The sequence below is a fragment of the Microtus pennsylvanicus genome, chromosome 8 (genome assembly GCF_037038515.1).
Source record: "Microtus pennsylvanicus isolate mMicPen1 chromosome 8, mMicPen1.hap1, whole genome shotgun sequence".
Taxonomy (NCBI): Eukaryota; Metazoa; Chordata; class Mammalia; order Rodentia; family Cricetidae; genus Microtus; species Microtus pennsylvanicus.
In genome coordinates, this window is record NC_134586.1 from 62,239,846 (window position 1) to 62,294,350 (window position 54,505).

At 47.1% G+C, this 54,505-nt stretch overlaps 4 protein-coding genes across 5 annotated transcripts; 3 read left to right on the forward strand and 1 right to left on the reverse strand.

Moving 5' to 3' along the window:
* Window positions 1-2,206: 2,206 nt before the first annotated feature.
* On the forward strand, window positions 2,207-6,566 carry Noto (notochord homeobox). The gene is made up of 3 exons (XM_075982028.1): window positions 2,207-2,588; window positions 3,946-4,160; window positions 6,420-6,566. The coding sequence occupies exons 1-3, from the start codon at window positions 2,207-2,209 to the stop codon at window positions 6,564-6,566; spliced, it is 744 nt and encodes a 247-aa protein (XP_075838143.1).
* A 3,888-nt stretch (window positions 6,567-10,454) lies between these two features.
* On the forward strand, window positions 10,455-33,560 carry Smyd5 (SMYD family member 5). Its single transcript, XM_075983681.1, has 13 exons — window positions 10,455-10,596; window positions 24,703-24,811; window positions 25,330-25,469; window positions 25,802-25,923; window positions 26,254-26,323; window positions 26,807-26,911; window positions 27,878-27,940; window positions 28,082-28,152; window positions 28,425-28,531; window positions 28,799-28,855; window positions 30,665-30,759; window positions 31,522-31,592; window positions 31,672-33,560. The coding sequence occupies exons 1-13, from the start codon at window positions 10,501-10,503 to the stop codon at window positions 31,814-31,816; spliced, it is 1,251 nt and encodes a 416-aa protein (XP_075839796.1). The 5' UTR covers window positions 10,455-10,500; the 3' UTR covers window positions 31,817-33,560.
* Window positions 33,561-33,684: 124 nt separating this feature from the next.
* Window positions 33,685-37,453, reverse strand: Pradc1 (protease associated domain containing 1). 2 transcript variants are annotated; one of them, XM_075983682.1, is made up of 5 exons: window positions 37,243-37,448; window positions 35,001-35,101; window positions 34,447-34,556; window positions 34,036-34,203; window positions 33,685-33,824 (listed from the first exon to the last, which is right to left on the reverse strand). In XM_075983682.1, exons 1-5 carry the CDS (start codon window positions 37,307-37,309, stop codon window positions 33,704-33,706), a joined length of 567 nt encoding a protein of 188 aa, XP_075839797.1. In that variant the 5' UTR covers window positions 37,310-37,448; the 3' UTR covers window positions 33,685-33,703. The 2 variants fall into 2 exon arrangements, with proteins under 2 accessions (XP_075839797.1, XP_075839799.1); XM_075983684.1 differs by having other exon boundaries at window positions 33,808-33,947; window positions 37,243-37,453.
* A 187-nt stretch (window positions 37,454-37,640) lies between these two features.
* Cct7 (chaperonin containing TCP1 subunit 7) lies at window positions 37,641-53,582 on the forward strand. The gene is made up of 12 exons (XM_075983680.1): window positions 37,641-38,235; window positions 43,629-43,782; window positions 44,558-44,664; window positions 46,773-46,898; window positions 47,956-48,008; window positions 48,417-48,588; window positions 49,376-49,540; window positions 50,692-50,880; window positions 51,409-51,506; window positions 51,868-52,000; window positions 52,647-52,853; window positions 53,159-53,582. The coding sequence occupies exons 1-12, from the start codon at window positions 38,230-38,232 to the stop codon at window positions 53,378-53,380; spliced, it is 1,632 nt and encodes a 543-aa protein (XP_075839795.1). The 5' UTR covers window positions 37,641-38,229; the 3' UTR covers window positions 53,381-53,582.
* Window positions 53,583-54,505: the final 923 nt, after the last annotated feature.

Genomic DNA, 54,505 nt, shown 5'->3' on the forward strand with positions numbered 1-54,505 from the left:
AGAGAAAACTATAGAGTTACTTTGTAGGGGCTTTTTCTAGGGCCTCCAGAAGAAACTGGAAAGACTGAGGTAATTTCTACAGACTGGTTAATTCTCTGGGCTTATCACAGGCCAAAGCAGTGGGGGGGTCCACCTGCCCTTGGCATGCTCCCAGGGTCACCAGGTAGACAATCAGGAGATGTCCATGTACTGCTTGTTCAGTTCAGGGAGGACCACATGTTGAAGCCCCTCTGTCCACCTGTGATTTGTATCTGTTGACCCTGGCTAGTGTTTCGCTGGCCTGATGTTAACTAAACTATATGTGCTGTTTTTGTTCTTACCTTTTACCATGGGCCATTTTCTCTTTACTGCCCACAGAGAACTAATTCCTGCCCACTTCCCTCCTTCCCTTCCCATTCTCTTTTTTAAAATATGCATGTTTGTGTATGTGTGCATGTATGTGTACACCTGTGTATATGAGTGCCATCTGTAATGAGGTCTGGTGCCCTCTTCTGGACTGAAGGCATACATGTAGACAGACTATTGTATACATAATAAATAAATAAATAAATAAATATTTAAAAAGAAAGGAAGGAAGGAAGAAAGAAAGAAAGAAAGAAAGAGTTTCACTATATAGACCTGGCTAGCATGGAACTCACCAAGCTGGTCTCAAATTTAGAGATCCACCTGCTTCTGCCTCCTGAGTAATGGAATTAAATGTGATCCATCAAGTGGATATTGGGATTCTAACCCAGCTCCTCTACAAGAACAGCAAGAAGTTTTAACCTCTGAACCATCTGTCCAGGCCTCTGTTCATGTTTTTAAGACAGTGTCTCATGTAGCCCAGGTTGGCCCCAAACTCACTGTGTGACTAAGGATGGCCTTATCCTCCTGGTCCTGTCGTCCCCACCTCCCAAGTGCTGGGATCACTGGAGAATGTCACCATGTCCCCTTGTTTACGTTCCCTTCTTTCTTGTTCTGACAGTTTTCCTTTTTAGAGTAGACTTGGCCTTGAACTCTAGATCCTCCTTCTTCAGCATCCCAAGTGCCAGCATGCCCAGCAGGAAAGACCTTGCTAGCAAGACCCTGTGTTGAGGGTGAGGACATTTCTGAAAAGATCTAAAAGAAATCAGCAGCAGCAGCAGCAGCAGGAGGAAGAGGAGGAGGAGGAGAAGGAGGAGGAGGAGGAGGAGGAGGAGGAGGAGGAGGAGGAGGAGGAGGAGGAGGAGGAGGAGAAAGAGTCTATGAACCTTATTTTTCACTGTGTTTATGGATAAAATGCTTGCACACTCTAAAATTCCAGTCCTTATGTGAATCTAACCAGGTCTTCTGCTTTGAAAAGGGCTCTCCTGGGAGCTCAGTGGCAGAGTGCTTGCTTAGCCAGAGCGAGGCAAAGTCCCAGTTGCAGTGAGGCAGTGCCCAAAATTATTTGGGAAAAGGGTGAGAGTTGGGAAAACAGGACGGCAGGCACTGCCCCATCCTCCTGAGATCACTCTTCCAGTATCAGCAGGGGAGACTGGCATCTTAGCAGAAGCAGGGGCAGAGAACCTTTATCCAGGGTCACCAGAGAACCACGGTGAAACCAGGCACAGGGGCACATGCCTGTAATCCTAGTCCTTGGGAGGCTCAAGCAGGGCTGACATGATTCTGCTATGATTCACGCTTTGGAGGTCAGCCTGGACTACAGATTGGGGGTGGTGGTGGTGTGGTGGAGCATGCCTTCAAGCCCAGCACTCACAAGGCAGAAACAAAGGAAGGGATCTCTGTGATTTCAAGGCCAGCCTGATCTACAGAGCCTGTTCTAGGACAGCTAGAGTCACACAGTAAGACTTTCTAAAATAAAAGAAGAAGCAGGGAGAAGGAGGGTGCCATAGAGAGCGGCAGAGGGGTGGCAACTCTCTTATGGTCCTTCCCCTCAAAGCACCAGGGTAGAGGAAGTTTCCTTTCCGCCTCCCACCCGGTACCCCCCTGCCCTGGTGGGATGCAACCTGCAGCTACTGCTTTAGAGGCCTGGCCTCACTCTAGGAAGATTAAGTCCGGCCTTCGCCCCGCCTCCTCCCACCCGCTAAGTTTAAGAGCCCTTGCAAACAACTGATCCCTGGGATCTTGATTCACCAGTCTCCTGTCCCTTTAGTAGGGTGGTCTCTCTCTTTCTTATTGAGCTCCTTGCACAGCCCTGGAGATCGCCTCGCTCTTCTCCAGAGTAGGTCCTCTCAGGGGTCTCGCCATGTCCGGCCCAGAGCCTCAGCAGCTTGCTCTCTCAGGCGCTCAGGTCCAGCCCGGGCACTTGGACCCATGTCCCTTGGCTGTGTCCCCAGTGGTCCCGCGCCGCCTAGCTCAGGGACGCTTGGAGTCCTCCTTTTCTGTTGAAGCCATCCTGGCCAGACCCGAGACCCATAAAAGAGTGGTCACCCCACCGCCGCTCTCCACCTGCACACGTCTGAACCTCTGCTCCGTGTCACATTACCCGGTCCTGCCTTGGGTGTGCTCTGCAGCGGCTTGGCTGCCCGCCTACCTGAGCTTGGGCGTCCACCCGCTTTGCTCCATGCCCTGCGTACCCGGATTCAATGTGGCTCACCTCTTCTGCCAGCAGGGCCTCAGCCTCACAGGTACCGGGATGGAGCTTGGTAGCAGATGGCATCAAAGGGGAATCCTAGAGTTAGCCAGGGGCGATGGTGTATGCCTGTAATCACAGCTGCTGTGATTTCACAGCTGTAACAATGTCATGTCACGTCCAGAAGACAGCTTTTCACACATTTTTTCCTATTCTGCTGGCTCTTTAACACCTCCGGGTTATTGTTTATGTATATTCGTATGCATGCAGGTGAGTGCACATGGGTGTGGATGCCGGAGGTCACTATCGGGTGTCCTCAATACCTTTACACCTTAGCTTTTTTTTTTTTTAGCTTTTAATTGTTTTTATTGAGCTATATATTTTTCTCCATGTTCCTTCCTTCCTCTCCCCTCCCCTTCTATCCTCTCCTACGGTCCCCATGCTCCCAATTTACTCACGAGATCTTGTCTTTTTCTATGTCCCGTGTAGTTTAGATCCATGTATGTCTCTCTTAGGGTCCTCATTGTTGTCTAGGTTCTCTGGGATTGTGATATGTAGGCTGGTTTTCTTTGCTTTATGTCTAAAAGCCACTTAAAAGTGAATACATATGATATTTGCCTTTCTGGGTCTGGGTTTCCTCACTCAATATGATGTTTTCTAGATCCATCCATTTGCCCGCAAATTTCAAGATGTCATTGATTTTTTGTTCGTTTGTTTGTTTTCGCTGTATAGTACTCCTTTGTGTAAATGTACCACACTTTCCTTATCCTTTCTTCGGTCAAGGGGCACTTATCCACCTTATTGTTTAAGGATGTTTTTACTTTTACTTATGTGTATATGTGAATGCACACCTGAGGTGGCCAGAAGAAAACCTCGGATTCCCTGGAGCCAGTTAGAAGTACAAGTGGTTGTGAGCCATTGGGCATGGGTTCTGGGAACCACACCTGAGGCCTCTGGAAGAGCAGCAATTGCTTGTAATTGCCAAGCCATCTATCTTTCTATTCCTTTTCCATCTTCATTTTGAGACATAACCTCTCACTTAATCTGAGGTTCTCCAATTGGCTGCACTGGCTGGCCAAATAGCTCCCCAAGCGCCCTCCTGGTCTCCATAAGCTCAACCCTGCAGATTTTTGCCCTTGTGCTGGAGAATGGAACACAGGTCCTCAGTCTTGTGCCATTCTGGTTTACTGACTGAAGCATCTGCCCAGCTCTTTTGGGGTTATTGCTATATAGCGTCTTCTACTTCCCTATGTTACCTGGCCAAGGGGATGGGAGAGACTTGGAGCCTGTAAGTTTTTTCTGTTCTCCACAGTGTGTGTGTGTGTGTGTGTGTGTGTGTGTGTGTGTTGGGGGGTCAGGGGAGTAGGCATGTGGCTGCTGGCTGACTTCCTCTGCTGTTGGTTGTTCTCTAGGCTCAGAGCTGCCTTACTGTCCAGGCCTCTGGAGCCCTCTGGACTGGGCACCTTCCGTGGACCTTCAGGACACAGAGAGACACCAAAAGAGGGTCCGCACGATGTTTAACCTTCAGCAGCTGGAAGAGTTGGAGAAGGTGTTTGCGAAGCAGCACAACCTGGTGGGGAAGAAGAGAGCCCAGCTGGCTGCCAGGCTACACTTGACAGAGAACCAGGTGAAAACAGGGACCTGAGGCTCAGGCTGTGTGGGGACCGTCACCATCTTCTGATAGGCTCTTAGTAAGGGTTGGGAGGAAGCCATGACATTTTTTCTCTGGACTAGAATGCTGGGGAGAGAGGCCTAATTGCTTACACATTCTGTATGTCACATAATATTCCAATATGGAGTTACATTATACACATATTACTCTAGTACTAGCTCCTTTTTATTTTTCATGTGTATTTTGCATATGTGTGTGCATGTTTCTGAGTGTGTGCAGGCACACACATGTGCCAGTGTGTGTGCATGTGGAGGAGGCCCAAGGTTGATGTCAGGACTCATTCTCAGTTGCTCTTCCACTTTGTTCGCTGGGTCAGAATCTCTCAGTTGAACCCAGAGCTGGGATTTTATGGCCGGTCTCTTTTGGACCTGCTTGCTCTGGGGATCCTGCCTCTGTTTGCTGAGGCTGGAGTTACAGGTGAGTTTCTGGAGATCTGAACTCTGCTCTTCAGGCTTTCTTAGCAAGCCTGAGACTGAGCCATCTGGCCATTTCCCCAGTCCCCTCTGGTATCTTCTGGTTGTTTCCATGCTAAAGAAGGGGCTGTCAGAAAAACCAAGTAGGTATTCAAGAGGCTCAATATTTAAGTAGTGACTGTTCCCTTGCCCCCAAACTCTGTGGTTACCGTATCTCTGCACCATTCCACTTGTAGGCAGACTCCTCAGGAGTTGCTAAGCTCACTGTCATCCTGTCCTCACTTCCATTCACTCTTGTTTTTCCGTGTGTGTGTGTGTGTGTGTGTGTGTGTGTGTGCGTGTGCGTGTTGAAACAGGTTCTTATGTATCTCAGGCTGGTCTTGAACTAGCTAGCCAAAGATAATCTTGAACTTCTAATCCTCCTGCCTCTCCTCCCAAGCACTAAGGTGACACACGTTTACCATGGTGCTGAGTGTCCAATCCAGGGATTTATGTGTGTTAGACCCATGTTCTGCCAACTGATCAAATCCCAGCTCTCTGTTTTCTCTTTAATTCATCCCAGCATGATGGGATTAAAGGTGTGCACCACCACCTGTCTACAAAACCTCAATTCTTAATTGTTTTTCTTCCCTAAATCTCTTTCCTCATCCATGGTCAGACCACCCAGCCAGTTACTTGAAAATGAAGTCATCCTAGATTGCTCTTCCTCCTCCGACTTCTAACCCTCAGCAAGCCTTGTCCCCTCGACCTCTGACCTGCTAATGGAATTGCTTCACTTCCCATTGTCTCGGCTTTATATCCAGACATATCCCAGCTCCCCCTGGGTACTGCTATGACCTCCTGGCTGTCTTCTTGCCTTTGCCTCCATCAAGCCCGCACAGATCAGTCAGCTGTGCAGTTCACTTCAGGACAATGCTACATCCCATTTGCAGCCTCAAAAGGGACTTTCCCTCCCTGTGGCCTTCAAGATCCTGGGTGTCCTGGCTCTTCTGACTCTCACTTCCCTGCCTTTTCTTCCTTGCAGCCGTGCTCTCCTTTCTGGCCCTCACCTTGAGTTTGAGGTCAACTGAGAGCCGTTCCATCGGCTGTCTCCCTGTTCTACACAGTCTGTTTCTTTCTGTCCCTACTGGGATGGACCTTATCTTCAAAGAGATCACCCAACCCAAGCCTCTGTTTGTGACTCCACTTATACCTTCTAATTATTACTTATTTCTGTTGTGGCTTCTTCTACTAGATGGTGAACTCCAGAGCAGAGGGACCGGCCTCTCTTACTTGCCACTGTCACCTAGTACAGCACAGTACACTGTAGTCACAAGTACTCACAGGGGGCTAGAGCATAGCTCAGCTGGTAGAGCATAGCTCAGCTGGTAGAGCATAGCTCAGCTGGTAGAGCATAGCTCAGCTGGCAGAGCATAGCTCAGCTGGCAGAGCGCTCATCTCAAATGCACAAAGCACTGGGTTCAATTTCCAGCACCACATAAAACGGGCATGGTGGCATACACCTGCAATCCTAGCACTTGGGGAGGCAGAAGCAGGGGGACCAGGAGTTCACGATCATCCTGAGCTACATAGCGAGTCTGATACTAGCCTGGGTGATATGAGCTATCATCTCAAAAGAACAAAGGTACACACTGGGATGAATGGGTGGTGAAAGGAATGGCATTTTGGAGGAGATGCTTAGTTCGTCAGGAAAAACAAATTTTGTCCAGACGGCAAGAGTTAGGCACTTTTGGAAGTGAATGGAGGGTAAAAGGGACCTGCTGGCCAAATTCTGATGCTTTTCCACTGCCCCCAATTGCAGGTGAGGATCTGGTTCCAAAATCGCAGGGTGAAGTATCAGAAGCAGCAAAAGCTGAAATCACCTTCCTCCTCTGCCATGGAAGAGCCCTCCAGCAGCTCAGATGGCAGCATCCGGAGTGAAGATGCTGAGTCAGGAGCTGGCAGTTAAGGACTGAGCCAGAGGCATGCTACATGTGCTGGTGTTTTCAGGGGACACCGATTGGACCTCCCAATCCCACATCTCAACAAAGAGTTTCCTTAAGGTTCAAGGACACCAAATGTCAATCAAGCAATGGACAATCAAGCAGGAGCTCCCTGGGAGCGGACTATTGGAATGATCTATGTCCTTGGCTAGGATAGCGGGTATATTGAGGACTTACACATCTCTCCAGGGGGAGGTGAGGTCTGCAATGCACTTACAGAGTGCAAGCCCAGAGGTCAGGGTGGAACTGGTGAGGTTTACAGGTCCTCTCACCTAGGGAATGGAAGCACCTGCCCCAGCTCTGCCCTGAGGAAGGACTCATCAACTCTTTCCTGGCCTTGCTGTGGAGAAGGGACCCCTTAAATGAAAGACTTCCTGGAGTCTGGAGGGAAGCATATTGCTTAGTACACTTGGCACAAAATTTCCACATTTCAACCCTGCTCCTCTTCATCTTCTCCACCCCCCTCTGTTGTTGACAGAAGTTTCTGTCCTGCCCCATCCCATTCAGCCCCAAAGAAACACACAGAGGTCTACATTAATTATAAACTGGATTAGCTCAGGCTTACTAACTATTACATCTTAAATTCGCCCATAATACTTGTCTGTTTAGCCACGTGGCTTGGTACCTTTTATCATTGAGGCCTTCTCATCTTTCGACCTCTGTGTCTGGGTGACGACTACAGACTGAGCCTTTCCTCTTCCCAGAATTCTCCTGTTGTGGTTGCCCCACCTATACTTCCTGCCTGGCTACTGACCAATCAGCATTTTATTAAACCAATACAACTGGCAAATCTTTACAGAGTACAAGACCATAGTCCCACGGCACTCTGTATCTGAGGATGGCTGTGCAATCCTGGCCCTCCTGCCTCTACTTCTCACATGCTGGAATGTGGGATGACACCTTTTTTAAATTTTTAAAAAATTTTTTAAGGTTTTTCAAGACAAGATTTCTCTGTAGCTTTGGAACCTGTCCTGGCACTAGCTCTTGTAGACCAGGCTGGCCTCAAACTCACAGAGATTCATCTGCCTCTGCCTTCCAAGTACTGGGATTAAAGGCATGTGCCACCACTGCCCGGCAACAACTTTTTTTTATACAGATTTATATTATGTTGCACAGACTGACCTCACACTCGTGGAAGTTCTCCTGCCTCAGCCTCTTTAGTGCTAAGATAACAGATGAAAGCCTCAATGTTTTGCCCAACATTTTCTTATTTTGTCTGTTTCCAGTTTCAGTATGAGCTCATGTTTATTGTAATGGTTTCTTTTGGAGCAACACACTAATTTGTCCACCATCTTTTTCTCTGAAGTGCCTACCTTTTCCTCCTAAATTTATGTTGACCTCATTTTGTCATAGGTTCTTTTCACCCAGCACTGACAATGCCGTTCCTCCCTGAATGACCCCCTCATCCTGTTTGATTTCTTGCCAGGAAGCGTGCTGAGAGCCTTTTCTCATGAAGTCAGCTTCCAATGTTAATAACTGACTTCTGTAGTGCAGATTGTCCAGCCACAGCTCCTGGGCTGAGGTGAGGTGATGGGGTGAAAGAAAGCCTGATCTTTGTTTACTAGGTTGTTCTCAGGGCCCAAGTTTCTGGGGAAAGAGGAAGGCAGGAGGGTGGTGGAAACTGAGCTTTGAAAGTAACCAGCACAAGACAGTGGGCTTTAGCCAGAAGTGGTGGTGTATGCTTTTAATCCCAGCATTCGGGAGGCAGAGGCAGGTGGATCTCGAGGCTAACCTGGGCTGCAGAGTGAGTTTCAGGACAGCCAGGGCAACATAGAGAAACCTTGTCATAAAAACAAACAAACAAACAAACAAAAAATAAAAAAAAAGGAGCTTGATGGTGGTGGCACACATCTTTTAATCCCAGCACTCAGGAGGCAGAGGCAGACAGATCTTTGTGAGTTCGAGGCCAGCCTGGCCTCCAAAGTGAGTTCCAGGACAGCCAGGGCTGGTACACACAGAAATCTTGTCTCGAAAAACCATTAAAAAAAACAAAAACAAACAAACAAACAAAAAAAACCCAAACCAAAAGAGAACAGTGGACTTGCAGGCATTAAATGGCAGGCTAGAGGGAATGAGAGCTTTGTGACCCGAGAAAGCATCCTTTGGAGCTGAGCAGGGTAGTGCAAACCTAGGTGTTAGCACTAGGGAGGCACAGGCTGAAGGATGGTGAACTTGAAGTCAACCAGAGCTACGGGGCCAGCCTAGAGTAAAGAGTGAGATGCTAGCATGTCAGAAACAAGGGCTGCTAGAAGGCTCAACAGTAAAGACTCTTGCTGCCACACCTGAAGATCCGAGTTTGATCCCTGGAACCTACGTAATGGAAGGAGAGAACAGTCTCCCCCAGTGCACACACCCACACAGAGACACTTACACAGCAACTGTAAAGAAACCAAATTAGCCAGGCGGTGGTGGCACACGCCTTTAATCCCAGCACTCGGGAGGCAGAGGAAGTTGGATCTCTGTGAGTTTCAGGCCAGCGTGAAGACATAGAGACTTTGTCTCAAAATAAACAAAAAATAAAAACATCACTTCTGAAATAATTACTAGGCTGTTACCTAATCCTCAAGTGTCACCATAGCCGAGCAGACAGTGTTCCGTTGTCAAGGACTATATAGTCAACTGAGGGACGAAACAAGAAAATAAGGTATGGTCAGGTCTAGCTGCAGGAACAGGGGCAGCCCTCTTCCGGTCTCAGGACAATACCTGTGCGCATTCATTTCTGCAGCTAGTTAAAGGTTCCTCACACCTCACCTCTGCTCCCTAACCCCACTCTGCAGTCAAGAAAGTCCCTGTCAGCTCAGGCACTGGTCCAACCTGGTTAAAATAAAATAGTCTGACAATGGCAGGAGGGTTTATAGAAAAAGGAAATAATTTTTTTCTTTTTAATTTTTGTTTAAATTTATGTGTATGATTGTTTTGCCTGCTTGTGTATATGTGCACTATGTGTGTGCCTGGTGCCTAAGGAGGCAGAAAAATGACATCAGAGCCCTCTGGAACTGGAGTTACATACAGATAGTTGTGAACCAGTGTTGGGAACCAAACCTGGGTCCTCTGCTAGAGCAACAAGTGCTAACTGCCAATCATCTCTGCAGCCCCTAAGTTTTCTTTTTTCAGACAAGGTTTCACGTACTCCAAGCTGGCGTTGTGTTCACTACGTAGCTGAGGATGACCTTGAAATTCTGGTCCTCTCAGTGCACAGGTATTAGGCATAGCCATCGTGTTGGGTTTAAGCAGTGGTGGGGCTCAAACTCTCTACCTGCATGCAAGGCAAGCGCCCTTAACAACTGTAGAGCAGAAATGTTGCCAACCAAGGCAGGGGAGTTTTTAAACTGTGAGTGAGCCCCAACAACTAAACTGCTTCTTCCTTTCAGGATGAGGGTCAAAGAGAAACTGAGTAAGTCAGTCTTCTGCTGTAACACACCTCGCAGTCTAAAAAAGACTTTGTTCATTGTCGGGAGGACAGTGAAGGTTTTCTGAAGCGCGAGGATGTCTGCAAGCTCATGGCCAGCCTGGGGTACATAGTGAGACCCTGTCTCAAAAACCGGACAGCGCGAAAAGAAGCAACAATGGACACTTATGAACACAGACTGGGTTTTGTGGCGCTAGGGATAGACTAAGGGGCTCCCTCTGGGCTCCCTCGTCAGCCGTCATTAGTGGACTCCGACACTGACCACCGAGTCTGAAACACAGTCTACCAGAAGTGCAAGCACACAGGCAGGCCCGGTCCACCCGGTCAAACGACCAAGACATCCAAAACCTTGCCTCGCTTCAGACCAAAACCAGCGGCGTGGCTCAGCACGTCCTGGGGCGGGGTGCGGATGGAGGGTGGGCGCTAGGCGGCTCGATGGGCGGGGCCTCCCGGGACGGGGTCAAGGGTCAGAAGGCGGAGGCGTGCCCAAGATGGCTGCCTCCATGTGCGACGTGTTCTCCTTCTGCGTGGGCGTGGCGGGCGGCGCCCGGGGCGCCGTGGAAGTCCGTTTTGTGAGCAGCGCCAAGGTGAGACCGGACGGGATTCCGCCGGGGGAGACGCCCCGGGAACCCGTGCCCACAGCCTGGAGTTCGGCCTGCTCGGCGCCGGCCTGGCCCCTGCTCGGGCCCGGGGCGCAGGGTCTGCCCTCGCTCCCAGGCTCGTGGCGATTTCGCGCGGGGGAAGCTCACCCTGGAGCCTGCGTGCGCACCCCTCCCGGCGGAACACGGCCCACTGGCTCGTGGCGGGGCTGCGATGTCCTGGGTGGAGTTGAGGTTTTGGGAGGTCCTGGGGTTGGGACAATCTCCTGGACCAGGTTGGGGAGCTCTTGGCTAGGTGTGGGGCGTAGCTTGCTGATCAGAAGGCGGTGGGTGGGGAGTGCTTAGCCAAGGGAACTGAGGTATAAATCACCCTGGCACCCCAGCGTCCCTTCTCAATGAGGTATGGGTGGAGGCTTGGAGAGTTAGGGAGCTTGGACCGGAACCCACACACCGAGTGCTTATCTGAAGGGTTTTAAATAAGAAAATGGTATGATTTCGTGACAGGGTCTCACTGTGTAGCTCTGGCTGGCCTCGAACTCACTGTGTATGTAGATCAGGCTGACTTTTGCCTCTCCAGTACTGGGATTAAAGGCGGGTACCACTACGCCCGTCTCTATTATCGTGTTTTATTAGTTCCTTGTAGAATAGAAAATGCACATAAGTAAAGATAAAAATCACTTGGTATTGTACTTGTGCACATGTAAGTATATTAAAGTTACATCTTTTTTTTATTTTTTTTATTTTCGAGACAGGGTTTCTCCTTAGCTTTTAGTTCCTGTCCTGGAACTAGCTCTTGTAGACCAGGCTGGCCTCGAACTCACAGATCACAGAGATCCACCTGCCTCTGCCTCCCGAGTGCTGGGATTAAAGGTGTGCGCCACCACTGCCCGGCTTAAAGTTATGTCTTTAAAAGCTACCTCTTTAGTTTGAAAAGAGGGCTTCCTGTATTCAAGGGTGGCCTTGAACTGATCTTTCCGCTCTCACCTCCCGGGCTGGGTTACTGCCTGGTAGTGCCTGAAACCCCCCCTCCCCTGTTTTCTTTCAGTACATCTTCCATATCCTTGAGTCCATTTCTATTTGGTTAGAGTTGACTGATGTGTTTCAGGGGAGAGCCACGCTTCACTCTGCCAAATCCTTACTATGGCTCCTTTATGTCAAAGCTTATTCATCACCCCTGGGAGCAAAGGTCTCACTGCTGGGTTTCAGTGCAGAAAGACTTGGTTATTCCCAGCACTCTTTTTTTTCCTCTGACTCTGCCAGTTGACATATGCAAATGGTTTATCGTTTGCATTCGTAAGGGCAAGCGTCGAGTTGAATTAGTAATAATATAGTAATAATGATGTGCATATCCTTGGTCCTTGGCTCAGGATGTTAGCTTTGGAGTCATCTGCTGTCAGCATCTCCAGATGGTACAGGTTCCCATCCCAAACTCTTTTAGTCTTTTTGTTCTGTAGGCATTGCGAGCACTCCTCTCCTTGGGTGCAAAGTCAGCTCCTATATCCTTTGTGTCCTTAGCTGTTCCCATTCCCATTTCCACCCAGAGCTTCTGGTGCTTCTGGGGACCCACAGTTTGAGGTGTCTCAGATCCCGTAATAATCACCGTTCATCTCTACTACCTCTCCCCTATCCTGGCCTTCTCCGTTCTTCACTTCCTGCTCATTTTTCACTTCTGCCAATCTTCTTGCTAGTTCTGCTCCCCCCCCCTTCTCTCGGGACCCCAGCTGGTGATTAGCCCTGGCCTGTTCTCCAGCACTCAGGAGACTGAGGCAGGAGGACTGTTGTGAGTTCTAGGTCAGCCTGGGGTACAGAGGAAAATCCTGCCTCAAAAACAAACAGGAACTCCAACTGGTCATGTTCCTCTGCTTAGCCCTAACCTCCTGCTGGGGAGAATTGCCTTCCCGTGTGGACTCAGCTTATCGTGGGCGTCTGGCAGCTGTGCCATCTGTCGTGACTGATGTATACTAGTCTTCTCCCTTTGTGCTGGCTTCCTCAGGTTACCACACTTACGCCTGCCTTAGGGTAGAAAGTTTTAGAGAACTATCTCCTGAAGCATGACGGGAGGGGTCAAGTGCGAGCTAGTTTTAGCCACTTTGTACTGCTTCTGTGGAAATTAGGAGGAATAATCTATGAATTGTTATGCCAGAGACAAATCAGTGGGGACAGAAACCTAACTTGAGGTCCAATAGTTGGAATGTGTACACTAGCTAGGTTCCAGCATGGCTCGCTATTTTGGGCTTCCTTGCTTTTGAATTATCTTGATTATTGTATTTTTCTATAAAAAATCACTTAATGGAAGATTATATATTTTTAATGGAATCTCCTGCTCTTTAAAGTGTTTTATTATTGCTTGTGTGGATGGTATGTGTGTGTATCTGGACATGGATGCATGCGTGCCACATCCTGTAGAGGTCAGAAGACAATGTTCAGTAGCAGGGTCTCTGTTTCCACTGTGAGCTCTGGAGATGGAACTCGGTCATCAAGTCTGATGCAGCAAACACTTTAACCCACTGAGCCACCTGGCTGCCATAATAAATAAGACTTACATATACTGTATGGTCTAAGAGTTTTGTATAATCATCTCTTAAAGTTTGTATTCCCTCCCTCTTCTCCTCCCTTCTCTTGACCTCTTCTTCCTTCTGATGTGGTCTTACTGTGTATTATGTCAGCGGTTCTCTCAACCTGTGAGTTACAATCTGTTTCACAGGAGTTGCCTAAGACCATCAGAAGACAGATGCTCAATTACAATTCATAACAGTAACAAAATTACAGTTATGGAGTAGCAACAAAATAAGGTTATGGTTGGGGTCGCCACACACGAGGAAGGCAGAGAACCACATTACATAGATTGGGTTAGCCTTTAATTTAAGGTAGTCCTCATGCATCAGCTTCCCAGATTCTGAGACACCAGGCAGGTGTGAGCTCCAGTGCCCAACCTTGCGTGCTTCCTGATCTGCATTGGAGCTGTTTTTCTTGAAATACTTTTGTATGTTTGAGGACCGAGTGACATTAGAAAGGAACAACTCTTGATTCTTTCTCTTTGCTTGTTTTTGTTATTTTTTATTTATATTTATAAAATAAAATTTTTTATTTTAAATTTATTTTATGTGCATTGGTGTGAAGGTGTAAGATTCCCTGGAACTGGAGTTACAGACAGTTGTGAGCTGCCATGTGGGTACTGGGAAACAACCTACTTCCTCTGGAAGAGCAATCTGCTCCTAACCACAGAACCATCTCTGCAGCTCTGTTGTTTGAGTGACCTTGAACTCCTAATTCTCCTTCCTCCTGAATGTTGGGGTTACAGACACCAGACACCATTCCTCTGGCTCTCCTTTGCTTTAGTGACTAAATATTTTCTGTGTTTGGTCATCCAGGACCTAAGGGAGAGGGAGAGGGAGAGGGAGAGGTATAGGTATCCTTTTTTTCCTCCCCTAGACAGGATTTCTCTGTGAAGGCTTGGCTGTCCTGGAAGTCATTCTGTAGATCAGTGTGGCCTCTCCTTCTGCATCAGAGATCTGCCTGCTTCTGCATTCCAGAGGATAAAACGAGTTTGAAGACAGCCTGTGGTGTGTGTGTAAGGGGGGGAGAGAGAAAGAATAGTTCAAGGGTTGTTTCCCTCACTTTTCATCCTGATGTTTGAACTGTGCCACTAGGCTTCTTAACCTTTGGTACCAGGATTAAAGTCATGCACCACTATGTCTGGTTAGTTACCCAGTTTCAAGATTTGAAATTGTCAGAGGTCACATGGGTCTCTCTGTTCTGGCTGCTTTGTCTATTCCAGGAAGGCTGAGTTTTCATTTTGCTTGGTTGATCCCAGGGGCAACAAAGTGTAGAGACAAGGCTTCCAAGAAGGAAGTCAAGGGGGGTTGTGGGCTTCGCTGTCACCTTATTTCTCCTTCTCTATCCTATAACTAGCTTCTGGAGTAGGGTAGTGGCACATACCTGTTATCCCTACCTTTAGAAGAACTAACACACGTTCAGGGTTAGCTTAAAAGAAAGAGAAGCTATCTGGGTTATGCATAGGTTGAGATTTGCTCTGAGGGTGGCAAAGGCCCATCTGTATCCAGTGCCAGTGCTGAAGGGAAACAGGAAGCTGCTGTGGCGAGCACAGTGACAGGGCATTTTCTCTGCCCCGTTGTGATGGCAGCTCTGTTGGCAGGAGCACCATCACTTGCTGAAGCAGTAAGTGTCAGCAGAACCATTAACTGCCTAGGCTCCAAGTTCTCGTGAGTTCTTAATCTTGCTCAGAAAATAGCAGTGGAACTAGAGGTGGTAACTCATACCTGTAACTTTAGCATTCCAGAGGACAAGTTTGAAGCCAGTGTCTGTCCGTCTGTTTGTCCCTCCCTCTGTGTGTGTGTGTGTGTTAGAGAATAGTTTAAGGGCTCTCTCTTTGCCCTGATGTGTAATGTGTGCCAGATTAGGCCTTTTCTTTTTTTTTCTTTTTTTGGTTTTTTGAGACAGGGTTTCTCTGTGGCTTTGGTGCCTGTCCTGGAACTAGCTCTTGTAGACCAGGCTGGCCTCGAACTCACAGAGATCCACCTGCCTCTGCCTCCCAAGTGCTGAGATTAAAGGCGTGCGCCACCACCACCCGGCTAGGCTTTTTATTTTCAAGACAGGGTTTCTCTGTATAGTCCTGGCTGTCCTGGAATGCACTATGTAGACTCTAGGTTTTGAACTCAGAAAGAAATCTGCCTGCCTCTGCCTCCCTAATGCTAGGACTAAAGGCATACACCACTATTTGAAGGCATAAGTCATAAACAATGCCACACCAGTTTGGAATTATGATTAATAGGGTGGTATTTATTTAAAGGGGAAAAAACTTACAGATCACCGTCAGCCCTCTGCACAACCAGGAAGGAAGTCTAGTCGCCAGAGGAGCAGGAAGTAAAGAGAGAGAGGAGAGGGAAGTGGCTGCTTTTTTAAAGGGAGAGAGACCATGCCCCAATGGGCTGGTATCTCAGCGGTGATAGGCTGGAGGAGTGGGAGGACCTCCCGTAACACCTCCCCCTTTTGTTTAAATAAGAGAGTTCTAAACCTACTATGAAATTATATACAATAAGTACAAATATCCTATTCTAACTAGGTCTTGTATAATAAACAACTTGGCCAAGTCATGAGAGAAAAGTAACTACATCTATATAGTCTTCAACCCCATCGAAGATCTGAGAAGGGAAATAATGTTACCTGGTTAATTAGGAAGTTCAGTAAAACAACTTCCAAAACATGCAACAAATCACAGAGACAACTAGCTACCTAGGCAATCACCCAAAGTCACATTAGCAGCGTTGAAGCAACCAACTTTGGCTAAGGCCTAACATAACTGACATACCATTTTCAAAGGCAAGCAACTTTTCAAAACTATCTTACCCTGTCTTGGCAGGATACAGGATAAGACAGCCCTGTTTTATCCATTGATGCACGCTCTGTATCTTTGTCAGTGGTTGAGGTATGGGCATTTCTTTGCCCCAAGGCCAGTTCTGCCAAAAAGAAAGGCTCCAGGTGGAGTGTCTTTGGTGCTCAACATTCTCTCGGGAATAGAGTGGTGTTGCCAGGAGCAATTGTGTCTCACTACCACAAAACTCTTGAGTTAGATTAAAGGCCATTTTCTACAGCTCTTTGAAGAAGTTGAAGATTATCTATACTGAGTATAATCTCTATATATCTAAAGAACCTGATTATTCTAATTATAAATGACAAACTTAGATGACTATTAGTCTATATAATTCTCAATATCTATCTAACTTAAAGACTAAGACAATAAACGACTGTGAAACAAATGAGGACAATGACCTCCAAATATAAACAATGTACAAATATACATTGCAGTAGGTAAATATACATCAATACACAAGCATTATATAAGTATCTTAATCAGAGGTAGAAATGTACACTGCAATATGGTAAATATATACAATATATATATCAATACAATATATGTCAATACATAAAAATGTTTTGAACAGAGGTAGAAACATGTATGCATACAATAGTCAATATAATTTAACTTTGTATCAATATACAAGAATCTATACCAATATATTTGTCTAAAAACAGTAACTCACAATTACAAATCTATTATCCCATCATCCCTCTTTTTTTTTTCAAAATGATCCCTGAGCTTATAAAATTCCTCCCCCAACCCTCAATCGTATACTAATTATAATCAACCCCTAAATGATATCCCTAAACCCAAGGGCAAACTTTACTGGGAGAGGGGACGTCGTCCTCTAGAATTACTTCCAGCTGTCATGGGGGCGACGTTCTTTCTGGGGGATCCTGTGAAAGTAAAATGATGATTAAATTTCAAGATCAATGTCTTTTAAAATTGCCAATAGTCTCTGAGTATTTTGTGCAGGTCTGGCCAAAATGTTGTATAAGATGTGCACCATTTCAGCTAACCAAGTTGGAACTGTCTTGTGCAGCTGGTACCCAAAGCAGGTCTTGTAGTAGCGCTATCAGTATCATGACGTCATATCAACCAGGTGGAGTTGTTGTTATGGGGCCCCATCTTCTTCCTGGAAACTTCAAATGTCACTTCAGGAAAAACTCATTGTTCATTATGAAAAACTTAAACATTAATCATATAGACATATATAGACATATATATATATTCAATGAAAGACATGATAGATATATTCAATGAAAAGTATAGTAGATATGAAGAAAAGCAAAGATGTTTTCTAAACTCATATTTCTTTCTGTCCCATATCATGGCTCTTGACATGAGACAGAAACTCCAGAAACTCTGGGTTTTTCTCATACTAACAGGCTTGGAATTGGAGAAGGATTGAGCCAGAGTCCAACTTCAAAACCAGCTTTATAAATTTAGAAATATGGTTTAATATTACTTACACAACCCATTCAGTTTTCTTGATATTTCCTATTGGGCAGGTATTTTTCCATCTGTCAGTATCCAAACATCCAGGGTCCCTTGAATTTTTCAAAGATGAGTGTTTTCCTGTGGAGATAAGAACAGAACCCTGCCCCCATTCTATATGTTTTTCTTACCACCTGTATGAATATCATCATTGTGGATGAGTTGTCATTTCTCCTTTCCAAGAGGTTTCTCCTCTTCAAATCAAAACTTTATTAATTTTGATGGTATCCACAATTTTTCTTCTCCTGTGGAAACAAGAGCAAAACCCCTTCCCCAACGTAGCACATCTCCTGGCTTCCACTGAGAGGTCAGCACATCTTTGAAATAAATCGGTTGATTTAGTTCAGCAGACTTTTCCATTATCCAATGTCTTTCTGCTGCTGTCCTTCCTTTCTCATTAGCGTTAAGAAAATTCAAGGTTAGTAAAGCATTATGTAATCTATTTCTGGGGGTATTTTCAGTCCCTTTCTGTTTGTTCAGCATATCCTTTATAGTACGATTTGATCTTTCTATAACTGCCTGACCTGTAGGATTATTTGGTATCCCTGTAATGTGCTTTATATTATAATAATCAAAAAAGCGTTTCATTTTCTTAGATACATATGCTGGACCATTGTCTGTCTTTATTTGCGCAGGTATACCCATGATGGCCATAACTTCCAATAAATGTGTGATTACTGAATCAGCCTTTTCTGAGCTCAGGGCAGTAGCCCATTGAAAACCTGAATACGTGTCTATGGTGTGGTGTACATATTTTAATTTACCAAATTCCATAAAGTGGAACACATCCATCTGTCAGATTTCATTTCTCCCTGCAGGCAACGGTGTTTGATTATAGAAAGAACAAGTAGGACATCTCTTTATAATGTCCTTAGCTTGTTGCCAAGTAATGGAAAATTCTTTCTTTAGGCCTTTACTATTGACATGATGCTTCTTATGAAATTCTGAGGCCTGCAACACACTTCCAATCAATAATTGATCAATCTCAGCGTTGCCTTGGGCTAGAGGACCAGGGAGACCTGTATGGGACCGGATGTGTGTTATGTACATCGGACAAAGCCTATTACTGATTATGTCTTGTACCTGGATAAACAATGAAGTCAACTCTGTGTCATCTGGTATAAACTCAGCGGTTTCAATATGCAAGATAACTCTTTCTGCATATTGTGAGTCTGTAACTATATTAAGAGGTTCTTTAAAATCCCTTAGCACCATAAGAATGGCATATAATTCTGCCTTCTGGACAGAATTATAAGGGCTTTGTTCCACCTTACTCAATTCATCTGACTTGTAACCTGCTTTCCCTGATTTATTTGCATCAGTATAGAAAGTACGGGCTCCAGTTATTGGAGCATCACGTACAATTCTAGGAAGAATCCAAGAAGTTCTTTTTATGAGGTTATGTCTACCACTTTTGGGATAGTTGCTATTAATTTCTCCCAAAAAATTAGCACAAGCTCTTTGCCACTGTTCATTGTCTTCCCATAACTTTTTTATTTCTTCAGTAGTAAAAGGCACTATAATTTCTGCTGGGTCTATACCTGCTAGTTGACGAAGCTTACCTTTTATAATTAATTCAGAGACTTTTTCCACATAAGTTTTTAATTTTTTACTTGGTTTATTAGGTATAAATATCCACTCTAAAATAATATCTTCCCTCTGCATTAGAATCCCTGTAGGAGAAATTCTGGAAGGCAATATGACTAGGATGCAGCTAAGATTTGGGTTCACCCTATCCACATGTGCCTCCTGTAATTTTTCCTCAATCATTGTCAGTTCCTTTTCTGCTTCAGCTGTCAGTTTTCTTGGACTATTCAAATCTTTATCACCATCTAAGGTTTTGTTTAAATGAACTATTAGATCAGGTGTTATCCCAACAGCTGGTCGTAGACTGGAAATGTCTCCTAACAATCTTTGGAAGTCATTAAGAGTCTTTAACCGGTCTCTCCTAATTTGTGCCTTTTGCGTTTTAATTTTCTCTAACCCTATTCTGTAACCTAGGTAATTAATAGAATTTCCTCTTTGAATCTTTTCAGGGGCAATTTGTAATCCCCACCTAGGCAGGACTTTCTTCTTCAAACATCCTTTCTAAAGTATCTTTATTTGAATCAGATAACAAGATGTCATCCATGTAATGATAAATTATGGGCTTGGGGAATTGTTTATGAATTATTTCCAATGGCTTACTTACAAAATATTGGCACAATGTAGGACTATTGAGCATACTCTGTGGGAGGACAGTCCATTGATATCTCCTATTAGGCTGAGAATTATTATAAGTAGGCACTGTGAAGGCAAATTTTTCTCTATCCTTTTCTTGTAACGGTATAGTGAAAAAACAATCTTTCAAATCAACAACTATAAGAGGCCATCCTTTTGGTAACAGAGAAGGCAAAGGAATTCCAGATTGTAGTGGGCCCATAGGTTGAATTACTTTGTTGACAGCTCTTAGATCTGTCACCATTCTCCATTTACCAGATTTCTTTTTTACAACAAACACAGGAGAATTCCAAGGGCTGGTTGATTCTTCAATGTGGCGAGCATCTATTTGCTCTTGCACCAGCTGTTCCAATGCCTGTAGTTTATCTTCAGCTAGAGGCCACTGTTTGATCCATATTGGCTTCTCAGTTAGCCATTTTAAAGGTAGGGCTGTTGGTACCTCTAAAGGTTTGGTATTTGCTGTATGTTCTTGTACAGCCTGAATGGCTGGTGACCTTTTTCCATAATACCTCATCATATCCTTCCCAGAATTATGAGTTCCTGGAACTACAGGAATGTTAATCTGGGTATTCCATTGCTGTAGCAGGTCACGGCCCCATAAATTTATGGCAATATTGGCTATATATGGCCTTAGTCTTCCTCTTTGCCCTTCGGGCCCTATGCATTCAACCCATCTTGTGCTTTGTTTTACACGAGATAGGGTTCCACTTCCCAGGAACTGAACATCTACCTCTTGAAGAGGCCAATTCGGATGCCAAGATTTTGGGGTAGTGATACTTACATCCGCACCTGTGTCTAATAAGCCTTCAATAAAAGTGCCATTTATACAGACTCTTAGCTTTGGTCTTTGATCATTAATAGAAGTCTGCCAAAATATACGTTTACTCTGTCCTACTGGGTTTTTTGACTCATCCTCCACACGTATTTCATCATTTAGACCAGTATTACTTTTTACAGCAGAAATTGGAGCTTTTAATTTTCTTGGTGAGGCACGTTCTCCACTGTGACTGGGAATGACTGGGCCACTGTTGGCTTGGGGGCCTGCGAGAGGCCCCTCAAGGAGTTTCCCGACGGTATCGGGTTGCCTTGTTTGTCTGTTTTGACCTGCATTCGTTGGACCAATGTCGGCCTTTACCGCATCTCCTACATATACCTGAAGGCCTAGGTCTCCTATTTTTGTCATTCCCAGAGGAGATAATATTCCTAGAAATTCTGTGCCTGCAATCCCTTTTCAGATGTCCTAATTTACCACAATTAAAACACCTGGCAGTTTGATGTCTCCTCATTGCTGTGGAAATCGCGTCTCCTACCCAAGATTCATCGTTATAGCTAAAAGTCTCAACATTCATCATATGCTGAATCCATTCATCCATAGGTGCTGATCTAGACTTTAAAGGCCCAATTATCTTTTTGCATTCTCAAAAGCTAGAGATTCAAGAAGTATTCGTCTAGCTTCTGGGTCTGTTACCCCTATGTCCAGAGCCTTAATTAATCTTTGCAAAAAGTCAATAAAGGGTTCTCTCTGTCCCTGCCTAATTCTGGTATATGATTCAACCCTTTTTTGCTGGATCTTGTATCCTATTCCAAGCATTTTTTTTTTTTTTTTTGGTTTTTCGAGACAGGGTTTCTCTGTGGTTTTGGAGCCTGTCCTGGAACTAGCTCTTGTAGACCAGGCTGGTCTCGAACTCACAGAGATCCGCCTGCCTCTGCCTCCCGAGTGCTGGGATTAAAGGCGTGCGCCACCACCGCCCGGCTATTCCAAGCATTTAAAGCTGCTTGGTGACATAGACACAGTACTTCATCATCATAAAGAGCTTGGACCTGTGGATCAGCATATTCTCCTGCACCAAGAATTTGATCTTGGAAAACCTCGACACCTTTTGCTCTTCCTTGCTGTTCCATATGTTTGGATTCTTCTCTGAAATAAATTCCAAACATCAAGGAAGGTCCATTATCTAAAACTGCAAACACTAACTGATGGAAATCATGGGGGGTAGCTCTAGCATTAGAAGCCCAAGTCCTTATCATTTCCTTTACATATGCAGAGTGCAAGCCAAAATTAACAATAGCTTGCTTAATTTCTTTTAGATCATTCATTGCTATTGGCGTCCATCTAGCTTCTCTGACTCCCTTTGAGCCTTTAGAAGTTGACGCTTTGTCAGAATTAAGTATAGGGTATGCCGCTAAAACCTTGGGTAAGCCAGTTCTAATTGCTGGTGTTGGCATTGTATTCTGTCCTTGTGCCTTATTACTCTGTTCACCAGCTCCAATCATTTCTTCAATCATTTCAAGTCTTTTTATTATTGTCTTTATTATTGTCTCTTTTAAATCCTGAATCTCCTGATCTGCATGAGTTTCTAGTAAAGATTGTATGGTTCTTAGGAGTGCCATGATCTTCCTAAATGGTAGAATATGCAAAAGAATACTGAAACCTAGTAACCAGTAAATTAAGTTATCCCCATAGTCATATAAACCTTGCATGATATAACCCATTGTATTGGTAACCAGAACAGTAAAATTTGCATTGGAAACGAAAACTGCCATATTACCTATTATCCAGCAGGTGGCGCAGTTGCCAAGTCTCGACGAAAACAGGGTCCTGTTTCAGAGTCCGCCTAGTATTTGTTAAAAACTGGAAAATGTAAGTTGCTCAACAAAGTAAATGTAATTAAATCAATTCCAGAGATGGAACCAGAAACCAGAATCCAGGGGTAGAGAAGAACAACCTGGAAGCCGCTTATGCCTCCACGTGACAGAGTCACCCTGAGGGGTTGCAGCTTTCAGCAACCACGTGCTCTGGTTCGCGCCACTTAAGAGCTGTGCTTGCAAGGGAGATTTAAAAACGACTCAGAAAAGAGCAAACCACGCGGGCAGAGACTACGTTGGCCTGTGGAATTCAAATCCATGTGGGGAGGCCAAGGCCGCCACTGCAAGGCACAGGCGGCGGCTGAGGAAGGGAGGGCTCCCGCCAAGCCGAACTCGAGGCCAGCAGCCTAGCGGGGAAAGGAGAGGTTCTAAAACCAAACGTTGGGTGCCAACTGAAGGCGTAAGTCATAAACAATGCCACACCAGTTTGGAATTATGATTAATAGGGTGGTATTTATTTAAAGGGGAAAAAACTTACAGATCACCATCAGCCCTCTGCGCAACCAGGAAGGAAGTCTAGTCGCTGCCGGCTGAGCAGGAAGTGAAGAGAGAGAGGAGAGGGAAGTGGCCGCTTTTTTAAAGGGAGAGAGACCACGCCCCAATGGGCTGGTATCTCAGCGGTGATAGGCTGGAGGAGTGGGAGGACCTCCCGTAACAACTATTGTCTGGCCGGGCGATGGTGGTGCATTCCTTTAATCCCAGCACTCGGGAGGCAGAGGCAGGCAGATCTCTGTGAGTTCGAGACCAGCCTGGTCTACAGAGCTAGTTCCAGGACAGGCTCCAAAGCCACAGAGAAACCCTGTCTCGAAAAACCAAAAAAAAAAAAAAAAAACAAACCAACAACTATTGTCTGATTTCTTAACCTTTAGCATACATAGAAATTTCCATAATCCTATTAAGATGCAAATTTTTGGCCTATGAGATCGCTCAGATGGGAAAAGTGCTTGTCATGCAAGCCTGAGAACCTGAGTTCATTCCCCTGTTCCCATAGTGACAGGAGAGAACCGAACCCCATGACTGCTGAAGGTTGTCATGTAACTACCACACAGCATCTGCACTCACGCACGTGCATCACACATAGACACATAGACACACATACTAACATAAAGATGCAGATTCTGATTTACGGGTCTGGGCAGGGCCTGAGATTTGCCGTTTAAACCCTGGCTAGTGACAAGGTAGAGTTCATGAGGGTGCTCACGTGCACTGTATCGCCACACCTCGGGAACTACCTGGCAGAATTACTGGATTACCCACTTCTCCAGTAGGAAGCATTCACTGGGAGGGTCCCAGGGGGTGTTGGGAGCTGGCTCGAGGACTAATTTAGTGCTTTGTGCATCCCTGAGCCCTGACCAAAGAAGAGATCAGTTCTCCCCGGGACTGGGCTGCTTTCTGCTGGGTTCTAGGATTTCTCTGTAACCCTGAGCAGCAGGGTTTCTAGGGGAACTGAGGACGGTGCCATCCTGATAGCCCTGCTGGTATAGGAGGCCCCAGCCTACTAGGAATCTTGGCCTTGCCCCCAGCTATTCTGAAATGTCTATCTCCAGGTATCCTGGTGGCTGCTGAGGTGGCTCCCTCCTTGAGCAGGTACTTCAGTCCTGTGGACAGAGAGAGGTGCAGCCAACAGTAGGTTAGTCAGCTTCTAGAGTAGGCATTAAAGGAGGCTGATGACCGCTCTCACCAGAGGTGCAGCTGGTCAGCCTCCTGAGAGCTCTTGGAACTGTGTCTTTGTTAAAAGTTATTTTTAGGTGTGTATTTGCCTAAGTGTATCCTACAAGTGCTTAGTGTCAGTGGAGGCCTTCAGTGTAAGCTGCTTGATGTGAGTGCTGGGAGCTAAACTTGGGTCTTGTGGAAGAGCAGCCAGTGTTCTAAACTGTTGAGCCAACTTTTCAGCCTGTTTTTACTTTTGTGTGTGTATACATCTGTGTGCAGGTGTGCAAGCCTGTGTGTGCACAGAGGCCAGAAGAGAGCATTGTGTGTCTTCTTGCATTATGTTCCACCTATTCTGAGGCAGGGTCTCTTCCTGAATCTCGGGCTCATATCTGCTTGGCTCATACCCCACAGGTCCCAGTGATCTTCCTGTCTCTGCCTTCTTTGGAGCAGACACCTGGATTACTTATGTGGGTACTGGGATCCACACGCTGGTCCTCATGATTATAGAACAAGTACACTTAACTACTGACTGATCTTTCAAGCCTATTTTTTTGTTTTTGTTTTTTAAACTGTCTTATGTAGCCCAGGCTAGCCTTGAACTACTGATCCCCCTGTTTCCATGTGCTAGGATTATAGGCATGTGGCTCTATGGCGGGTTTGGAGCTATTTCTTACCCTGTCTGTTCTCTGCTCTTTTAGGGAAAGGGGCTGTTCGCCACACAGCTGATCCGGAAGGGAGAGACCATCTTCATTGAAAGGCCCCTGGTGGCTTCACAGTTTCTCTGGAATGCACTTTATCGGTATCGAGGTGAGTATATCTTGCCTGCTTCAGGTGGCGTCCGGGCCCAGCCATTTTGTGCATGGAAGAGAGCCTCACACATCTTCAGGCTAACCCTCTGGGTGCTGGGAGGAAATGCTGTCTTTCCCTAGAGAACAGGACCTGAGAACCACATCACTGCTTACCTCTGTGTTTGGGACTGTGTACCTGTAATGGGGGGTCCCTCCAAAATGGTTCTTGGGGACGATGCTCTCTTAGACAAAACTTAGAGTCTGCGCTCATAATGTAAGTGTCTGGATATCATGTTGAAGGGCTCTGTACCAAATCAGACGTCCCTACTAAAAGGCCATGCATAACCCATGCTCAGTGAAGACTGAGTTAGGGGCCAGAGCAAGTGGGATCCTTAGCTTTGCCAGCCACAGGCCTTTCCATATTTTTCTGAGGCAGGGATCCCCATGACTGAGTCTGATGGAAAGACAGTGGAGGAGATCAGGAGGAGCTAGAGGGTTCTTGAAAGAGGGCACTCACTGTGTCTGGCTTCCTTGCAGCTTGTGACCACTGTCTTCGGGCACTGGAGAAGGCAGAGGAGAATGCCCAGAGGCTGACTGGGAAACCAGGCCAGGTTCTCCCACACCCAGAGCTGTGCAGTGTGCGCAAGGACCTCCACCAAAACTGCCCCCACTGCCAGGTGAGCACCCCTGGGGAATGCCCTGGGGAGGGAAAAGGCCAAGGAGACTTTAGTGTGTGACAGTGAAAGGGCCCAGTAATTGTTTAGCTTCCTTGTGGTCAGTGTCCATCATCCAGAAAGCAGGTGTGGCGGGACATGCCTTTTTCTTGGTAGTCTGTCAGAAGCTGAAAAGCTCTTCCCTTTATGTAGTATAACAAGGTTAGGTTAGGTGCATGCCCCTAGTACATCTGTATTACCCTCTCTGAGCTCTCGTTCTGGGGCTGTTAGAGAAAGAATGCATTTGAACGAGGTGAGTACCCAGGTCCTGGGGGCTAACGTCCACCCCACCTCAGGTGATGTACTGCAGTGCAGAGTGTCGGCTGGCAGCTGCGGAGCAATACCACCGCATCCTGTGCCCAGGCCCATCCCAGGACGACCCCCGGCACCCCCTCAATAGGCTGCAGGAGGCATGGAGGTAGGTCTCTTCTTGTCTTTATCCTTGCCTCCATTCCTGCCTGGGCTCCACAGCTGTTGGGAGCTGTTGGGAGTTCCATCCCCAAGATGTTTTCTCCACTGTTAGGCTTAAACAGAAGTCACATTTTTTGGCACCGTGCCTTTAATCTGAGTAGCCAGCCCTAGTCTTCAGCCCTTTTCAGACCCACAGAGAGATACCCTAAGGATACAAATTTGCCTAAGTACTGCCTTTCATAACCGATGGATGGATGGGCAGGAAGTGTCTCTGTGGCTATCAGAATGGGCTGCCCCTAGGGAGGGAATTTCTAGGCTACACTTTCTCTTTTCCCAGGAGTGTTCACTATCCTCCGGAGACAGCAAGTATAATGCTGATGGCTCGGATGGTGGCCACAGTGAAACAGGTGAGCCAGAGAAACTGACCCCTAGTCAACCCTGGGGCTCAGTTATCTGACCTTGTTTGGATGCCCTTACTCCTGAGTTTTCTTGAAAGATGGCTGCTCGCTACGTAGACCATCCAGTGCTTGTTCACCAGAAACAGGCATGGGCCGTGGCTCTGGTTTTGCCTGTTTTAATTTTTCTATGAGATGTCTGTCTTATGTAGCAGCAGTTCCTGAATTTGATTGACAGGCACCAGTATTCCAGGACAGCATCTCTTACATGAAGTGAGAGATTTCATGCTGACCCCTCTGTCTGTATTGTTCTTCCTCAGTGGCCTTCTATTTTCACAGTGTTTGGAGCTGGCAAGCCCTTCTGTGTGGGCAGAGTGGGAGGGAGGAGACCTGGGCAGAAGCTCTTGGATGGTGATTCCCTAATGGAAGGGACTTGAGAAACATAAGCCCTCTGTTCCACATGGGCACATGGCCTCATGTGTCTTTGTCCTCCAGGCCAAGGACAAGGACCACTGGGTCAGGCTTTTTTCCCAGTTCTGCAGCAAAACAGCCAATGAGGAGGAGGAAATTGTCCACAAACTCCTAGGGGACAAATTCAAGGTTGGTTTTCTCCCATGGCCTCTTTCCCCTACCCTTCAAGTGGCCTGTGGTGTCTGGGCTACCTTTAGGGGACTAACTCCACATTTGGTCTCTTTTCAGCTACAGTAGGAGTTAAAGCCTGGTTCTAAAACTCTCCCCAAAGACTGCGCATTCCTAGCCCCATTTACCTTTGTGACCTAAATATAGACCTAAAATTGGAAGTAGGGAAGAGGGGTTGCATGTCCTACCCAAGAGTACTTGTTACGGCATGTGGAAGGCAAGAGTCGTGAGGAAGGCAGCAGTGGCAGGGCAGGTTTCCTGGAGAGTGGAGGGCGGGGGTCCATAGGTCAGGGAGAGTTGTGAAACTCATGTGGTGAGAATAAGACACTAAGGACCTCAACCTTCCTTTGGAGCTGCCAGAAGGTAGAGACTGTCCAAGGGAGGCAGACAGAGGGTGGGAATGCAGCTGTGCAAAAGAAGTAGCTCAGGGTGTTGCTTACTAGATCTAGAAAAAGTAAGAAACGATGGCAGTGACGCACGCCTTAATCCCAGCACTCAGGAGGCAGAGGCAGGTAGATTTTGTGAGTTCAAAGCCAGCCTGGTCGACAGAGCGAGTTCCAGGACAGCCAGGGCTGTTATACAGAGAAACCCTTTCTCAAACAAACAACAACAAAAAGAATAAAGAAGGAGAAAGTCAAGTTTGTCAGAGGCCAAGGAAGTCTCAGGGAAGCTCCAAGGGAGGGTGAGGATGGTGCCGCCTCAGCCTTGCTGGAACAAGTACTAGAAACAGGAAGAAGTTTAGGGCTCACACCCATATTTGGATCCCTCAGACAGTTGGAAATAAGTACTGCCTCTGTCCCCAGGGAAAGCTCAGGCCACATATATGACGCCTTTTACCTCTTTCATTTTTTTTTTTCTCAACTTACTACCTGGTACTAAGGGGAAGTTTCCTGGGCTGCAAGTGTCCCTCTGTTTCCCCTAAACCAGGGCCAGCTGGAACTTCTGCGTAGCCTTTTCACAGAGGCCCTTTATGAGGAAACCCTCAGCCAGGTGAGTGTGGCAGGGTGGGACCTGAAGTCTCTCTTTCCGGTGCTCCAGGCCTGGAGCCGAAGTGAGGCCAGCTCTCAGAAGCCTCCACTGTAGAGCTGGATTAGGAAGAGCAGCCCAAGGCTTACCTTTCTCTCCCTACAGTGGTTCACGCCAGATGGATTCCGGTCTCTCTTTGCCCTTGTTGGGACCAATGGTCAAGGGATTGGAACCAGGTCAGGAGAGAATGTTCTAGACCTATTAAGTAGTCCCTTAGGGTTCAGATGGGGGATTAATGTAGGAAGATTCTTTCAAGATGGGTGGGATTGGGTGACCTGGACGGGAGGAATAAGACAGGGGAACTTGCTGCTCTTTTGGGAAGATAAGGTCCTTTAGAAAAAGAACAGGATAGGGTGGGAGACTCTTCTGCCTGGGCTTACCATGCTTGGGCATGAAGAGAGCCTTGTGAGCTGGGCTGTTTCCAACTGTGGGCTGCTGGGGCTTGCAGCTCCCTCAGCCAGTGGGTGCATGCCTGTGATGCTCTGGAGCTGAAGCCGCAGGACCGGGAACAGCTGGACACCTTCATTGACCAGTTGTACAAGGACATCGAGGCAGGTTGGTAAGATGGGGCTGTGGCTTCCCCCATTCTTAGAGCTCCCCTAGTCAGATAGTGGGCACAGTTCTTGCTAGGGAGGGCTAAGCTCATGGTAGGGGAAGGGAACCCCTGTGCACCCATAGAACGCTTCAGCTCAAGCCACAAGGTGTGCAGATGAGAAATGGTCCTGAGATCTATCCACAGGCTCCATGCTGAGAAGAGGGTGTCTTGTTCTTGTGAGTTTAATTTCCTTTTCCCACTGACGTCTTCACATTACTTTCTTACAGCAACAGGCGAGTTCCTGAACTGTGAAGGGTCTGGCCTCTTCGTGCTTCAGAGCTGCTGTGAGTCTTGGCACTGGGGAGGAATGAGTCCACATGGTTCTGCCCTTACCAGGTCATCTTTCCCAGTTTGCCCTGTTTGGGCTGACTAGGGCAAGTCTAGAAGTGGGGTTAGGTCTGTGTTTCTTTGGAAATTATTGCTCTATCATTTTCTTTCTTTCTTTCATTCATTCATTCATTCATTCGTTCATTCATTCCTTTTGCTTGTTTGCCGTGTTACTGGGAGCCAAACCCAAGGATTCATCCCTAGCCTTCTGCTTGTGTTTTAGTAGACGGTTATAGTAGGCCATGTCCCCTAAGGGGGAGGCACAAAGCCCTGCTTCTTGGAAAGGGAGGCATGCCTTGTGGGGTGTGGTCAGGAAGCACTGGGAGAGCCTGAGGCCTATAGGATCCTGGAAGGGGGCCTCAGGCTGGAAGAGCCTGTCTCCTTTGCACCTTCTACCTTTTCCAGATCCCAGTTTCCTACCTCCTGCTTTCCTCACTACTAAATAACCTCTCCTCCCAGGCTGGGTGGTCAAGGGTTCTAAGTTAGCAGACACAAATAAATGTCTGTTGTAGATGCCCTCATAGCCTCTCACCTCCTTAGGTGAGACAATGGGACACATCTGAGAACATGGCCAGTCTTGTGGGGTAAGGGTAGAGCCGCTTGGCAGTGATAGAGCAAGGCACATTATATCAGCATTGTCCTCAGGAAAGAGCAGTGGGTACTGGGACAGAATATGGGGTCTCACACCTGCCCTTCCCTGCAGTATTTAACCACAAAAGTGATAAAGGGTTCAGTATTAATTAATGCCTTTTTTGAAGTTTAGAGATAGGGTTTCCTGTAGCCCAGGTTGACCTTGAACTTACTATGTAGCCAAGGCTGATTTTGAACTCCCGATTGCCCTGGTTCCATCTTCTAAGTGCTGAGCTACAGGTATGCCATGCCCTGCTTTTTTTGTTTAGTTGCTTTGTATTTTTGAGACAGGGTCTCTTGAGTCCTGACTAGACTGGAACTCACTTGTGCCATCAGTTGGGCCTCAGACTCACAGCAAATCCTCCTGTCTCCCTCATGGGGGCCGGGAGCCACTAGACTTGACTTGAGAATATTAATTTAGTTTTATTTTTTAATATTTGTTGTATTTTTTAGTTAAGGTCTCACTATGTGGCTCTGGCTGGCCTGGAACATTTTATGTAGATCTGCTTGCGCTGCCTCCCAAGTACTGATTACAGGCTAGTGCCAGCACACATTGCCCCGCTTTGTTTTTACATTTATTCACATGCACACACAGGCTATTGTGCACATATGGAGGTCAGAGTAGAGTCTTTCTACTAAGTGGGTTCTAGGGATCATACTGAGGTTGTCAGGCTTGGAACAAGCACCTTTACCTGCTGAGTCATCTACCTGCCCCTAGAATTACATTTTTGTTTTGTTGGCTTTTGTTTTTGTCATCCGTCCCTTGCCATCCCTCCTCCCGCTAGCGTTTCTCTGTGTAGCCCTGGAACTATAGACTAGGCTGATCTTGAACTCAGAGATCTGCTTGCCTTTGCCCTCCCCCCCACCCCTGCCCCAAGTGCTGGGATTAATTAAAGGTGTGTGCCACCACTGCCCAGCTAGGATTACCATTTAAAAAAACTAATTTCCATTGCTGGGCATAGTGATGTGCTTGTGAATTAGACGCAAGAGCATCAACAAGTTCAAGGGTAGCCTGACCCTGATTCAAAACTAAGGGCTGGGAGTGTAGACCAGTCGTGGAATGCTTGCCTAGTATGTTCCAGGTGTTGGGTTCTTCTCAGACATACTTCACTTGTTATCTGTCTTTTGCGACCCAGGCAACCACAGTTGTGTCCCCAATGCAGAGACTTCCTTCCCAGAAAACAACTTCCTTTTGCATGTTACCGCTTTGGAGGACATTAAACCAGGCGAGGTGAGAGGGCTGGGCAGCATGGGTGGGCATAGGGCCTTGCAGTTTCTCTCCAGGGAGCAGCAGGATCTAGCTGGAGTCCCTTTGTTGGGCTGGTGGTGAGTTACCACAGGCCCGAGGGCTGGAGTCATTTTGCCATGAGTATGTTTTGATCCTTTCAAGTTCTTCAGACATCCTCAGAAAGTCTCAGATTGAAGTAGAGCTGTGTGCCCAGGTCCCTGACCCCAGCTACCCTTTTGATTTCTTTGTGGCTGGAGCCACAGGGGTTGGTGTGAATTGAGAGTCCTGGTTGGTGGTCACAGCCTGACAAAATTTTCTCCTATACAAGTTATCATACCAAGATTAACCTCTGATCCCATCTACAGAGCTTGCCTACTGACTGGTCTTCCTCAGGGTCTGAGGCCAACCTCCATCCTTGTCTGTCTCAGACCCAGGTGGAAGTCTTACCTGCTGGAGGCAGGAGAATGGATCAGTTGAAGAGTATTGAAGGCCTAGCTTCTAGGCAAGGGACAGTGGTTGACAACAGATATGGCAGCTGTTGGGGAAGTTCTTTCTCTGTTGTTTGTTTTGAGACAGAGTTTCTGTGTAGCCTTGATTGCCCTGGAACTTGTTCTGTAGACCAGGCTGACCTCTAACTCAGGGATCCACCTCCATCTCCCTCCCGAGTGCTGGGGTTAAAGGTGTGTGCTGCCACCACCTGGCTGGGGAAGCTCTTTTTTAATCTGATGGAGGGCATAAGCAATCATACCCTTCTCTACCCCACAGGAAATCTGTATCAGCTACTTAGATTGCTGTCAGCGGGAGCGCAGCCGCCACAGCCGCCACAAGATCCTCAGGTGCCAGCTGGGGACATGGTTGGGCTCTGGGCTTTTCCATCCCAGCAACTGACTTACTTATCACCCCTTTCCTTTGAAGGGAGAACTACTTGTTCATCTGTTCCTGTCCCAAATGCCTGGCAGAGGCCGATGACCCTAATGTGACCTCAGAAGAAGAGGAGGAAGAAGATGAGGAAGGAGAGCCTGAAGATGCAGAGCTAGGGGATGAGATGACTGATGTGTGATGTTGCCCTGCCTGGAAGGGGCCCACCCTCCACAAATGTGGTCGGAAGAACAGCCCCTCCCCCTTGTACCCGTTGCCTGCTTTCTCCCTTCTGGCATTCTGTCAGGAAAGGAGAGAGGCTGGACCTGAGCCCCACCCCTCACCAGACCTCATGCCCTGAGCACTGCTGCTGAGCTGCACTGGCCCTGTGCCATCACCAAGCCTTCCAGAACTGGTCTTCCCCCGCCATGGTCCACCGTAGCTGTGAGACTGGAACAGGCTCCAGGCCTCATAGTTTTCTTCCTCTGGGCTGCCCATACTCACCCATCCGCCTGAGGCTTGGCCCCTCTTGACTGGCTGTTAACTTGAGGGGAGCAACAAAGTGGCCAGTCTGAAAGCAGACTGGTTTCCTTGAGAGGTGATATGATGCCTTACCTCTTTCTTACTGCTCACCTACATAGCTGCAGCTGAAGCAGTGGCCTGACACTTGGCAGCAAGAGGCAGGAACAAAGGTCTAGGCCTTCAGAACACTTCAAAAGACTGTGCCTGGGATGCTGGGCTGTTCCCATTGGACACTGGGGAGGTGGAGATTAACCTATTCTCCAGACTCCAAATTGTTGCGCCTGTGCCTTGGCTCTTATGCTCAGGCAAGGTGGCTAGCCCTAAAAGGTATGGAAGAGGCTTATCTTCATCAGGACTCTAGCAGAATGCCGGATGACAGATTGTGCTCCTTAATTTAGGATGCTCCACTCTTCCCTGCGACCAGCTGAAATGGTCCAGCAAATGGCCTCATCCACTTTTAAGATATCCATAGAGGAGCACTGAAGTCTTCCAGAAACCTGAAGGAGCAGGGCAGACGCTTGGCGCTTGGAGATGAGCCATGACTTTGTTCCCTCCTTGCCACAGATGACCATCTCATTCTTGGGGTGGGCATCATGGAACGACAGCTACCACCCCATTCTTTCCCTGAAAGGTCTGCACATAGCCCTGCTAGGGGCTCCCAGGGAGGACCAGTGCCTATGCTACAGGCTTTTTCTAAGGTGGAGCCAGGTGAAATGTGCCTGACTGTCCCCCTTACCTGTTGGGCACACTCCTTCTCAATAGCCAGCACCCTCTCCCTCTGGCCTCAATAAAATGTGAGTGGTGATAGGCCTCTGGCGGTGCTTTGTGGAGAGTGGGCTACGTGCACAGGGCACTAGTTAACACCAGGGGGTGGCAGCAGAGTGCTCCAGGTTTCTCAGTAGTGCTCATACTGCCAGCCGCAAGGGTGTGTTAACATCCCTGAAGCCAACGAGGTCTCTGAGGCTGGATTTCAATTGCTGACTCTAGGTAAAGGAGTCGTCTTCCCAGCGGGATGAACCACAATTAGCAGTCTGTTAATCCTAATGGGCTTGAGAAGCCGTGGCCTTCTGTGAGGCTCCGCACCAATAAGTATGATGTGGGACCAAATACATGAGTCCCTCCACACCCACGCATTCTTAGTTTAGGACACAGGTACAAACCTGACGAGCTTTATTTACCTTTATTGCTAAAGAGTAGAGAATCCTTCAGCCCAGAATAACTATTTCTTAAACCACTTCAGCAAGAGCTACAAGAGTCACTGTGAGGAAGTCCGGGCTGTGGGAGGCTGAAAAACTGGTGTGTGACAGGTAGCCAAGGACAAGGCCACCTGCCTTCAGCACCTTTTGTTCCAAATTCTGCCCAGACGCCTTGGGCCTGGTTCTTGGCTCTTACTGGAGCATGAGATGTTCTTGCAGGCCCTAAGGAAGGGAAAGCCACTAGTGTGGCTTCCCTGTCCCATCCCTGGCTCTACTTGTCTTCAGAGTCTATCTCCAAACTCCAAACGGCAGAATCTTGGTTTTTTTCTTCCCAGTGAGTCACCTGTGGCTGGTACCTGGGGTAAGCTTTTCTACCAGAAAGTCCAGGGAGGTTGCAGCAGCTCAAAAGTGGGGATACTCGTGACATTGACTGGGATAGAGATGATGGCCCATGGCAGCCCATGCTGTTCCAGAGAGCGGCGGATCATGTAGCTGGGAGGGCATGAAGAGCAGTCACTTTCTCAGCACCCCAACACTGCCCTCTGCCTGTTACTCTGGGAGTTTCCAGAACCTGAGAACTTTTTTGCCCTTTGACTGGGATATTCAAGACAGGGCCTGTGAAAGGGGATTGGTGATTGCCTTTGACCCCACCAAATCACACCACCCAATTTAGTGTGGACAGTCCAAAGCAAAGAGCCCTCACCCATCTCGGCCGAGCAGGAAGAGGGCAGGAATGTCAGCTGTGCGTTGAGTACTATCCTGGATCATCTCCACGTAGAAACTGTCATTGTCAACTGCATTGTCCGAGATGATCACAGCCCGCCCACCATGCTCCTGAACCACCCTGGTCTTGGAGAGGAAGGAGCAGCCCCTGGAAGAGGTTGGTGATGAGACCAAAGGAAAGACTAGCTGCCCCTCCCTTACATCCTCTCTTTGGGAGGATGAAGGACCACAGAGAACTTGTATTGAGGGTCATCAGTACACAGCAGAAAGTAGACAAGACATTTCTTAAAGACCTGTAAAGGATGAATTATTTAAAAATCGACATTTCAAAGTACCAATAGCTGTGATCAGAATCTGCCCTCCCTGTGTGTCATACCTGCCCACTCCTTACCCCCTTTCCACCAGAGCAATCTGGTCCTGGATGAAGAAGCCGTTACTGAGTTCCCCACAGGCCTCTGGAGGTTCGGCAGGGACAAGGTGAATCTGCTCATACCGTGTGTGCTGAAAAATGTTCAGACATCAGGACAGGGAAGAGTGAGAAAACATGGCTTTGGAATGAGCTAACAATCCATGGCCCTGGCGCCTCGCACCATGTGGAGGAAGGAAGTGGAGTGCTCTCCCTGTGGCTGGGCACTGAGCACTTTCATTCTCACCAAGATCCATCTGACTAGGCACCCCCTCCCCCTTTCTGTGAGAGGGCGCTGGTTATAACCCGGGGTGGGGGAAGCAGGTGGAATTGACAGAGAAAGCCGGTGCCCTTGGTTTCTTGGGTAGTTTCCACCAATGAAGGGAGTCTCTCCTTGGTTTAGTGTGCAGCAGCTCCTGGAGGGCATGGCTGGATTATGCTTCCTGCTCTGTCCCAGCATAAAGGTGGGATGAGGGTCACCATGGCTCACTGATGGCAGCAAGGCTGCTGAGGGTCAGAAACCTGAGCTTTCAACTTACAAATATACCACCAAAGTCCTTGGCAGGCGTGGCTGTGAAGATATAGCGAATGTCCCCAGGACTCAGCACTTGGAAATATAAGTAGTCATGGATGCGTAAGCCTAAAGGGAAAAGTGCAAATGCAAAGCCTTTTAGGAACAAGCTGGTTGGGTTTCCTATGTCTTCCACTGGGTGGACTGTGGCCTGCATCCAGAGACCCTGGCGTCAACTAACTGGATCCTCCGGGAGCATGAGATCTTATTAAGCAGGGTCTCACTATGTAGCCCTGTCTCGCTCAAACTCAGAGATCACTTCTGCTTCCCACCCCTACTAGTGCTGAATTAAAGGTATGTACTACCACCTGGAAATCTTAAAAAATGGCCGCACACAGCCCAGGCTGCCTTTGAATTAGTTGTTTCCTTGGTGGGCCTTGAATCCTTCCTCCTGATTGCCTCCCAAACAGGACTACAGGCATGCACTGCCACGCCCAGCTTGAGAACTGATTTCTACACTGGACAGACAGACTGGATATAAGAGATTTTTATCTGCTGCTGCTCCTAACACAGCAGGTGAGCCACAAAGACCCAGAGCTCTAGGGTTAACAGCCGTCCCTGCTCTGAAGATCTAAGAGTTTCTGAGTGGATAGAGAAGCCCCCGGTTTCTAACCAGATCTTTAAGTTAGCTCTGGTCTCATTGGCATCTCCTAGCCCAGTCGCTGTCATCTCTTCTGACTGTTCGAGCTTAACTGGTCTTGCTCCCCTGTCTCTTTTTTCATAAGGGGTCTTGCTATGTTGCCCAGATTGGTTTTCAACATCTGGGCTCAAGCAATCCTGACTCAGGTTCCCATCTGCCTTCATTCTGTAATTTACATTTTATTTTATGTATATGTGTGTGCTTTGGCTGCATGTGTGTCCATGTGCCATCTGTGTGCCTGGTGCCTGCGGAATCCAGGAAGAGGGTATCAGCTCCCCAGAACTGGAAGGACAAGCAGCTGTGAGTGGGCCCTCTGGAAGAACTAGTACTCCAAATACTGAGCCATCTCTCGGTCACCTCTCTCCATTGTCCTCTTTAAGGTCCTCCTGCCACCCACTCACTGCCAGAGCCTCAGTGTCCCCTTCACTGACTAAAATGTGTGCCGCTGCTCAAGGTGGTGTAGCAGGCACTGCTTGATCGACCCCTGCTCCAGATCTGCCATTTTCCCAAGTTCAAGCTGCACTGGCTTCTCTGTGTTTTCATCTTCTTTTGTCTTCCTAAAAGTTCCCCTGTCATCTCTCAGAAAGATGGTACCCTGTTCCTTCCTATAGTCATTCAAAACATACTTTCTTCCAGCTAGTACTTCCTCAGTAATTACGGTGTATTTATAATAGTCTATGTCTGTTTCTTAAAGGAATGATTCTGAGTTTGTGGCTTTACTCAGTGATGAATTCCTAGTGCCTAGGACCCAGTGGCTGCTCAGCAAAGGTTACTGAATGGACAGCTGCTCAGGTATGCTGTCCTGAAAAGGAGAGCTGCCAGAACAACCAGGGTTTTGCTAGGATATAGAAACTTTTCTCAGCATCGAAGTTTAATATTTTCCTGGGATTTGAGTCCCTGGATTCCTTAAGCCCAGAGAGATGAGGGAATGTTGATGGATGGAAGCTTTTGCCTCAGGTCTGTTATTCAATTCAACAACCAAGCTATCACTGTGTAGGCTGTGGTTATAGCTGTTCCTGTCTACAGCCCAGATCACAACCACCCAGGCAGAGCTCAGGGGGCTTGCAGCTTGTTGTCCTGAGTGTAGGTACACTCCATCAGATGGATACACCCCTAGGGAAGCCTTCTGGATTGACACGCGGCACCCTTTTCCCAAGCATACTCCTGTCTGGCGTTTGATGTGCTTATCTCTTCGGGTATATGCATGTGTTCACTTAGCGCGTAGGTGTGTACATTTATGTGCGAGTTGTGTAAGTGGGTGCCTGTGCGTGTGAGCCCACGTGCATGTTCCTGCCTGTATGAACGCTCATGCTGCTCCATTCTTGATCTCTAGCTGTCACCCGGGTCGCCCGCGGGAGGAGGAGGGCTGGAGGATCTTGCTTCGACGTGGGGAGCCTCGGGCCGCGCCTACTCCGGACTCCAGGGACCAGCACCCACCCGCTGTAGTCGTCTGGCCCCAAAACCTAACCAGCCCAAACTCCCGGGGTCCCCAAGGTGACCCGTGGCCCCCGGCCCGAGCAGCGCACAAGCTGGATCCCCGCCCGGCCCGCCCTCCGCTGCCGCCGCTCACCGTGGGCCGCGACGCACGCGGGCAGCCAGAGCACGAGACAGCACCAGCCCGCGGCACCACGGCTCATCTCCAGGGCCCGTCCCGCCGCCGCCGCCGTCCCGCTGCGCCCGCCAGCCGGACTTTAGCCTGACAGCCGCCCCGGCCTTCCCCAGGCCCGCTCTCCGCGCGGGTTGGAGCACCGAACCGAGGCCGGCGGCCGATTGGCTGCCAAGCCTGTTCGTGTGGCCGCACTTTCCGCCTCTGCGCCCTAGGCTACTTCCTATTGGCCAGGAGAAGTGGAGCCGGCAGCGGATTGGCCAAAACTCTTAATAGCAACTGCAGTTCGCAGCCCCGCCCCCGCTCCTCAGTATAGACGCGACTCCCGAGCCGAGGGTGGGCGGCTCGCGGAAAGGTGCGGGGTCCCGGCTGCCCTCCCTGCTGGAGGCTGGCTGCGCGCCGGTGCCGCGGGGCGGTGCCTCGGCCGGCGGGAGGCGCTGCAGAGCCAGAAGTAGTTCTGGCGAGTTTCCCGCGCTCGCAGGCTGCGCACCGGTGACCCAGGGCGCCTCAACTTCCCCGGCTCCCCGTGAAAAGCACAGAGCTCCGACGCCACAGAGCTCTGGGGGTGCAGTGGGTGCAGTGAGAACACTCACCTAAGGTGCTTCCCCCAACCGCCGTTCAGTCTCACCGCCTGTCTTCCATGGTATCCGGGGACGCGGGCCGAAGCGGGACCCGGCTGCGTCCTCTCAGAGCCAAAGCACATCGAAACTCGGTGACCCCCCCATAGCCAATGCCAGTTCCTAGAGCGGCCGCGGGCGCCTCCGACTCCTCTAGCCAGCCACCTCTGCTGTCGCCAACCATAGAGTGGCGGAAGTGGTCCGTCCCCTTCCTCTCCCGGGCCTACGTCTAGCTAGAAGCTTCTGGGGACGTCGGCGCGGAGCATTGTGGGCTTGGGCGGGCGGTTCCGAGACCGAGAAGAGGCGAGTTGCGGGCCCCTGAAGCGCTTCCAAGATGATGGTGAGTGGCTCCCCGCTCATCCGCTGCCATCCGCGGCCGTGGGGCCCAGGCCCGCCCTCCGGGGAGTCGGCAGCGCCCGTTCCGGCCCCCCTGTCCGTGGATCGCCGCGGCCCGGAGCTGGAGCGGTTGGCGGGAGCCAATGGGGCTCGCGACTCTACTGGGCCCGGGGGTCTACGGGTCCCACGGTGATTCAGGGTCGTGAGCCCCTGAAAACTTGGGTTTTCGGAACCGAGTGCGGGTTCAGACTGCTTCGCCGCCCTGGGAGTTGCTGACATAAAGGCGTGAGCTAGAGCGCCCAGAGGCGGCGTGAGGATCTCTGGGTTGGGCCGAGTGATGCCCAGCATGGCACTGTGGTCACTTGCTTTCCCGCATGCGGGAAAACAGAATCCTTCCTTCCTGCTGGAACCCGTTCGTTCGCGCAGTCCTTCAGCAGGTGCACTCTTAATGTCTCCTGAATGTACAGGCCCAGCTTCGTGCTGGGAAGGGGCAGCAGTTGAGGTGCACAGCATCAGAGATGGAAAGACGTGAGTGCCTTAGGCAGGAGAGTCTCTTAAAGGTCTGTCTGTAGCTGTCCTTCATCACGGTCTGTTCTCTTACAGAGCTGCAGATAACTTCCTTGTGTGTGAGACACCTAATTGTTGATGAACAACGTCAATTTCAGAATCCTGTGTACTTGGCATCAGTTTCAGTGTCAATCCTCCTGCCTTTTGCAGCTTCTCCCAGTCAGTCCCCAGAGTCTGATAACCTAGATAGTCCTTCTCCCTGCTACCAAATGCTTTTTGGTTGCAGCTCCTACTCAGTAGAAGGACCCCATGTTCTCTGACCTCCCCCCGCCCCCAGCGCTGTCCTTTTCAGAGTTTTTTCAGCATTACTGTTTCTTGAACTTGATTTGGTTGGCAAGGACCAGAGCTGAGGAGTAAAACTCTTAATGTTCCTCAGTAAAGCACATGTCAGGGCTGCAAATGTGACCTCACGTACATCATTTGCGTAGTGCATCCAGGGCCCTGAGATCCATGCTCACCCAGTCCCCAGAGAAATAAACCTTTTGTCTAAAGGCCTCAGACTACTACTTTTGGGTTTTACCTGAATTGATTATTTTTGCCCTATCCAATAGATTTGTTTGCCAGCTGGGTATCTCCCTTAAAATGAGAGTTCACCATGCTGTCAACCGACTGAGCTCAAGTAGTCTAGAAGACTTCTGTTCAAAGGAGAGTTAAAAGGGTCCCCTGACGTCCTGATCTTTGATACATCTATTGTCTTTTTGGCATTAAATTGTACGTTTTCATATAGCACTGGTCTTGTTTTACAGAGCATCAAGTCTAATGGTAATGGCTTTGTTTTTATTTTTTCGGGCACTGGGAATTGAACCCAAGGCCTCATTTGATTGTTCTTCCACTTAGCTATAGCCCAAGGCTTTTCCCCCCAAATTTTACATATTTATGTATTTTTTTAGGTATGAGTGCTCTGTCCACGTATACCTGCAAGTCAGAAGAGGGCATTAAATCCCATTGTAGATGGTTGTGAGCCACCACGTGGTTGTTGGGAATTGAACTCAGGACCTCTGGAAGAATAGCCAGTGCTCTTAACCACTGAGCCATTTCTTAAGCCCTCAAGACTTATTTAAACTTGTTTTTAACAGCAGGCTCTTTTGTAGCTCAAGGCTGGTCTGGAAGTCACTGTGTAGCCCACTGTGGTGATTAGTTTTGTCAGCTTGACACAACCTAGAAACACCTGGGAAGAAAGTCTCTGAGGGATTGTCTAGACGAGGTTGGTCTGGGGAATTAATTGTCTGGGTTGCTTTCATTGATAGGGAAACACCCAGCCCACTATGAGTGGCGCCATTCCCTGAGCTTGGGTCCTGGACTCTATAAAAGAAGACAGCTAGTTGAGCACCAGCAATTGAGCAGCATGCTATACATTCAGTTTTCTCTGTTCTTGACCAGCTGCTTCAGGTTCCACAACACCATGCTCTCACCCCCCATCAAGTAGCAGATTATAACCTGGATTTGCAAGCTAAAATAATCCCACTCCCCCTTTTTTTTGGAAGCATTTTTTTGGGGTGTATCCCTAACTGTCCTTCAGCTCTTCCTCTTATATACCTAGTCTTAATGGATTGCTGCGTATTGGTTTCTGTGTGTGTTCAAGACAGGGTTTTTCTATGTAGCTTTGGAGCCTATCCTGGAACTTACTCTGTTTACCAGGCTGGCCTCAAACTCACAGAAATCCATCTGCCTCGGCCTCCTGAGTGCTGGGATTAAAAGTGTGCATCGCCCAGCTGATGCATATTCTTTAAAGTATTTCAGATCTTTTGGTGGATTGTGTTTGATTTTTAGATTTGTGTGTGTGGGGGGGGGTTTCCATTCATTTGGACATGTGTATACATCCTTGAAGGTACCTCTAGAGGCCAGAAAAGGGCATTGGATTTGTTCTTGGAGCTGGAGTTAGAGATGGTTGTGGTATTGGTAATCAAACTCTTGTCTTCAAGGAGAATAGAGAGGCTTCTTAACTGCGGAGCCATCTCTCCAGTCTCAAATCTATTTTTACGTTCCACTCTTTTTTTGTTTGTTTGTTTTGGTTTTGGTTTTTCGAGACAGGGTTTCTTGTAACTTTGGAACCTATCTTGGGACTCATTCTGTAGACCCAGGCTGGCTTCAGATTCACAGAGATACTCCTGCTGCAGTCTCCTGAGTGCTGGAATTAAAGGCATGTGCCACCATGGCCTGGCTATATTTCACTCTTGATATCTTTTCTTAGACCAATACAACTTCATTTACTATTTCTTCCATTTGAAAGTATTTGCCTACAACTGGTTGCTTTACTTTGAACCAGGCACTTTAATTTCAGTACTCAGGAGGCAGAGGTAGGCGGACCTCTGAGTTTGAGGCCAGTCTGGTCTACAGAGTGAAATCCAGGACAGTCAGGGCTACACGGTGACTTGGGGGTGAGGTGGGGAGAAGAAAAAAATTGGTCTTCATTGGCTGTCTTGTAGCTTCTGTGACTGGTGAATACAGTTTTGAGACCAGCACCCTGATACCAGTCTTCATTCGCTAAAGACAGCGACTCTAACCAATTAGGATATAGTATGTGATACTTAGTGCATGCATCTCCATCTCTGTCTCATTGGACTGCTAATGTCTTGCTTGAACAATTTTCTTTTTAAATTTATTTCAATTGTCTAGAAGTTTTGCCTACATGCAAGTGTGTGTATTCCTTGTGTGCCTGGTGCCTGTGAAGTCTAGAGGGGTTGCAGGTAGTTGTGAGTCATTACCACATGTAATGTGGGTGCTGGAAATCAAACCAGTCTTCTAGTAGAACACCCAGTGCTTTTAATTGCTGAGCCATCTCCCCAGCTCCAAGCAGTTTCTTTTTGCTGACAGCTATGCTTGATGGATTCCATGTTCCTGTCAGTCATATCGGGCTGAAACCATACTTTATTTAAACTTGTCTGAGATCTGATAAATGTACAGCATTTACCAGCCTACTCATTTGCAGGCTTTTTGGTTTTGTACATGTGCACTATAGTGTTTTCAAGCTTTAGTGTTCATGTAAATCCACTTGGGCCCTTTCTGAAGGTCAGATCCTGTTTCAGTGGGTCTTGGATGTAGGTGGCGTTTATGCTTGCCATTGCCCTGTAGCATATGTATCTGTGTTGCCACCAGTAACTGCCCTCTGCTCACCGCAGAGGATTTTGACAAATAAGCAGTGTGCTTCAAAAAATGTTATGAAAAAAACCTAACAAGAAATTTAATAGTAGTCTGTGTTTCTTCAAATTAAATTAATCATTTAAAAATATGGTCTAGTTCTGTAAGCCTAGCCTTTAAGAAAGAAAAAAGAAAACTGGGAGAAGAGACTTTCACCAAGGTCATTTCCAGATCTAATACCCACTGGAGTTGAAAGACAGAGACGACAGTACAGCCCCCACTACAGTGTCTGCATAGAATGAGGTTTCCAGTACTGGGAGGATGACCTGGCTCACCGCTTATCCCTGAAGACTCAGGTTTAGCTATAGGGAACTCTGTTTTGCCAGGTACTCCAGTGTCTGTGCTACTTCCTAGACACGGGAGGAAAGATACTACTGGTTAGGCTTCTGTTGCTGTGATTAAACACCATAACTATCTTAGTCACTGTGTCAGTGCTGTGAAAAGACACCATGGCCAAGGCAACTTGTACAAGAAAGCATTTAATTGGGGGCTTACTTACAGTTTCAGAGGGTTAGTCCGTTATGGTGAGGAGTATGGTGGCAGGCAGGCAAGCATTGGAGAAGTAGCTGAAAACTACATCCTGATGTACGGGCAGCAGGTAGGGAGAGAGACACTGGGCTTGGTGTGAACTTTTGAAACCTCAAAGCCAGTGACACATCTCCTAGTCCTTCCCCAGAGTTCCACTAACTGAGACAAAGCATTCAAACATGAGCCCATGGGTCGTCTCATTCAGTCCACCACAATGATGGAAGCACGTTGGGGAGGACAGGGTTTATTTCATCTTCCAACTTATAGTCCACCATAAAGGGAAGGCACTGAAGCAGAGGATGTGGAGGAACTTTGCAGACTCTCTTGTTCCTTGTGACTTGTTCAGCCTGCTTCCTTAAGCACCACTTCCAGTGGCCTAGACCCTCCTATATCAATTGTAATTAAGAAAATGCCCCATAGACATTTAGAGGCCAGTCTGATGGTGGCATTTTCTCAGTTGCTATTTCTCTTCCCAGATGATCCTGGCTTATGTTAGTTAACAAAGAACTAACTAATGCAACAGCCAACCAGGCTTTACCTGCATTCTTACCTTCTCATAGTTTCTAGAGTGGTGCAAAGAAAGCCCATGCAGGAATAGTGACCCTTCTGGGCCAATACTAAAGAGAAAGGCAAAAATCACTGAGTCACATGAGAACATTTTAGAGTGGGTATGAGAGGTGAAGTCAGTGTGTTACTTTGTAAGGTAAGATAACATGCATTTTGTCTTGCTGCACTTCAGCTGAGGTCTCTGGTAAAGCTGCCTTTCTGGAGGCATCTCCAGGACAGTGTCTCAGTTTCCATACCACTTACCCTCTGCTTCTTTAACAAAAACCGTTGAGTATTTTATGGGGGAGGAGGGGTGCAAAGCAGGGCTTGCTCTTTTTGTGCTGTGTGCTGTGACCCAGTTGTGAAGCACAGGGCAAAGTGTCAAAGTTGAAAGGGCCATATTGGATCATGTCGGCATCAGAAAGCATAATTTATTTAGACTTCAGTATCAACAGGGGTTCTAGAGGTAGATGTGGTTGGGGGAGTTGGGCTGGGTAACAGGGGAATGTGCTTTAAAAGGGTGCAGATTACTGTGCGCCATGGTAGAATTGGGGGCACCTTTCTCTGCCCAAGTAGCAGATGATGATTAAAAGCAGTCATTTGCACTCTCTTCTCCAGCCCACACCAGTTATCCTATTGAAAGAGGGGACTGATAGCTCCCAAGGCATCCCTCAGCTTGTGAGTAACATCAGTGCCTGCCAGGTGATTGCTGAGGCTGTAAGAACCACACTGGGTCCCCGTGGCATGGACAAGCTTATTGTGGATGGTCGAGGTAAGTCTTCATGATTCCCTGGGGCTTCATGTAGGAAAAGAGGTGCCTAGGGGTATTTGGGACTTACGGTTGCCATCAGAAATCCATTGCTTGTAAGATCTTCTAAGGGATTAATCTTTCTGAATCTGTGTGCACGACCTTGAATGAAGAACCCTGTGGGGATCTGTGGGAGAACCTGGGCTCAGGAGTCTATTGCCTTCGGAAAGTAGGGCTCAGAGCCATAAAAAGAACAAACTGGGGGCCAGAGAGAAAGATGCCTCAGTTGTTAGGAGAGCTTGCTGTATTTTCAGGTGACCAGCTCCTAGCACCTATGTCTGCCTCTGGAATCCCAATCTTTGGAGTTCTGATGCCATCTCTGGCTTCTGAGGGCACCTGCATGCACACACACATACATATACACATGTATATACATAATTAAAACTGGAGATCTTTTCTTTAAAAAGAAAAGAAAATGGTGTTCTCTAGGGTCCCTCACATTATAACATGTTGCTAACTTAGAAGGAAAAAAGTTGTATTGTATTGTGAGATACTAGAATGTCAGTTGTGTTCAAAATATCTTAAGTGATTACTCTTCTTTTGAGCAGTGTAGCCCAGGCTAGCCTCAAACTGGATGTTCTGCTTTATCCTCCTAGGATGGCTTGTACACCATTGTGCTTGGCTATTTAAAACATGACTGTTCAGTTATCCTGGACTCAAAAGAAAATTAAGAGCCAATAATATATAAAAGCTTGTGACCCAATCCCAAGAAAAAGTGTTAACTGTTTTCTCTCTTAAGGTAAAGCAACAATTTCAAACGATGGGGCCACAATTCTGAAACTCCTCGATGTTGTCCATCCTGCAGCAAAGACCTTAGTGGATATCGCCAAATCCCAAGATGCTGAGGTAGGAAGCGGTCATAGAAACTTAAGTGGAGGCTGGAACATAATGTCTCCTTCAGTGCCTCGCTCTTTTCACTGACGATTTTATTTTTTTTTATTTAGGTCTAAAATTGTAATTGTGTAAGTACTTCATATTTAAAAATAGTTAAAATTTTTAAAAAATTTAAAAAATTATTAATTTTGTTTTTTTGAGACAGGATAGTGGTACCTTTGTAATTTTGGCTAGCATAGAGCTGGCTATGTAGACCAGAACAGAGATCCTCCTGCCTTTGCCTCCCATTTAGCATGTGACACTATACCGAATCTATGATTAATAACCTTTAAAACTATAATCCTGCATGTCCATTGGGGATAGCAACTGTCTCCAGGTCTAAGTTTTGAAGATTGAGTCTAAGCACTCTAATTTAGACTGGGCCTGTAAATCACTGTTTACCAGTTTATACAATAGACTAGAACACTAAGGTTTCCATCTTGCTGTGTGTGAAAAGTACGCATAATTTATCTTTCCAACCAGTTTTAAGTGTCCACGTTACTGTCAGCCACCAGTCTGTCTTTGTGAGCATCAATTTGATGCAATAGTCTGGTAGTAAATGGAAATAATGCCTCATTCCTGTCAGAAGTCTGGCAGCTTCATCCCTTCTCCAGGGTGTTTCCTTTCCTATTGAGTATTCCTTGTTTTACATAGGGGACATAGGTGAGTAAGAAAGGAGTGCATCCCCAGTCAGAAGCTATCCAGTTTCTGTAAATGATCTTACTTTTTCTCTCATTAAAAATAGAATTTCGAATCTGTTCTTTCAGAAAACCCAGATTCAGTTACAAGCCCTCATGGATTAACAACTGCATCTAACTCAGTCCCAGAGGTTTTCACACCCTCTTCTGGCCTCTGTGGACACTAGGACACAGGTGGTAAACAGGCTACAGGCAAAACCCCATACACACTAAAAAAAACATTAGACAGCAGTGTATAAGCACTGAGAAAGATTATCAGACTAGGAAACCACTATTTCAAATAGTGTTTGAAGCGTATTGAACTTGACTGCTTCTAGGAGTCTAGTTGGTTTTTTGTTTACTTCTGCCTTACAGCTACCCGATCTAGCTCCAGAGAATATGACATCTGGTTTTTGTGGGCACCTGTACTAGTGCTCAAATGCCCATACACATAATTAAAATTTTTATTATTTTATTTTTTTGAGACAGAGTTTCTCTGTATCCCTTCCTGTCCTAGAACTAGCTCTGTAGACCAGCCTGGCCTCAAACTTATAAAGATCTGCCTGCCTGTGCCTCCCAGGTGCTAGGATTAAAGGTGTGCGCTTTCTCCACTCAGCTATTTAAAATTAAAAAAATTTTAAGGAATGCTTATCACTCCTTGGTACTGTGGTTGTCATACGAGCGTGAAACTGCATCTCTTACTAACTTTGTACGTAATAAAAAGTGCACTGGCTAGTTTTATGTCACTTGACACAAGCTAGAGTCACTGGAGAAGGGGGGGCCTCAGTAAGATCAGGCTGTAAGCAGACCTGTAAGGCACTTTCTTAATTAGTGATTGGTGTGGGAGAGCCCAACCTACGTGGGTGATGCTTCCCTTGAGCAGGTGGTCCCGGGTTCTCTAAGAAAGTAGGCTGAGCTTGCCACGAGAAACAAACCATTATCACTCCTTCGGGACTCTGTGGCTTCTGCTTTAGCTCCTGCCTCCAGGTCTGCCCTGCTTGCATTCCCATCCAAACTTCCTTTGATGATCAACTGTCAAGTATAAACGTAAGCCAAATAGACTCTTTTCTCCTCAAGTTTCTTTGGTCATGGTGTTTCATCTCAGCAGTGGCAGCTCTAAGACAGTGAAGTATCTGCTGAGTTGTATTCGAGTTTGTATCCTGATAGTGAAGTGTCCGGATCCTTTGGAGAGCGATGCTGTCTGGAGAATTAACTTGGTATTTCAAAGCCACCTGAGAAAGACTGATTCCCCGGACACTTTTACTTTTCTATTTTTGTTGCAAAATATATGGGTTTCTGGAAAAAGTTTGACACCATTTAAAGTGTAGGTTGCATAAACAAATGATTTTCAGAGCTTCATTCCCTGAATAGCAGAAAACATGTATTCTTGCCATCCTCTTCTAGGTTGGTGATGGCACCACCTCAGTGACCCTGCTGGCGGCCGAGTTCCTGAAGCAAGTGAAGCCCTATGTGGAGGAAGGTTTACACCCGCAGATCATCATCCGAGCTTTCCGCACGGCCACCCAGTTGGTATGAGCTATATCACCTGGGCACGTTCATACTTATGTCAGTGAGGACAGTGCCTTTCCTAGGTGTGAAGGAACGACACAGAGTAGACCTGCGTGGGCATTTCCAGCCATTTCTCTGTTCTACCCTTCAGTAACTGATGTCAGCCTGGTAGACTATTTTGTAGGCATGGGCTCTTTATAAGTGAGAACTCTTTTTAATTATTCAGAGTACACAAAATAGGGACATCTTAATGTGTCTATTAAATACAATCTTTTTTTTTTTACTCTTTTCAAAATTTTGAGATATTTTACTTAGCATTTTCCCCTTCCCATTTCCCCTTTCAAGCCTCTCATATAGTTCCTACTCTCCTTCAAATTCATGGCCTCTTGTTATTGCATGTATGTATGTGAGTGTGTGTGTGTTAATATGTTCCTAAATATAACCTGTTGGGTGCATATACACCTATCTGCATGAAAGATTGTAAGCGTTTCCACTGCACCTGGCTCATGACAGTTTTCATGCATGCTTTTTTTGTTGTTGTTGTTGGTTGTTTTTTGAAACAAGGTACAATTTTGTTTTTTATGAGTAACTCATGATAGCTTGAGGTGACTTATGATATAATTTAAGCCTGTAGCTCTTACTTTCTCCTTTGCTGTGTTGCCAGTGTTGACCCTGAAATTAGGTCATATGTAAGGAATACTTTGGGGGGGATTTACTGGTTTAAAAAACTGGCTTATGTATTATTTATGACTTGCATATATATGTATAAGAAGACTTTTATGCTGGAAGTTGTCCACTTGTGAGCCAGAGGTTTGGCCTAACCTAGCAGGCTGTTTCAGGTGCGTTGTCCTCATGTTGTTAATTGGCAGTCCCAGAGCCAAGTCCTGGAGGTGCCTGGTGAATCTTCAACACTGTACCTGCCCTATCTTTCTATCAAGAGTTTTCAAGATGGCAGAGCCTTAAATTTTCCTAGGCAGATAGAGGCACAGGAGATGTGCTTAAGATCTTGGCACTGTTGAATCCGCTTCACCATTTTCTGTGTTTAGCATGAGACTCACTCACCCTGTGTTTTTGGCAGGCTGTTAACAAAATCAAAGAGATTGCCGTGACTGTGAAGAAGCAGGATAGAGTGTAAGTTTCCGGTGGGCTTTGTCAGAGCTTTGCTGTCTTGTGACCAAACTGGATGTGTATGCATGTTGCAGTCTCTGGGCAGGCTGTTTGGTTCTTGTCAGACCCTTGGCCATGCAACATGAAAGAGCTGACACTGGGGTGGGTGGGGTGGGAGTGATTGCATCTGCTGTCTTTTGCTGATAATCCACCCTTAATGATAGAGAAGGTGAAAGGTGGAGGGGGTGGGTGGTGAATTTTGGGTTATAGGGAAAGTAATGGGGTGATAGGTTGATACTGCTTTTGCCAAATAGGAGTTTTCTGCTGTGCTGTCTGATGGTTAATGTGTATAGAGTGTTATGTGGAATGTACCATTCCCACGCTGTGGTCGGTCAGTAAGAAGCTCAATGCCCATTCTGCCCTATGCTGCAGAGAGCAGAGGAAGATGCTGGAGAAGTGTGCAATGACAGCCCTGAGCTCCAAGCTGATCGCTCAGCAGAAGTACTTCTTCGCCAAGATGGTGGTTGATGCTGTGATGATGCTTGATGAGTTGCTGCAGCTTAAAATGATTGGCATCAAGAAAGTACAGGGTGGAGCCCTAGAGGTAAGCCTGTTGTGGCCTCCCTAGATAGCAGACAGCTTCATGTGGGAGCAGAGTTCACAGTATAGGTGAAGAGAGAATGCAGACAAGGCAGGAACGCCGATATAACCACTCTCTCATGCTGTCTCTGGTCTTTGGATCTGTTTACTTGCCATCAGGATGGGAAAGCGGACCTGTGCCAATTCAGAATCCTGTTTCTTTGTTAGTTTCAGGTGTATAGAAGGATTGGTTCAGATAAATTACTTGTAAATTCTCCAAAGATAAATCCTGAGGTATTCGGCGGTGCGGGAGAATTGTCTGTATTCTGTCAATTATGATATAAATAAACGCTGATTGGCCAGGCAGGAAATATAGGCGGGAAAACCAGACAGGAAGTAAAAATGATGCAATGAGTCCACTCTTCAAAGGGGGTACTGTCAAACTTCCCTTGTATTAATTGTCCCCATAACCACCTTTGCCCCTTATGCAGCCACTGTTGTTAGTCTCATAGTGTAACCTAGAATTCTGTATGCACACTGTGTGTACATGCACACTATACTAATGCCATTAGTTGCCTCTGATGTATACTGGTGTTCTGTAGTGTGGTTTTGTATTTAGAACTGTTGTAGCAATTGTATGATACCTCACTTAAAGGGGCAACTAAGATATGTTGTGTCACTTAAAGAAAGATGGGTTTGTCCCAAATTTTGTGATGATGACCAGCAGTAGAAAGTAGGGTTTACTCTTCTGGGTTCATGGATTGATTGGAATTCTGACTGACGAAACCATTGAACTGTCTGTCTTTAACCAGGAGTCTCAGCTGGTGGCTGGTGTTGCATTCAAGAAGACTTTCTCTTATGCTGGGTTTGAAATGCAGCCCAAAAAGTATAAGAACCCCAAGATTGCCCTCTTGAATGTTGAGCTCGAGTTGAAAGCAGAGAAAGATAATGCTGAAATCAGAGTCCACACGGTGGAGGTAGGCTCCCCAGCAGGGGTGAGGAGGCAAGCAACTTTCTGGATGAGGGCTTCCTTTCTCTATGTTGTAAGGGTCAGCTCTGTTTCTCAGGTGACTTTGGGCACTTATCTTCCCTCTGTGTCCATGTCTGCATACATGGGCCATTAATTTTCTCACTTTGTTTTCCTTGACTTCCACCTCAGATAATTTGAAAACCTATTGAGCAGCTGTGCTCTGCCTCTTAGAGATGGGCCCTCCAGCTTGTCTAAACTTTGTGGTTTATACTCTTCTTCAGAGTAAGGCTCACATGCACTAAGTAGGGCACTGCTGCTGAGCTTCATCCCCAGTTTTGTTTCTTTTCTTTGCTTTTTTTTTTTTTTTTTGTGGTGGTGGTGGTGGTTTTTCAAAGCAGGGTTCTTCTGTGTTTCCTTGACTGTCCTGGAACTCACTTTGTAGACCAGGCTGGCCTCAAACTCACAGAGATCCGCCTGCCTCTGCCTCCCTGAGTGCTGGGATTAAAAGCTTGCACTACTATTGCTGCCCGGCTTTAACTTTTGTTTCTAAGATAACATTCCTCTGTGTGGCCCTGGCTGTCTTGTAGACACCACCCCCAGACCCCCCTTTTTTTGAAGAGGACAGGGTCTCACTCTGTAGTTCACTATGTGAACTTAGGCTGGCCTCACAATAACTGCCTGCCTCTCCCTCACTAGTACTGGGATTAAAGGTATATACCACTTTTGGACAAGTCTTGTTAAGTCTCTCAGGCTGGCCTTGAATTTGTAATCTTCCTACCTCAATCCTGAGTAGCTGGGATGACAAGCTTGCCTGTGATTCTCCTTGATTAGACAGGTCTCCTTTCCTTATAGACTGAGTCTCATAACTTGTGGTTCCCAAGGCTGACTTTAGGTAGCAGTGTTTTCCAGCACAAAATAGCCTCTTTGGTAGGAGAGGTCTTACTGGGAAATCCCTATGCAAAGCCCCTCCTATGTTTCTGTTTGAAAGTGTTAATTGGTTCTTTTAATGGTCCTAATGTAGGACCAGTTTAAACTGTTGTCCGCTCTTAATTCCCAGACAGGTCAGCATGTTTTCTGTGGGGGAGAGAGTTAGGTTAGCCTTAGACTGTCATGTGCACTTTCATCCCCAAACACCCTCATCTTTTTTGTGGTCTCTAGGATTACCAGGCAATTGTTGATGCTGAGTGGAACATTCTCTATGACAAATTAGAGAAGATCCATCAGTCTGGAGCTAAAGTCATCTTGTCCAAACTCCCCATTGGGGATGTGGCCACCCAGTACTTTGCTGATAGGGACATGTTCTGTGCTGGCCGTGTGCCTGAGGAGGATCTGAAGAGAACAATGATGGTAAGCAAAACTTCATGGGCTACTGCTTATCCTTCATGGCCCTGAGCTGTTTCCGCTGTCCCTGATGTACTAGACTGTCAGGTTGTCCCTGCGTTAGCTGTCAAGAAATGATCCATCCCAGTGTCTGTATACCCAGTGATAGAAACTGCTTTGAATTCACTGACCAAGACAGTTGGGAGGTAGGTGCCACATAGCAGTAGCACTGTGCTCAGCAGGTCAGGCTCAGTGGGTACTGCTTCCAGCCAGGACTTTCCCTCTTGGTGCAGGCTGTCGTCCAAAGAACTGCTCCTGGGTAGAGTTGCTGAACCCAGAGTACTAGACATCGGGTTTCTGTCTCTTTGCACTAGATAGTCCCTTTTGCCTTTGTGTGTCTGGCTCTGTTTTGATTTCGTCTATTTGAGAGGGAGTAAGGATCATCTAGAAGTCAGTGGTGGACTCTAAGGTTCTGTAACAGATTCAGCATGGGAAGAGACTTGTTGAATGGTGATAGGAGGCCAATTACCCTCATGGATTTTTCTTGCTCCTCAGGCCTGTGGAGGCTCAATCCAGACCAGTGTGAATGCTTTGGTGCCAGATGTGCTGGGCCACTGCCAGGTGTTTGAAGAGACCCAAATTGGAGGCGAGAGGTGAGCCTATGGGCTCAGCTCCCAAGGACTGCTTGGGTCTGCCCAACCCTTTTTTTTTTTTTTGTCAAGTTCTTTCTGGGTGTGGGGTATGGCCTGTACTGTTCCTTTTTCAAGGTGCTGTTGGGTGGAGGGGTGGGTAAAGAACTCAGGTATAGCGTTAGAGAAGGGAAGTAGTTATAGTCAGATTCTAGATCTGATTCCACAAGCTTTGGTGCTTCTACTCCAGTCCTGCCTCAAAAAATACCTTCAAAGTTAGGATTGACAGCCTGAGTCAACTGCTCTCTTCTGAAAGGACTTGGCGTGGAGATCAGATAGCAAGGTGACAGCAATTCATGTGTGCACCATTGCATCCTGGACATAGGTATAATTTCTTCACTGGCTGCCCTAAGGCCAAGACATGTACCATCATCCTCCGTGGTGGCGCTGAGCAGTTTATGGAAGAGACAGAACGGTCCCTGCATGATGCTATCATGATCGTGAGGAGGGCCATCAAGGTACTGGATGACGCCTCTTGCCCGTAACTCTGGGGCTGATAAGATCTTGGGTTTCATGTAACCTGTCCTTAGGTGTCATGTTGGGCTTTGATTTCCCCCTGCAAACCACAAGAGAGACTAAGTTCTCATTTGTCCCACGAATCATAGAGAAATAACTTCAGCCTCACATATAGGCCATGCTGGCTTTGGTTATTTTTGTTTGTGTTGGTGGGGGAGGGGTTGTTTTGGTTTTTGTTTTTCAAGACAGAATTCTTTGTGGTCCTGGCTGTCCAGGAACTTGCACTATAGACCAGGTTGACGTCAAACTCACAGAGACCCGTCCACCTCTGCCTCCTGAATGTTGGAATTAAGGCATGTGCCACCACTGATCAGCATCGGCCATGATTTAGTTAAGTGGGGCTGATCTATTCAGCTGTCCTCTTGAAGTTGCCATGCCCAAACTATGGTTGACCTTGGCAGTGACCTTTCAATTCCTAAAGTTGAAGCTGGGATGTGCTGGATGCTGACTGCGTTTAGGCACCTGGGGTTTGGGAATGGGGATATAAGCCCATTTTTTGGCCACTTCCTGGGCTGGAGGATTTGCTGTGTGTCCCAACTTGAAGCTTGGAGCTGGGCCACTACATTGTAAGCTATTTGGTTTCTGCAGAATGACTCTGTGGTGGCTGGTGGTGGAGCCATCGAGATGGAGCTCTCCAAATATCTGCGGGATTACTCAAGGACCATTCCAGGGAAACAGCAGCTGTTGATTGGGGCATATGCCAAGGCCCTGGAAATTATTCCTCGACAGCTATGTGACAACGCTGGCTTTGATGCCACGAACATCCTTAACAAGCTGCGGGCTCGGCATGCACAGGTGATTGATTCTCTGCTCTCTTTGGAGTCCAGGGATTGGATGGTTGAGGGTAGCCTCTTAGATATGTGCTCTCTGGGATTGCAATCACTGCCAGGTACAGTGGACAGCTCCCTCCTGGCACAGTGCAGCTTCCTGGGAGGCCTTGGGTACTTGTGGCCAGCATGCCCAGAGTTGGAAGCAGGTGGGAAACGGTGTCATTTTCCTCGGGAAAGTGCCATCAATTCAAAATTCCTGACAGCTGAGTCCTTTGGAAGGTGTGCAGGAAGAAGTGAAAGTAGTTCCAAAGTGCTTCCCCTCTCTTTCAGGGGGGCATGTGGTATGGGGTAGACGTCAACAATGAGGACATCGCCGACAACTTCCAGGCCTTTGTGTGGGAGCCGGCCATGGTGCGCATCAACGCCCTGACAGCAGCTTCTGAGGCTGCATGCCTGATTGTATCCGTGGATGAGACTATCAAGAACCCCCGCTCCACTGTGGATGCTCCCCCACCGGCTGGCCGGGGTCGAGGCCAAGGACGCCTCCATTGAGAGGCAGTTTGCACACCTCCCTGGAAGGTGAATTGGTGGTGAGGAAATGGTTGATTCGTCTGATGTGTTCTCACTGGAGGTTATTTAAATAAAACTTAAGATTATTTGGTCAGTTTTTCTCATAAACATCCTCTTGCCTCTCAAAATGAACTGTGTGTATACTTGCTGAAGTAGAAGTAAATCATTCTTCTGGCCTGCTGAAGTCTCAGTGTAGTTGTACTTCCTAGTAGTAGCTAAGATGTATGGTGGCTTCCTTTTCTCCTGTTACAATCTTTAGTCCTAGCTCATGCACTGCACACAGCAGCGTTGCTTCCATCACAGCAGGTGGACTATGTTCTCTGAGCTTATGCATGCTTCCTCTTATAATATTTTAAGTGAGGGCTCTGGGAAGAATGTCAGGGTGGATTGAACCCAGGGCCTCATGAGGTTTGCTAAACAAGCACTGAGCTATGTTCCTAGTCCTATTACTTACTACTGAGCTATGTTTCCAATCCTATTTCACTTTGCATTGATCAGTCTTTGAACTGTTAAGGTTTCACTAAGTTGCCTAAGCTGGCCTTGATCTGCTTTGTCTCCTGAGTAAGCTGGAATGACTGGCTTGTGCGACCATCCCTTTTCTTGTAATGAGGGGTAGTTAACTGTTTGGCATAGAAGCCTAGCAGGGTCTACCAGTGCCTCTGTTCTGCTGTCTGCCCCAAGCTAGAGCTCTAACTAGTGGCTATTAGAGCTGGGTTGTGTTGAGTAATTGAAGTTCTTGCTTCTAAAACTGGGAAGTGAATTTGAGCTTTGAACTCATGGTTAGATGGTCTTACAAAGCAGGATAGGATTTTTGGGCAGATGTGCACTCTGGAGTGTGACAGCCATCCTGTGATCAGGTTGGGACAGCTAGCCCTCAAGGATTACTTGTACAGTATGCAGTTTAAGCTAGGCACCTGATTGTGTGTGTTTAAATTTAAATGGGTTAGGTGCTATTAATTAAATCATGAAAAGCCCATTTTCTAAAATGGGGAAATTAAGGCCAGGCCATGGTAGCAATTTGGTCTCTCATACATCTAAGTCATTGCCAGAGCCTCCTGAAGTGAGACTAAGCTGCTGTGGGTGGACAGTCCCTACTGCTTATGTTCT

Bases quoted from the DNA above. Each gene is read 5' to 3' on its own strand.
- Smyd5 (XM_075983681.1), top strand. From the start codon at position 10,501: ATGGCTGCCTCCATGTGCGACGTGTTCTCCTTCTGCGTGGGCGTGGCG. The intron at 25,924-26,253 runs GTAGGTCTCTTC...CTCTTTTCCCAG, and splicing joins AGGCTGCAGGAGGCATGGAG to GAGTGTTCACTATCCTCCGG. The intron at 28,153-28,424 runs GTCAGGAGAGAA...TGGGGCTTGCAG, and splicing joins GGTCAAGGGATTGGAACCAG to CTCCCTCAGCCAGTGGGTGC.
- Cct7 (XM_075983680.1), top strand. The intron at 46,899-47,955 runs GTATGAGCTATA...TGTTTTTGGCAG, and splicing joins TCCGCACGGCCACCCAGTTG to GCTGTTAACAAAATCAAAGA. The intron at 48,009-48,416 runs GTAAGTTTCCGG...CCTATGCTGCAG, and splicing joins GTGAAGAAGCAGGATAGAGT to AGAGCAGAGGAAGATGCTGG.
- Pradc1 (XM_075983682.1), bottom strand. From the start codon at position 37,309: ATGAGCCGTGGTGCCGCGGGCTGGTGCTGTCTCGTGCTCTGGCTGCCC. The intron at 35,102-37,242 runs GTGAGCGGCGGC...TTTTCCCTTTAG, and splicing joins CGCGTGCGTCGCGGCCCACG to GCTTACGCATCCATGACTAC. The intron at 33,825-34,035 runs GTGAGGGCTCTT...ATGCCCTCCCAG, and splicing joins TTCCTGCTCGGCCGAGATGG to CTACATGATCCGCCGCTCTC.
- Noto (XM_075982028.1), top strand. From the start codon at position 2,207: ATGTCCGGCCCAGAGCCTCAGCAGCTTGCTCTCTCAGGCGCTCAGGTC. The intron at 2,589-3,945 runs GTACCGGGATGG...GTTGTTCTCTAG, and splicing joins GCAGGGCCTCAGCCTCACAG to GCTCAGAGCTGCCTTACTGT. The intron at 4,161-6,419 runs GTGAAAACAGGG...CCCCAATTGCAG, and splicing joins TACACTTGACAGAGAACCAG to GTGAGGATCTGGTTCCAAAA.